This window comes from Lotus japonicus, chromosome 6 (assembly GCF_012489685.1).
Source record: "Lotus japonicus ecotype B-129 chromosome 6, LjGifu_v1.2".
Classification (NCBI taxonomy): Eukaryota; Viridiplantae; Streptophyta; class Magnoliopsida; order Fabales; family Fabaceae; genus Lotus; species Lotus japonicus.
This window is the reverse complement of record NC_080046.1, coordinates 53,676,129-53,748,217: the sequence shown is the minus strand read 5'-3', so window position 1 is coordinate 53,748,217 and position 72,089 is coordinate 53,676,129. Positions and strand designations below refer to the sequence as shown.

The window sequence follows — 72,089 nt, the reverse complement described above, 5'->3', positions numbered from 1 at the left end:
TTATTATAACAACATTTCAAATATTAATAATATAACTTGAAAACCTACATACCTGGATTATGAAATGTTTTTCTTTTATGGTGTAGAATGCCTTTTGATAAAAGAAGTCAACTTGCTTCTCAAACATCATTAGGTTTTGAGAGTGAATTCATCATTAACATTCTTAAAAAGGGTTTTCTCATTTGTTCTCCGGAAGCTAAATCAGAGACTTATATAATTGCATCAGTATATTCTTTTTCATATGTTAGCAACCTCAATTGGTTGCATGCTTCCTTAAAAGCAAGGTTATTAAAACCGGACCGGTGATCAAACCGGTGAGGGCACTGGTTCAAGGTTCACAAGTTCAACCGTAGTTGAACCGTGGTCCAACCGGTATTACCGCTATAATTTAATTATAATTATTTTAAAATAAATATATACTAATATAGAAGGTAATATTGAATAGAAAATGACAATATCCATAACTTGGTACTACAAAAAATATTATTCGTATTTTTATAAAATGTATTGAAATATAAATGTATAGTATCACTTATTTTTATTATAATAAAATTCAATACTTAAAAAATAATAGGTACAGTCCTAACTAATTTCACTTAATTTTATATATTGGGTAATGGATGTGTCTTGAAAAAATGAGAAGATGAATATCTCACCATTCATTTGCCAATGGCAACAGCATTGCCATTTTGATAAATGCAGGTATCATTTAAAGTATGAGAGATAAAATGAGGGTGAATTAATTGTAACGTTGGAAAAGGACAAAAATACAAAAAGTGAAAGAGGATTTGCAGGGGAGATTCAGTGCAAGACAGCAATAATATCACTTTAACAGTACGTGAGATCCACTGTCCAATCAGTGAGCACCGGTTTTCTTCCGTACGGCCAACGTCCAATTAAGCGCGTGGACACATTTTATTTTTTCTAGCAAAAGACTAAACCGGTTTAAACCGGAAACCCACCGGTTTTGACCGGTTTTACCGGTTTCACCGGTTTTCTTCCGGTTTTTTAGTTCCCCGGTTTCTGCTGTGTTTCAGACCGGTAATGGGACCGGTTCCCAGTCCGTTCGGTCGAACCGACCGGTCCAGTTTTCAAAACCATGCTTAAAAGTATCATATGTTATTCCCTTTACTGTTCTGATACTTCTATATGATGTACAACGCTTTTGCATAGTCAGTAGGATTCTCATGTAATATAACTCTCTAATGCCTGGAGGGATATATTGTAGTCTGCCAATTTTAAAACCCCTCTTTCTTGGTTTCTAGATTCTATATTTTTTATGATAAACAAATCTACTGGAAAACCAAGCCATAAACATTGTGGATTTTGTACCACTCTTTTCAAGAACATCTCAAACGTCTTCATCATCAATATAATATACCGAATATTCATTTGGGAGATGAATTTTTTTTTTTGCACTGACCGCCATTGTTTGTGTATGGTAAAACCAAATGTTCTCCAAGGTGCGTCACACGTAGAAAGATAACGACAATCCTAATATTGCTTTACCTCATCCACTGGCTCTTTCGCTTGAGCATCGTTGTCCTTATTTGAAATTTCAAGCATTGCTCGGTCTGCACCTTTGTAATAAATAACATGAGTTATCTTTCATTTTTTCACGAAGTTATGTTTTTTCAAATTTGTATCAATTTAATGTATTCGCAATGCATATTAAAACTGCAATAAATTAAATACCTATTATCAATTTTAATGTTTTTTCTTGATTACATTCCTTGTTTGCCTTCTTCTGTACTGGGTAGCCTTATTCATCAATAGTGATGGTGTTTTTAAATTTCTTTGGAAATGATTTAGTGCACTGTGCACCTACCATTCTCCATGCATGGTGATTTTTTGTTTGCACTACCACACAGTCCATGTATCATGAAGTTAGAAACTATAGCGTGCAACTTGAGATATAACACTGGATCAGTATGTGCGCGTGAGGAAGTCCTCTTTTTTTGAAATTCAATTGTATACATACCTAAAAAAACATATTAATGATTAAAAAAGTTTCTCTAACAGTTTCACATGATCTTTAGCTTATGACAAATTACAATCATATTTTTCTTCTCAAAAGAAGACGAAAAGTAGAATAATTCAAAAGTGATAAATTGAAGAAGACACGTGGAACATGATAACTGAGCGATAAATTAGACATCATAAGTGAGGCATAGTAATGCAGTGAAATTGTATTATGCACCTGCGTTCACTTTCCAAATAGATGACGATTTTTTAAATCTTTGATCAGCTGATTCACTTTCATCTTAAAAATGCGAACTAAAATATATGGACGCTCATCTGGCCGTCCTCTTGACTCAACAAACAACTTAATTTCTGGCCAATTAGCGTTGCATGTCATAATTATGAACAAATCTGGGTATCCAAATCTCCTGTAAATTGTCAGCGTCTTGACAATAATTGAACATATATCGCGTGCTTCTCATATATGAAGTTGACAATATGATGCGCTTTCAAGTTGGTGCAGCTTCGGTGTCCCCCCTAACGATCATGTCATGTAATCCAGAGTTAACCTCAGATCTTATCTTAGTTTGATTATATCTCACCTAATTTAACCGTTGAGATTCTATCATGAAATATGCATCAACGATAAATTATTGAAAGAGTCGTCCAGTGCTGACTACATTGTCTTATTCAATGCATATATCCTGAATACGAAAAGCAAAAAAGTCTTTAAGAGTAACCGCATGTCTTTTGTTATATTGATCCTCCACGACAGTTTCCTTGTATGGGAGTCTGCTTGATAGTCATCTTCTCCATATGGAAATAACAAAGGATACTGCAAGGGGATATAAGAAACATGATTCTCGTACAACCTTGTGAATATACTTGTAATGTCTTTTACAACAACATCTCATTCGCAGTCTAAATTATAAAAGTCTCCCACAATTAAGACAACCACTTCATCAACTGTGGTTATGTTGTACAACTGTGCATCTTTATTTCTTCCTCTGAATAATCTAAGACAAAAATTCTGAGACCCTCCTGTTGTAATGAAATCTCTAACTCTTTTGAAAGATTGAGTAAGTCCATTTTCAATATTAATCATTTTAGTAAGGTCCTCAATTAAATATTTGTCTAAACAGTTGGTTTCCTTCCTGGAAATATTATGTCATCAACATTAACATCAACAAATTGTATAATTTTGTTCTAATTTTTGTAGGGTACGAAACGTACCTAAAATGATGCAATCTGTTTGATTTATCGCTAAGGGTTTCGTAGATATACAATTGTGCAAACTTTGGATCTTGTCCTTCTTTAGGCAATAAGCTCACAATCTTGTAGTAATTTTGTCCACTCAAAATGAATTGCAGAGGTCCACCACCATCATTTCATGGAGACTCAACTTTACCACCCATTGACAAAAAAAATGCATTTTTGTATGTTCTTATATTTTCTTTGAAGTGTTGAGACCTTGGATCGAATCCAGTCATTAGATTAAACAATAAATCAGGTAGTCTTTGCAAGAAAGGTAGTTGCAGTTTTCCATTTAAGCAGCATACTTCGAATTTGAGGTATTTTTGGATTTCTCACTCCTTTCCTCATACTACATCGTTGCAAAACGGAAGGAGCACTCATATCCTGACTCACTAAAAGTTCAACAATACTAACTAATAATGATGTTATAAATTAAAAATTAATGTTTATTTAATTCACAAAAATTTATCTGCTCATCATATCCAATTTAAAACCAATCTAATATTATTTTATATTTTAAAAAAATTTATATACTAATAAAATTCAAATTTTAAAGTGTAAAATTTATAGTCTCCCCCTTCTAAGCTTGACATATTTTCAATTAAGAATCCTTGATTGGCTAGAAAAATAGTTAATGTGCTATTATTTCTTATTTTATTTTTAATTACTATTTTCAAATTTCATATACATGAGTGGAGAGAAATTCAATACTAATGTTTCATGAGAATTAAAAAAAAAACTTTATAATTTCAAAATTATAGGAACCTCGTCACAGATTTCGAATTTTTTATTTAATTTTTCCTTTAAAAAGTATCAATGATTAATTTTATACATAATTTCGAATTTGAATAATTTTACATTAATTAATATGATCTTCCAAACATGTCTAGTGGACAAATTTTGCATTAAGTACTATTAAATTGTTTTTTTTTTTTTAATAATGAGATTGTTAATCAATTAAATTCAGACTTTTTTTTGAAACTAATTAAATTCAGACTTAAAATAACGTGAATAACTTTTCATATAATTATAACATATTTAAACATGCTATATATTGCCTATTAATTAAAAAACTACTATTTATCACCTATTAATTATTCAAATTTGAATTCAACTTAATGAGTTAATAATATTTTACTATATGTTTTTCAAAATTTTGGAGTGGTTGAAAATAATACTTAGTTAAATTAATCCTTACTTTTTTATTTTTTAAAAGTATTATTATGTTTTAAACAAATAAAATAATTATGCTCGAAGTGTTAAAAAAAATAAATAAAAACTTCCTAGCTTTAAAATAAAAAATTTAATTTTAAGTTAATAATATTTTACATTTTTTTTTGAAAATTTTGGAGTAAACAAAAATATTAATGTATTGAATACGATTATAAATAGTATAAAACTCAATTAATGGGCTAGAAAATTTTCGAAGAAATTGGATTAATTAATTGAATATGGTCAAAATTAATGTTTTCCTCTTGTAAAAAAAAACCTCAAAATTAATAGGTCGGATTTGTTTTTGAAGAAACGAGTCTTTTGTTTTAGAGGGAAAATGAATGACTTAAAAGGTGACATGAGCATAAATATCTTGAAAATGAATGACTAGACAAAAAAAGTTTTGAGAATGTAAGTCAAATATGAAGAGTGAGATTTCAAAACATAAATTAAGAAATGAAGAATAGAGGCACCCGAAGTAAAAGCAAGTCTGATTGCCGCGGGACAAAGAAATCATCAAGGAGAATAAGACTGCAAAAATTCAACGAAATTCAAAAAGAAAGATGAAAATGCATGAAACAAAAAAGTAGTTCAATACAAAGGTACCTAGAAGAGAAAACACTACTAGTGTACGCCATGTCGCCAATATGGTTGAGAATAATTCATTATATAGTGTGTTAGTGAACCAAAATAGAATAAGGCATAATTATGAAATTTAGGGATTTGAATGGGGATTGAGAATTTGGACGAAAATTGAGGAAATAAATAATTTTGGAAGTTAGAAGGGAGGAAGAAAAAGTCAAGGCGAAAATTAAGAAATTAAGGTAGACTTTGCTGAAATAAAAACTCAAAAATAAATTAATGCTTTTATTGTAAAAATTGAATAAATATTTTTTTACTCTTTATAATGAATTTCAAATTTAATTTTTTACGGTAACATTTAAATTGAAAAGTTATATAGTATTGATATAATCGAATATCTTAAGATGTTGTATCAATTTGTTTTTTCAAATTTTTAGTTGATAATGATAACTTTTTTTAAGTTGATAATAATTAGACATTATATATAGTATTTGACTACATTTTAGTCATTCCATTTAGAAGCACTGGTATAGTGGTATTGGTATCAGATCAGCATCTCTTAAAAAAAGAGTAGACATTCACGTTCAAGTTCACAATTTTTTTAATATGCTTTTTTTTTTCTTTTAAAATTTTTGAACGGTTAATTGCAAAAAATATAGAGTAGACATTCACGTTTACAATAAAGGTTGGAATGATTCATCATATGTCATTACCACTATCTATATTCATAATAGGAAATGATTCAAATTTTGAATTTCAAACTTTGTTGATTGAATGATTAAAATTTGTAATTAATAAAAATAATTTAATACCGATAAATTGAAAGAATGAAATCATTAAGAATGTAAAAAAGGAAAATAGGCTAAGAACTTAATATATTTTCAAATTTATTATTGGTTCCACATGTGGAATGAACAGGTTGGCATATTCCTCATTAAAAACGATTCAAAATTTGAATCTCATAATTGGTGATTGATTTAATAAATATAATTAGGCAGTGGTACTTTATGAAAAGCATTAAAAAAAATTAAAAACTTTAAAATATGAAATATAATTTCTTTAGTCCGGGGAATTGACCAAAATGGCTAATACTCAAAGAGCAAGGTGAATAAATAATTCCAATTAATGTTCCTCATAGTCCTATATATTCATGTTTTAGAAGTGACCATCCCCATTGTTATAGTCTTTTTTTGATATGAGTGGAGTTTTGATTTACTCATATTCACTTGAAAACTTTTAATTAGCGCTATGTTAGAGATCAAAAAAATGGCTAGGGAACATATACCATAAGAGATAGTGATGAAAATCCTCGTTAGGCTCCCCGTAAAGTCTGTGCTGCGGTGTAGAACCTTAAGCAAATCCTACAATGCTCTCACCAGAGAAACCAGTTTCATCATTGAACTTCTTTCTCACTCCAGTAAAAAGGCAAAAAGCAAGCCTAACTTTTTGATCTTTCACCAAACAAACAAGTTTTTCACTTCACTGGTCTCTGAGGATGAACAATCACAACCCCATGCAATTGATTTGAAGCCACTGTTCATCTTCATACACCGTGTAAACAATATCATAACCCATGTTCATTCCAATGGCATTATCTACCTTGAACTGTTGGGTGGTGTTTCCCACAACCCTAATCCAAAGATTCTCTGGAATCCAGCCACAAGAGAGGTAAAGTTTCTTCCTTTCCCTCCTCCAATGAGACACGCACACAATACCTTCTTCCATGTGGCACACGGGTTCGGTTTTGATCCCAAAACAAACGACTACAAGGTTGTGAACATTGTAGTGGGTGCATATTTTTTCTTGAAGGAATATGAAAAGCTCAGTGTTCAAGTATACAGCCTTCGTTCTGATTCATGGAAAGAGGTTAATGTTGGTGTCCTTGCTAGATACATAGCTAAGTCCATGTTTAATGCTTATCTGAATGGAGCTTATCATTGGTTAGCTGAATCTGATAATGTTGAATTTGTGCTATGTTTTGGCATGAGTGATGATGTGTTTTGGAAAATGAACATTCCCCAAGTTATATCTCAGGAGGATAACAACAAATTTTACATTAGGCATTCAAATATTGTTGTATTGAATGATCGTGTTGGTTATGTTAGGGAGCACATACGTTCTGAATTTCATTTTGAGATTTGGATGATGAATGAATATGGCGTGGAAGGTTCTTGGGTGAGAATGTTTAACCTTGCCCGCGGACCTTGTCCTGAAATTCTTTTGGAGTTCTGGAATAAAGACGATGAAGATATTTTTGTACTAGGAGGAGATGAGTATCAACCGTTGGTTTTGCACAAGATTGGTAAACAAGAGGCGATGAAAGAGTTTCCTCTTCGCTTAGGAATTGAGAATCGTGCTTTTAAATATGTGGAGAGTCTTGTTCCTCTATCTGGTTTGGTTCATGAGGAAGCTTGAAGTTATGCTCGGATCAGTTCATGATGGCATTAATTTGATGATCTTTGTAATGATTTATATTTTCATGTATCATGAAGATACATATGATTAGCATAGTACTTTTATCATCAACTTTTATAGGACTATATATATTTCTGAATATTTTCGTTGATGTTCTTTGGTTGTTAATGTTTGAATGTTCAAGAATCATAGTTATTGTTTTGGCCCCCAAACTTTTTTTTACGTATAACTCACTATAGACATGCTATATTATTTTATTTTAGTCTCTGTAGTCTCAAATTTCTGCTTACGCCACTACTCGAAGCTAACTTGTTTTGTTGGCCATGAGGCTAATGCAAATTGTTAGCATTGGTTTAGCCGACTATAGGTCAATGCTATACATGTACAACAACGAGTAACGTTGTCTAGGTCAACGCTACACATGTACAACAACGAGTAACGTTGTCTTCCTGCATTTACTCTAAACTTTACGACGTAAGCATCTTTCATGGCCAGCGCTAATTAGGAAAAAGTGTAATCAAATTAAATAACCGTAACAAATAATGTAAAAATCATAAATTGAAAAACTTAACAAAATGATCTAGATGGATGGAAATAGGGGAAATACTATCTCAATAGTCTCAAATGCATTTGTAGGGAACACAAACATTGACAACCACCATGTGACACATTATACGCTACAATTATTTTATTGATATGATAGAAAAAAGAGAAATTTAGTGAAAAAGGAAAAATCATCCATGATGGTGTTTGAAGAGAAACCCATGGGATTGAAGGAAAAATTTCTCTCTCGTGCAAGGCTCTCCTACAATGGAATCGAATTGTGGTCATTTGTTAAAATATTAATTAAAAATTAATTGGAGTATGAGGTAAAAAATATTTATTAATAAAGTCACTGTAAACACACTATGTTATTTGATTTTAGTCCCACTAGTCTCAAATTTCTACTTCTGCCACTATTCAATACCAACTTGTTTTGTTGGCGAGGCTGATGCAAATTTTCAGCATTGGTTTAAGTGTCTTTAGGGCAACGCTACACATGCACCACAACGACTAACGTTTTTGTTATGCATTTACTCCAAACTTTACGACATAAGCATTGGTCATGGAGCATTGGTCATGGAGAGCGCTAATTAGGAAAATATGTAAACAAATTAAATAACCGTATCAAATAATATAAAAATCATAAATTGAAAAACATAACGAAATTATTTAGATGGATGGAAATAGGGGAAACACTATCTGAATAGGCTCAAATGCATTTGTAGGAAACACACCTTAACAACCACCATGTGATGATGGAGTTTGGAAAAAAAACAGAAGGGGTGAAGAAAAAAAAAATCTCCAGTACAGGGCGAGAAATTCTCATAAAGTCTATGGCCCAAAGCCATTCACACTTCTCATGGATAGTGCAAATCATCCGTAAACTCGAGTGGGAGAGCACAAAAGATGAAAGGAGAATTCACTAGCTTAATTGGTCACGACTATGAACCCTAAAGAGTGAGGGTGGCATGGGGCTATGTTCCATAGCTTCAAATTTTAAATAATGCCCTCTTAACTAAACAAGGTTGGTGATTGCTTACACAACCAAATTCTTTGATGGCCTAGTGTTTAAAATAAATACTTCCCCTGATCCAATTTTTTTCTAGCAAATTATAACTTTATAAGGCATGTGAGTTAAACCTGGTGATGAAGAAAGCTACATGATAGTTGCTGCAACATGGAATTTTTTTGTGTTCTAATGACTCATCTACCGCTGAAGCGATGACGATACTTCTCGTTCTAGGAATCTCTTTTGCTTTAGATCGAAATGACATTTTGCCACCTTGAAATTGAGACATGAATCCCTTGAGGTTGAACATGCCCTTCAGTCCAAGAAAGTATGCAAGCCTTACTTTAATTCTATTACACATAATTATCTGTGTTTAGAATCTCTTTTTATCGAGATCAATCTTGGTCATATAGGTAGAAAATAAAATAATCCCGCACATGGTTTAGCCAAGTTTTCATTTTAGTAATCCATATTATATCCGGTTAGAACTTAGAACATAGAAGAGCATCTTTAAATGATTTGGATTTGCTTCCAAGCTAACACCCTAAATCCTCCTAACTAATATACATGATTTTATAACGGGTCCATGCACAAATCATTTTTTTTTGAGCAACAACAAAACAATTAATCACATACAAGTTCTTATAAATTTAGTTTTTCCATTGATTGATTGATGTTAACCATTTAATATAACAATAACAAAAAAGTTCCCACTGAAGAGGATCTAATCAACTCTTCCATTTCTATATTTAATACTAAAATCTAAACAACATAATTAAAATGTTCTAGATAAAATTTTGTAAAAGTCAATAAAAAGTACACAACTAATAATGTACCTTTATGACAATAATAACATATATCATCACAAAGATCATCAAATAAATATCACCATAAACTAACTCGACCCGAACATCAAGCTTCCTCATCAACCAAGCTAGCCAGACAAGGGAAGAAAACTTTCCACATATCTAACTACACGATGCTCGGCTCCTAAGCGAACATTAAACTCTTTCACCACTTCTTGTTGATCAATCTTGTACAAAACCAATGGATGGTGTTCTTCCCCTCCCAGCACAACAACATCATCATTATCAACTTTCCAGATCTCCAAAATCTTTCCCAAACCGGTTCCACGCGCAATGTTAAACATTCGCACCCAGGAACCTTGCCCATAGTCATTCATCACCCAAATCTCAAACTGAATTTCAAAAGGCTTGATGTACTCCCTAACATAACCAATACGATCATTCAAAACAACAACATTATGATTTGATACACACATTTCGTTATTCTCCTCCTGAGACGGAAATTAGGGTAGGTTCATTTTCCAAAACACATCATCACTCATGTCAAAACATAGCATAAATTCGACATGATCACGTAGCGAAGATATGGCTAACCAATGATAAACTACATTCAGATAAGAATTAAACATGGATTTATATATGAAATAAGCAAGGACACCAGCATTAACCATTTTCCATGAATCAGAACGAAGGCTACATACCTGACCAATGAGCTTTCTATCACTTCCATCCCAAATCTCTGCATCCACTACAATGTTTATGACCTTGAAGTCATTTGTTCTGGGGTTGACACCGAACCCGTGTACCCCATGGAAGAAGGTAAAGAGCGTGGGTTTCATTGGAGGAAGCAAAGGTAGAAACCTTACTTCTCTGGTGGCTGGATTCCAGAGAATCTTTGGATTGGGTCTAAGAGGAATACCAAACAGTTCAAGGTAGATGATGCCATTGAAATAAGAGCAGGCTCCGATGTTTTTTACATGTATTGAGATGAATGGTGGATTCAGATCAATTGTATGGGGTTGTGATTGTTCATCTTCAGAGACTGTTGAATTGACAAGCTTGTTTGTTTGGTGAAAGATCAGAAAGTTAGGCTTGCTTTTTGCCTTTTCAATGGAGTGATAAAGATGTTTAGTGATGAAACTGGTTTCTCTAGTGAGAGCATTGTAGGATTTGTTTAAGGTTCGGAATCGCAGTACAGACTTTACTGGGAGCCTAACAAAGATTTTCATCACTAACTCTTCTGGTATATGTTCTTTAGCCATTTCTTCAATCTCTATCATTATGCTAATCAAGATAGATAATATGAGTGTGGGTAAATCAAAACTCAGCTCATATCGAAAAAAAGTCTGACAATGGTTGTAACACCCCGATTTCGGTGGCGTCACTTTAGTAACCAAAAGTAAACTTAATGCGGAAAAACGTGAATATTTTTTTTTTTATAATAATAACTAAGACAAGACTGAATTAAATCAAACCCAAAAGCGACAAGCAACAGAACTAATGTACAATATATAATACAACCTCCGCTGTAAGTAACAACCTCGTCACGAGTAACCTCCAGTGACGGAAAGAAAAGTGTAGCGCCCGAAGGCAATATGTACAGACTGAAAGTAAAGGTGAAGTGTCCGCAACACCATCCCTCAAAACTGAGAATCAGCTGGCCCATCGGCCTGAAGCAAGACCTCCTAAGTCCAACCAACTCTCTGTGATTCCTGTAAAGAAACCACACAAAAAGCTATAGGTGGGAAGCTACCCTGTCCCAAAAGAAACAAATGATGTTCAGAGCTAAGACTCTACTCCTACACTAATCCCATCTTGAGGAGCTCACACCAGCACTAAAACCTACATGCTAGCATGATCGTCGTCCGAATTCGAAATCCAGGACGACCTAGTCTATGTACACCATCCGTCATCCTCTCGCTACCGCTACGCGCTCCTGTTCCAGCATCCCAACCTAGTTTCCCCCGAAGGGTGAACCATCCTGAACTAGCCCGCCAAAGACATCTGACAATGGGCGTTTGTCCGCCAAAGCACACACAGAAGACGCGAGGGTCAACTCCAAAGAATTATATAAATAATACCACCGATAGATATAGATAAGGAAATAGCCACTTAGGCTTATAGCTAGGGATAACATCCTAGGGTTGCACATTCCACAATAACATAAACAACAATAATAACATTTAGCATGTTCCAAATAGGATTAACAAATAACAATCACATTCGCCAACTAAATTAGTATGCATGTTGCATGATATGCAAATGACGGTTAACCCAGTTAACCAAATGCATTCCGGAAACGGATGGACATCAAACGGATCAATCCTAGCACCAGCAACGGTGGGACCATTTCTGCCCGCGTGCCTCTTACACCAAACAAAGGTATGGACAACAACGAGTCAATCCTAGCACCAGCAACGGTGGGACCATTTCCGCTCGCGTGCCTCTGGGATGGACATCAACGGGTCAATCCTAGCACCAGCAACGGTGGGACCATTTCTGCCCGCGTGTCTCTTACACCAAACCAAGGTAGCCAGATCAGCAGTAAACCCGTAGGTCTGCCATTTCGGTCTGCTACAAGAGTCGTCTACAAACGCTCTTACACGGCATTCCGGGTCTTATGACCATTTTGGAAACCGACGAGGTCCAGAGTACGTCCTGTGTTAATACCTCATTAATGTTGCATGTATGCAAAATGATTAGTCAAACAACGTCTCCGTCCTCACTCGACACGTCGCCACGTGTTCTAGGGAAGTTAAAGTCTCTAAAAGCTTACCCTAAGGTAAAGTCGATTCTGCGACCAAAAAACACACTTCATAACGACACATAGCTGCTCCAACAGCACCACAACAAACGCTGCTCCAACAGCACAATAACACACGCTGCTCCAACAACACAACAATAAACGTTGCTCCAACAGCACAACAACAAACGCTGCTCCAACAGCACAACAACAAACTCAACACTTGGATCCGACGACACTCCTCGTTTTTCCAAAAATATGATTTGACTTCCAATGCCTTCCTTCGAGGTTGTTATCATTACTTAAAGATTTTGAGGTTATTTAAGGTCTTATGAATTTTCTTTATAAAATAGATTCCATTTTGTCTTATCGCAAGTCTTACACATTTTCAGGATCTCCCAATCCCAAGTCGCTTCCAGAGGATGTCTCGATCCACTAAACAAAATTAAGGCCCGAACCTCGTTCGTCCTATCAAACTTTCTCAAAACTCTTAAAATAAAATCGGCATGACCTGCCCGCTATTCTCACCATTCAGAAACTCAGATTCCAGTACAGAGCATATTTAAATCATCACAATCAACAACATGTCATATATCAATAAATCGCATCATAAACACTTAGCACTTAGCATATAAAGCATGCACCACACATCCTAGATTACCCACATAGCACATAGCATGTAAGACAATCTCAAAAACATTCAGTAGATGAATCATCTACATTGTCAGCCGAAGCCTCAGAAAACATTTTCCAATCACACACAATCCAGTGCATAAACAGTAAACAATGTCGACAACATCGACCCTAAGCATTAACTAGAGATTCAGTGAGAATCCCTCACCTGAAGGTTCTCCAGGATTAACTTCCAACTCTTCCTCACGATGTTCCTCAGGAAATTCCTCAAAAGTTCCTTTAAAACAAAATCACAGAAATACTATTAGACTCTAGCGAAAACTAAGCTATCGATACTTACTAAGGTTACTCGAAGTAATCTATACTCTAAGGTACGATAATCTAGCGCGAAAGACAAGTTTTCGGAAAAGGAAAATTTCCTCCTCCCCCGTAATAGCTCACGGCCACTTTTGGTAATTGTAAGGTTCGGTTTTTCTTCGATCAAACTTGGTTCCTATGCTTTCATAAGCCGTAACTAAGGGTATTCTGAACTCGGAAAAATTATCGGATCAAAAACTGTCGCAGGGGTATTTTGGTCATGATTTTTAACTTAGGATTTTCAAAACTGAAATCCCAAAAACCAAATTTTGCAGGGACGTCACCAACGACGTTTATGACAACTAATCCTACTAGCACTAAGCTAAGGCGATAGTTTTCAGCCTAAAGGTTGAAGCTTTACTCCAAAAACTCCAAAAATGGGTATTTTAGGCTAAAATTGATTCCGGCGGAATTCCGGCGACATAACGGATAATCTAATCCGGCAGAAGTGATCTTGGGCACATAAAGAAGAGGTTTAGAATCAGAAATGAAAGATTCGGGATAGTTTTTCAAAAAACCCATAAACTATCAGCTCAGAAAAGTCTACAGAAAAGCTATGGAAAAAGCGATCAGAGGTAAGGATTAGCGACTATACCTCGAAACCTTGAAGTAGCAACTGATTGATCGACGATCAAGCAAGAAATGAACAAAAGCTCTTCTTCCTTCTTCCTCTTAGCAAATTCGCAGGTTTTGGAGAGAAATGGTGGAAATTTGTGATATTTTCTCATTTCTTGGCTATATATAGAGGTTGGCAAAACGCGGTAAAATGAAAGTTTCGCGAATCTGATTTTTCCGGCTTCATTCTCCATGAATTCTAAGATAGGTTTTGGCGAAAGAATTCCAAAACTAAAATGAGGTCTCCTTATATTTTAGGTGACTAATGCAAAGTCGGTGTAAAACTATTTTACCCGATAAGTTACTTTTTGCATCGAATGTCGGAATGGAAAACTTCCTTCTGAAGAAAGATTGAAATCATCAAGAGAAATGGGTGTACGCGTGTAGAATCTTCATTTGAAGCTCTGAATAGAAAAAGTCTTCATTGTCGGTTGATTCTAGGGTTTTGAAATACCAGGGATTCGGTTTCGGCAAACTTCCGATGATTGGAATCGGACGTTCGTAGATCCTAGAGTTTCGCCTCGAAATGATTGTGATATATGGAAAAAGAGAAGTTCTAATATTTCTCTAAAGATTTTTGGACTAAATTCCTACAGTGTTCCAAAGCTGGAAGTTTGTTGGAAATTATATTCCTATAGTGTTCCAAAGCTGGAACATAGTTTTGTTTCCTAAGGTTCTTGTCCTAGGTTTTAAATGCGAATATTAGTCGTGCTATAACTTAAATCGACTTCGATACAATCCTTTGACTTTTCCTGAACTTTCTCCTTCATAAATATATTTCATTTAATAAACTTTCGTTCAGGTTTCCCTTCACATTACATCAACCCTAATCGTGAATAAGAAGTTTATTCCCTTAGCATAAACTTAAAAACTCGGGCCTTACAATGGTGGTGGCTTCCAGAACATGTATATATAGAACTGGAAGGAATACATATAGAAGAGATAGAGAGGACAGTGGATGTGTGTGAGGCTATAAAAATATTAATTTTTCATTTAATTCATATATTAATATTTTAGTGTTTTACAAAAGAAGATAATAAATGCACTTTATTGATATTAATGAAGGTTTGAAACTTTAAATCCATATGCACCTTTGGGCATTTATTTGTGCAATCAATTAATAGCTGCTACTTTGAAATATTTAATTGATCATAAATATTAATCTATTACTTAAATATTTGCTAAAAGGCCATATTAATTTTGATATTATCTTTACTTGTTTGGTGGACAAGATAAGCATATAAGATAAGATAGTGGAATCATATTTTATTCATATATGTTGTTTGTTTGCTAGCAGGATATGATAACACATTCATGTCCCTTATCCAATCTTGTCCATCATGTGTAAAAATTATCCTGATAGAGGAGCTATAATAGAATTATTCTGATAGGATATGATAATAGGTTCTAATTTTTTTTATTACTAACCATAAATTCAATTATTTCAATATTTATATTTTTATGCAGTTTATAATAATTTTAATTATTAAATATAAAAATAATAATTTTATTATTTATCAATTACTAGTTATTATTTTTAAGTTAACATCATTATTTTGTTACTCATAAATTTAATTAAAAAATGAGCTAATTTATTAATGGTGAAAATATTGAATTTACTCATATAAAATAATTAAATTATCATTATTACTTTCTACTACTTAATTAGCATTATTATTTATAGATTTATTAGTAGTAATATTGACTAATTTTATAAATTGCTATTTTTTAAAATTATTTCACTACTTATATAATAATTTATAATTTCAATATAAAGTACTTATTATAAATAATAATTTTAATTATATTAATTATTTTATATTTTCTATCACTTGCCACAACTAAATAAAACCAATTGGGAAAAAATTAATTATTTTATATTTTCTATTTAATTATTTTTTATTAATAAATTTTACTTAACCATATTTTTTATTAAATCACATTGGAGATAAGTGAGTTGGAATTTTCATATTGTATTTATTAATTTATTTTCAAATCATTTATCTCCTATGTGATTGGATGATGAGTTATTTAACCCAAACTTTATCATGGGTCATTTAGACAACTCCTTTGATGAGGATAAGAATATAAGGAAAATTTAAGTTTTCCGCAGAAAAACATCTTTGATGGCATTTGTATTTTTAATGTTTTTTATATTTTTAAATAAATAAATATTTCCTTTCTAAGAAGTATATTTTTTTCTTTTTTTATGATATTAAAAAATTGATATTTCTGTCATTAAGAGGTATTGTTGGACTGGGCGAGCCCCTAGAGGGGCGACGCCCAGGGTTCAGCCCGCCCAAGGGCGAAAGCCTGGCCTTAAGTTGGGCCTCAACTTCAGAGGCTCAATTGGCCCAATAGGTAGTGCCCAAGCTCTATAAATAGGAAGTAGTTACCAATTGTAAGGGACTTTTAGCTCATTTTATCAAATAACACATGAAATTCAGCACTCTCTCTCATTCTCTTTCTCCCTCTAGCACATTTTTCCACTCTCTAGGTACTATCCCTCTCTTTAATGTTCATTCCTAGAACAATTGTATTTTAGAATTATATATATATATATAATAACATAAACAAAAACCATACATACACCATAATAACTCACAAAGACTACTCATGAAAAATGGAAGCATAAATCAGAAGACAATTACCATGTACTCCGTCATGGTTAAAAGAAAAAGATTTGTTGCAACTTCTCCTAAACCATATGTAGCAGTGTAGCTTGAAATCATGGATTGAAAGAATATTCGGTATAAATATTTGTTTATAATGCACTTTCAAATTATTTTTAAATATTTTCAATAAAAGAATTTGCTAATATTTACTTAAAATTATTAACAATCTTATATAATATTTTGTTTATTTTGAATTATAAGAAATATTGTTTTGTGCACTGCGCGAGCAATGCACGAGTCACTACACTAGTTCACTCAATAATCGCCATATTTAAATAATAAAAACATTAAAAAAAAAAAGTCTCCCACTAAAAAAATATATTTTTAGTTGTAATTGATAAAAATTAACCACCAAAGTTTTAAACTATTTTTTTATAGAACATTTAGTAATAACCCGATTGATTCCGGTCACAGTGGGTTAAAAGTGGTTGTTTGAATCCTTAAGGTCAAGAGTTCAATTCTTAGGAGACACACTATTGGATAGACATTTAGCATTTACCACACCAGGGTCGAATAACATTGTTTTAATACAGTATATCTATAGTTAAACCAAAAAATAATTTAGTAATAAAGTATTAAATATAATATGATATTGGTAAAAATATTGATAAAGTATTAAGACATTAAGTGAAAAGAATTATTGAACCAAATATAAGTATACTAGTGTTTTTTTTTACCCGCGCGTTGCACGGGGAATATGTCTGTCGTATTTGATACGTCAATCAATACGTTGTTTTTTAAAATATATTAAACAGATGAAATAGAAGAATCTGAAATGCGCATCAAAGTGAACAAAATGACTTGTCTTCTAATCCTGATCTAGATCAACAGGAACTCAATTCGTTTGACATTTGTCATGAACATGAAGACAATATAACAAATCATAGATATAAGGAATTACCAACATATTAAACAACATATGGAATAAAAGAGTCTGAAATGCTAAGCCAAGTGGTCAAAAAGTCTTAAATTGAAACCCTTGTTTGAAATTCGTGCAATTGATTAACTAATAAAAAGTTTTAAATTGAGACCGATTAGCTGTGACTTCTTCTACCACCTCTTCCCTCTTAAGTACCGGATGATTTCATGCTTTGAAACCTTCGTGTGTAATCTCTACCTGAATAAAACAAACTAAAGGTCATAAATAAATAAGAGTAAAAAGAGTACCGAAACAATCACTTTAAGGTTATGCGCCAACAACCTTTCCAAACTAAGAATAACTTCTTACTGCTTCCCCATTGTGTTACCGCTAACTGCTCCGGTTAAAGCACTGTAGCATCCAAATCACTACCCTGATCAATTAGCAATCCAAACATAAATATGTCAAATTCTTTTCCAGAAACTCCCCTTTCAACATTTTCCTCATATGTTTGACCCATTATTTGAAATGCAATCTGTAACATGCCTATGCCAGAGGAAGGTGTATTCAAGTCCGGATAAAAAAGAGTTACATGAATACTGATTCAAGACTAAAAAAAAAAAAGAGCCAGATAATATATGAAAGATGAGCTGAGAAAATCATTAGCGGTTTTCATTGTCATTTATTACACAAAATGGAATGCAATGAAGTCCACCAACTAATGTTTATTACATTGATACAAAATGCATTCCTCCAATTTTATTTCCCTCTATTTATAGCCAATCCCCTCCTAGTACTAACTAAATACTGTATTAATCCCTAACTAACCTAGCATCAACTAAGTAATTTACCCTTATATTACATCCTAACATGTGACTTACAACTGCTTGAGCAGCAAGCATTAAGCCTTATCACACCAGTATGCATATAACCATGATATTGGTTCTGAACAACACTTCAGCCCTTGAAATTGGTTCTTGTTCTTCACATGAGTCACTGTTGTGAAAGTTCTTTGTGCTGCACCTTGTTGATACTTGTTTCAATGGAGAAGTTGGGACTGTTTTTGATAAGTTGCCTTGAATAGAGATTCCATCTGAGATATCTACATACAATGAATATCTTACTTTTAATAGTATGTTTGGACCAACACCTCTTACCTCATAACCAATTCCGAAATCCATAAGCTACTCCAAAAATGAGCTTCTCCCCAAAATTGATTTTGGCTCCATAATGCACTAAATAATATATATACATATCGATGATGGTCATCTGGTGAATCCTCAATATGCAAGGTTGGGGCTAATTTTTACCTCAATGTAGCCTTTTTTTGTGTCAATAGATTCCATGATCAGAGCTGCATAGTCCTCTGCTTCGTCACGTGTCACCAATAGCTTAGTTATAGAAGTTGTTAGTAAAATTGTCTGCATAAGGACAAAAATGATCATCAATTCAAGGTACATGAACTTGCAGAAAAAATAATCACATATATGATGATTTGTGCACACCCACTTGAATTAATTATAGAAGTATATTATATTTTGTCTGCGGAAGCACCAAAACTAACATGAACATGCACAACATGACAATTAACATATGAAATTTTGAGCAGCCTCAAAGCTAGTAATATTAACTATAAGAAAATAAGTAGCCAATCATTAAATAATTGTTACCTGCATTATGTTAGTCTCTGTAATTCTACCATCCCTGTTTTTTGTTGCACCTAAAGTAAACAAAGCAATAACAAAAATTACTAACAGATCTCAGAGTTGTAAAGAAAAAGTTTAGTAGAGGAAAGAGTTTATTTGAGTATACTAACGTTTTTCAATTCCTAATTACTGCAACTGTTCCTCACAATTTTAGTGTCTAACAAACTTCAATGTACAAATGTTTGAGACATTAAAAATAGACTATAAGAAGTAATACCAAACATGATGAATGAGATGATTTTATACCAAGACTTGCTTATGAGCAAATTTCTTTGAAGTACATGTCATAATCAAGACATTGAGATGCAACCAAAGCCATATCATTAAAGCTAAATACCTCTATTGTGGATACATAGTACCATAGTATCCGTGGATGATTTCAATCAAGGTCAGGTTCAAAATCCAGCATAAAAGTCGTATGAGATGCATATCAAAGCAAATGTACAACCTAAGATAACCTCTAAATAAACCATATACATTAAAGGTTTGTTCAAGTTTCAAACAACGGTATCTGGAATGCAAAACAATATCTACTCACCACTCCATGATGGTTGCCAATGCTCAGGGTGATGATTTGACATGCTCAAGCAAATCTTGGTTTGAGTCTCAAAACGACAATTAGTATGACAGATTAAAGTACACTTACACAATTATCAGCACCACATGAAGCAAGTTGCCTACTCGAGTAATCGTCATCATTTTTCTTCCATGCCAACCAGTTCACAGTAGAGGCATATAGGGGAGGAGATGACTGATGTAGTATTAGTAAGAAGTAATCTAAGTAAATCTTACATAATTAGGGAAAATCTTTTAAATTTTAAATATTTGATGAAAAAGTTTCTTAGATTTAAAATTACCCTTAAAAAATCGGTTTCAAGATTTGTTATCGAAATAAAATTTAGGTGAAGAAAAAGTTTATTTTTAGAGTATTAATTAAATTTTATGGTATTTTTATTGAATTTTCGTATTTTTATTTAATGAAGGATTTTATGAGTTTTTATTATCATTTGGTAGTTTTTATTAATTAATTTCTATGGTATTTTTATTGAATTTTTTATTTTTTATTTAATTTAGATAAATCTTAGATAATTAGGGCAAATATTTTAAAATTTTAATATTTTATGAAAAAGTTTCTCAGATTTAAAATTACCTTTAAAAAATCAGTTTCAAGATTTGTTATGGAAATAAATTTTAGGTGAGAAAAACTTTATTTTTAGAGTATTGATTAAATTAAATTTTATGGTATTTTTATTGAATTTTCGGATTTTTATTTAATTCAGGATTTTATGAGTTTCTATTGTGATTTGGTAGATTTAGTTAGTTTTTATTAATTAATTTTTATAGTACTAAAAATAAATAATAAGATAAATTAAGATAAAATCATGAAATAAACAACCTAAAAAATCCTAATCAAAATCTAAAATTTAAAAAGGTACTAAATAAATATAGATGAAAACTATCAAAATCTAGCAAATCACAATAAAAACTCATAAAATGCTGAATTAATTTAAAATCCGAAAATTAAATAAAAATACCATAAAAATTAATTAATACTCTAAAAATAAAGTTTTTATGAGAATTAACATGAGAATGACACAACATAAATTCTAATCAAATCTAAAATTTAAAAATGTACTAAATAAATATAGATAAAAACTATCAAAATCTAGCAAATCACAATAAAAACTCATAAAATCCTAAATTAATTAAAAATCCGAAAATTCAATAAAAATACCATAAAATATAATTAATACTCTAAAAATAAATAATAATATAAATTAAGATAAAATATAGAAATAAACAACATAAATTCTAATCAAATCTAAAATTTAAAAATGTACTAAATAAAAATAGATAAAAACTATCAAATTCTAGCAAATCACAATAAAAACTCATAAAATCCGGAATTAATTAAAAATCCGAAAATTCAATAAAAATTAATTAATACTCTAAAAATAAATCAAAAATAAATTAAGATAAAATCAAGAATTAAAAAACCTAAATCCTAATCAAATCTAAAATTTATAAATGTATTTTTTTATTAAGGAGAAATAAGGTAAGGAAAAATCAGGGCACATGTGGCAAGTGGGGCCAAGGAGAAAGAGCTTACATGTAAAATATTAGGTGAGAATTAATCTGGGAGCGACACGTCACTAACTTGGCCTGTGAGAGCGACACGTCATGCTAGAAGTTGTTCTTTTCTAATATATATAGATAGATAGATTTCTTTAGTAAGTAATTGTTCAAAAGTAAGCTGAATCATTCTATATATTTTTTTATGAAAATTTCTTTATTTCATGATTAAATACAAGATATCTTGAGTTCAAAAAAAAAATATAAGATATCTTAAAACATTAAGTAATAAAAAAACTTAATAAAGCATTATTTGAAATTAAATATTTTTTAGAATTAAAAGATTAGCATATTTTATTTATTCATAAATGGAGTTATTACTAATATTATCAAAGAGTACTCTTGTTAAAATTTATTTTGCATTATTTCAAGATTATTATTTATAGAAAATTATTTATTTTCGTGATTGAATATAATTTGTAATGAAAATATTTATCAATAAATTATTAAATTAATATGTTAAATAAGAAATAAATGAAAATAAATATTTTTCAAAATATACATGACCGCTAATTTTTTTTTGAAATGAAGAATTATGATTAGGCATAACTTTATAAAGTTTCTGTTGGAGTAACTTAATCCCTCCTCTAAGAAAAAATGGTAAACGGTTTTGAGCATAAATTTTGAATATAAAAATTAAAATGTATCTAAGTTACGAGTGATGCACACTACCAAATATGAGAATAGAGAATTAATATTGATGATAAAGTCACTAAGATGGTAGAAAAAGTGATAATATTCAACAGACCCAATAATCTGCATCAAAGGCAAAAGTGCATGGAGTCAACATCCCTAATGCAAGTTTAGGTAATTTAATCAAATGAATGAGCTGGATCCACTCTTTCAGACAGACCCAACCTTGAAACATATAATATTCAAAACCTCAAAAGTAATAATTACACAAAATTGGAATAACCATCCTATTATTATCATTATTATATTACCATGATACAAAATTAGAAAGTTTCTTTTAATTTTTTTAACATTACAAATTTAAAGGTTGGGTCAAAACCTCAAAAGTAATAATTACACAAAACTGGAATAAACATCATATTATTATCATTATTATATTACCATGATACAAAATTATAAAGTTTCATTTAAATATTTTTAACACTAGTGCGATAACCCGTGCAAAATTTTATGTTGAATTTTTTTAACAAATAAATTAGTTTTCATATATATGTAATTTTTAAAAAATAAATAAGTTAATCGGGTATAAGTAAACCGTGTAATAATATATGAAGAGAAAATTAGAATAAATAAATTAAATTGTATTGTGTACATTGAACATTTCCCAAAACTTCTTTAAACACTACATTTACAGTATTCTAGAGGGAACTACAACTGACCATGAGTGAAGACGAGCCTCGGAAAGAAGAGCCCAACATGAGATAGTGTTTGTCATTGACTTTTGTTTATGGTCATCGCAAAGCATATTGCAATTGGAAACTGTCTTCTTCTGAATTTAATTGAAAATTTAGAATCAGAAGGAACCAATGTCATTCTTGAAATGTGCACTTTGTCATTAACATTAGTTCCCGTGATAACAATTGCACCAATAACACGTTCACCAAGTTCATCCATAATTAACCTGGTTCAATTGCATAAGTCTGTTGCTTGGTCTATATTTCTCAAAAGCATGATTGGAGTATGTACCAACTTTCAATAATAGTTTGTGGTTTGACATTCCTGAACTTTTAGTATCGTCCAAAAATTCTGTGGTAAACCACTCACCTCGAATTTCAGAATCCCCATCAACAGAGCTCAGATATTCATGTTCTGGTGCAGCTATCATGTCAAGCACGTAAGTGTTTATCATTTCAACAATCTTTATTGTATGAGTCAATATTGCTCAATCTTGAAAGAATTGCGGGTCTTTTATTTTGTGCAGAAGGCCAGGATATGTATATTTAATCAATTTCATTAATGGTTCTATCATTTTGCCAACACATTGATCTTCTAAGACTACATCTATACTGGCTTTTAGTAATTAGCAGGAGAACAATTGATCATTTTTCTTGTATTAGCACTATTCAAGAAAAACACCCAGCCACCGTCTTGAGCGTTTGCTCCACCATGCAGCCTGTGAAGGAGACTAAAGGATCAGACCGGAGAAAGAACAGATATGAATCAAACCATAGATATATAGATATATTTGTAAAAATACATATATGAAAAAATAATGAAATTATATTTAAGTTTTAACATTATTCATGTAAAATATTCCTCCCAAAGAGATTTTTTGAATGTAATTTTTTTTAACAAATTTTTTATGTTATTTAAATATATATATATATATATAATTGTAACTATATATATATATTAACATTTTGTAATTTCTTATGTGAGAATTTTACTATCTCATTTCATATTTATATATATGTAGTTCTAAAATTATTAAAATTTATGAAATTCGTACTTAAATTTTATGAAAATATATTTTAAATTAGTTTAAACATAAAATTATCTTCATGTAAAATGTTCTTCCACATGAGAGTATTTAACCATATAATTTTAATAAAAATAACAGTAATCTATATATTAGTACTTTTCCTCATTTAAAAAATACTTTATAATCCTCGCGTGACATGCTCATATTGGCTTCTACTCTTATCCCAACAATCATTATTGTTGAGATGGATTGTAGAACTGCTTTCAACTTAATCAATGTCAAGTGTCCCATTGCTCATCCTAGTGCGGATATGATTAAGGAAATCCAATCCCTTGCTACCCAAAATTGGGAGGTAAAGTTCTAGTTGTTCTTCCGTGAGGCAAATCGTAGCGCAGACTATCTTGCTAGACTTGGCCACAATTCTCCTGGTGTAAGCTTTGATAGGAACCAATATCCCCAATTCCTTTATTTCACGGTTACGTGATGATGTTGTAGGGGCTTAAATCCCATATTGATCCCCTAATCATAGACCGGTTATGATAACCATGGAGGCGGCAAATTTTGGTCCCAAACCGTTCATGTTTTTCAATAGCTGGTTAATGGACAAGGAATTTGATTCCTTAGTAAAAGAATGGTGGGGTTCCCAAACAGTTGCAGGTTGGTCAGGGTTTGTACTTCTCCAAAAATTAAAAGGACTCAAAGCGGCAATTAAGAGTTGGAGAGGGAACTCAAATCAGGGTAGAAGCAACAAACTGCAAGTCCTAGAAACTGAATTACAGGGGGTTATGCAGAGACTAGGCAGTGAAGGCGTGACAACAGAATTGGGAAAAAAGAGACTAGAGATTCTAGAGGGTCTATGGCAGGAATACAGGGTTGAGGAGAGTAGGTGGAGGCAGAAGGCGAGAATCAAATGGGTCAAAGAAGGTGACAAAAATACTGCATATTTCCATTCCATGTGTAAAATCAGGCAGTCAAAGAAGCAAATCCATAGATTGGTGGTGGGAGGTCAAACGTTAGAGAATCTGAGGTTGATTAAGAGTGCGATCCTGGAACACTTTAAGTCCTTCTTTACCAAAGAGGATAAAGTGCGCCCCAAGCTCCGTTGCCAAAATCTATACAAACTGAACAGGGAGGAGAAAGGTGAGCTGGAGGCTAGGTTCTCTGAAGAGGAAATATGGGAGGTAGTTAAGTCCTGTGATGGCAATCAGGCCCCTGGGCCAGATGGATTCAATATCAATTTTTTCAAGCAGTTCTGGTATGTTGTGAAGGAAGATGTACTGAGGTTCTTTGAGGAGTTTCATACATCAGGTAAATTAGTAAGAGGTCTCAACTCCGCCTTTATCACCCTAATACCAAAACACAACACCCCCCAATCCATCTCAGATTTTAGGCCAATTAGCTTAATTGGCAGCGCCTACAAGCTGATTTCTAAAGTCTTAGCATCACGACTACAGAAGGTTATGCCACATGCGATTTCTGAAAACCAGTTTGCTTTTACTCATGGTCGACAAATTGCGGACTGTATACTTATAGCGAACGAAGTGGTGGATCACTTGAGGAAAAGTCAAAGAGGGGGGTTGATTCTGAAATTGGATTTCGCAAAAGCCTACGACAATGTTGAATGGGGTTTTTTGCTTGACATTCTCAAGGAGATGAACTTTGGAGATCGATGGATTAATTGGATTCGGAGCTGCATCACATCTGCGTCATTAGCTATATTAGTGAATGGTTCTCCTTCTGAATTCTTTGACACTCAGAAGGGATTACGACAAGGCGATCCAATATCTCCTCTCTTATTCAATTTAGTGGCAAATGGAATGTCTTGCATGCTTAACCAAATCTTGGAGGAGCCTTCATTCAGTGGTGTGAGGATAGGACCTAATCTAGTGCTGAATCATTTGCAATTCGCTGATGACACATTGGTGTTCCGTGAAAACAACGAGGAACAACTTGAACTAATATGCAACTCTATACTTGGGTTCCTCTATGCATCGGGATTGAAAGTAAATCTGTCAAAGTCTATGTTATTGGGATGCAATGTTGAAAATAATGTGGTGGAAAGGCTTGCTGGTATATATGGGTGGCGTGTGGGTGCCTTCCCAATAATGTATCTGGGTGCCCCCTTAGGTGGGAACCCCCGTAGGAAAACATTCTGGGACCAGATGTTAACCAAGCTTCGGAAGAAGAGACGGACATGGGATTCGAAATATATTTCTCTAAGCGGACGCTTAGTGCTGTTGAAGGCAGCACTGTGCTCAATACCTTTATTTCAAATGGCAGTTTTTAAGGCACCGATAGGGGTGGTGGGTGAGGTGGAGAAAATCCTTCGAAGCTTCCTTTGGGGAATGGATGATGGAAACCGCAAAGCTATTTGGATTCCATGGCAAATGGTTTGCCAGTCGCAAGAGTCAGGTGGGCTGGGGATTGGTTTTATGTGCTGGAAAAACAAAGCCTTACTGTTAAGTGGGCATGGCGTTTCGGGGTGGAGAGGGATAGCCTGTGGAGGAAGGTGATCACTAGTAAATATGCACTGGATGATAGGCAAATTTTGTTCCATTCAGCAATGCTAGAGGGGAAAAAATGGTCTTATATAATGCAAGATTTGGTAAATGTTATTAAAGAGGATTCTTTACTGGCATCTGGGTTGAAGGAAGGTTTGATGATTGGGGTAGGGAATGGTAGGAACACCAGGTTCTGGAATGATCCGTGGGCTGATCCAGAATGTCTATGTACAAAATTCCCCCGCATGTTTGCAATGTGTGCTAACAAAAGTGCGATGATCTCCGAGGTGGGCCTATTCTCTCAAGGAAGATGGATATGGGACCTGCCATTCCGAAGGAATTTTTTCGACTGGGAAATCCCTATATATGAAGAGTTCAAAGGGGTGATTAATGGATGCTATCCTTCAATGGCAGCTGAAGACAAATTATACTGGTGCCTGGATAGTACAGGGAAATTTTCAGTCAAGTCTCTGTGCACCTGGGTGGAAAAGAAAGCGTGTAATGAGGTCAAGTGGAGTATCCCAAGCTGTCTGAGAAAGATCACCCCCCCAAAAGTTGGCTTACTGTCATGGCAAGCTTGTCATAATAAAATAGCATCAAAACAGAATCTGATCTCAAGAGGCTTCCAGTTGGTAGATAATGGGTTCTGTGCTCTTTGTTCAGGTAACATCACAGAAACAACATTGCATCTTTTTCTCCACTGCAAAATTTCCTGGGGACTATGGTGTGGCATTATTCAGCGGGAAGGTATCATGTGGGTTGCACCAGGCACATTACAAGCTCTCTTGGAGGAATGGGGGAATCTAGTAGAAAAAACTGATCCCCTACTCTGGAAACTAATCCCGTATTCGCTGATATGGTCAATTTGGTTAGGCCGTAACAATGCTGTTTTTAGGGATAAGACTTTCGAATCACAAGAGGTGTGGGATATGCATATATTAAGAATCATTTGGTGGATAAAAGGCTCTTGGAAAGAATGTCCATATAGCATGGAACAATTCTCAAATAATTTCTGCACTGTAAAGGTATCAAAGGGAAGCTCTCGAATAAGGACAGCAATCTGGGCTCCGCCAGCCATAGGCATCTTGAAGGTTAATGTTGATGGGGCATCTCAAGGCAACCCTGGCCCGAGCCGGATTGGTGGTGTGGTTCGAGACTCTAAGAACTGTGTACTTGGCTTCTTCTCCTTGAACATAGGCTATGGGTGGGCATTTGAAGCTGAAATCAAAGCTATTCTTAAGGCTTTGATTTTCTGCCAAAGTTTCATGCTAAGGAATATCATAATTGAAAGTGATTCTAATCTTTCAGTGGGCTGGGTAAATTCCAGGAAGAATCGACCATGGAAGTTACTTAACGATTTGAATCATATTGATCTTCTTGTTCAAGAAGTCAATTGCTTGAGTGTGGTTCACATATTTAGGGAAGCCAATTCTGAAGCTGATACTCTGGCCAAAGCAGGGTGCGGGAGATCGAATGCGCTGTGGTGGTGCTCTGAAAACCGTTAAGGGATTCCATTAAGACCCGGTCTCACAGTGGTTGGTTGTTTTTTCGTTTTCGTTCTGAGGTGGGTGGCGGTTTCTGTGATGCGGGTGGTCTTGGATGACTCTGCCACACCTTGTGCTCCCTTTCTTTTATGTTATTGTTTTTCATCTTTCTTCCCTTGTTGTTTGGTTTCGTTGGAACTCTATCTTTGTCTGTATCCTTTGGCTTTGCCTTTTTTCCAATCAATATTATTCATCTTTCAAAAAAAAAAAAACCTGTTTTGTTTTTTCTTGGGCGTTTTGCCCCTTCAATTATATAAAAAAAAGTGTCTTAACTCTATATAAAACAATACTCTCAATTTTGTCGATAGCAAAGTGTCCTTCTAGATGAACGACTTCTGTAAAGTGATTCGTCTTCACATTGTATTCCATCAAGAAGCTAAAAAAATTCCATAAAATTGTTCTTTTCAACTTTTCCTTAATTTTCCCCGTTGCTGAAAAATACTCAATGTTCCTCTTTTTGAGTCATTCCTTTTATCACAAAACTACAAAAATTATTAATATACTTGTTGTAAATGAGTTAACAAAATTCCACTTAGATCCCTCAACAGTGAGTGCATGGTCCTTGCTTTTCCTAAAAATCGTGCTTCAACAATCACTTCATATACTTCCCTTTTCTTTCGGCATTTGCAGGCATCCAAGTTCAATAAACATTGCTAGGGACAATTAGAAAAGAACTTTAAAATCGGCATTATGCTTAATAAAGATAACCAATCTGAAGTCGTTTAAAGAAATTATAAACACAACTATAAATCTAGCTTGATGAGTTTAATTGTTCACTTTACTGATTCCCATTGCCGCACATATTGCTGTTTTTGAGCCATTTATCCAAAGGATTACAGAAATGTCACTGCTTCTATACTCACTCAATAAACCGTAAACTTGGATTGGTTTAACATGAAGACCCTTGCCACAAATGATTATGCACTGAATATTCTACAACAACTAAATTAAGCCATCAAAAACACAATAAAGTTCTAGATAAGTGAATAAACTTTTCAAGAACCATCTCATAATCATAAAAAAAAATAAGCATCGTTTGATAGAGAACAATAAAGTAAATAATTTCCCGATGCAGAAAATGATGAGCTTGATTTTTCAGTTGAAAGTCTTTATTTTTCATTTACACCATTGTTTTAGTTTGTATCCTATGCACTATGCAAGTCCACCAATACCATGATAATCATGTATATGTTCAACATCTTCATTGATAATCAATTTAATGCCATCAAATGCATTTGATATACCTTTTACTTCTGAAGAAATATCAACATGAGCACAAGATATATGATAACATGATCACAATATAGATGAAGAGGTTACAAAATTACCAAAATAAGACTTCCTTTTGCACAGCTGCAGTATGATGATAACCGGACGATTTGCATAATGATTCCACAAAGTACATACTATTTGATTTCCTACGGGGAAATGGTTTATATGTTAATTTAAACACTTTTATATAACTACAAACATTGTTGAATAGAGATACACTTACTCCAAATCTTCTAGGACTACATCTATACGCTTCAGGGTTCCTCATTCCTTGTCCTTCTCCTTTAATTCATCATTTTGCACGAAGAGGACAGGGAACCGGAAAATGTCAATGAAGCACTTGTCAGCCCGAGATGGAAAGAAGCCATGGATGCAGAATTTAAAGCTCTAGCAACAAATCACACTTGGACATTGGTACCATTTCAAGGGCAGAATAATATCATAGACTCAAAGTGGGTCTTTAAAACCAAGTACAAGGCAGATGGCTCAATTGAGAGAAGAAAAGCAAGATTGGTTGCCAAAGGTTTTCAACAAACTGCAGGTCTGGACTATGATGAGACCTTCAGCCCAGTGATCAAATCCAACACTGTAAGAATTGTCCTATCCATTGCAGTACATTTAAATTGGGAAGTTAGACAATTAGACATAAACAATGCATTCTTGAATGGTCACCTCAAAGAAACTGTGTTTATGCATCAACCAGAAGGATATATAGATTCAAGCAAGCATGATCACATATGCAAATTAACCAAGGCAATCTACGGCCTGAAGCAAGCCCCAAGGGCTTGGTATGACAGGTTGAAGGACACTCTACTAGAATGGGGGTTTCAAAACACCAAGAGTGATTCATCACTGTTTGTCCTTAGAGGAACTGATCATATCACTCTTCTCCTCATATATGTTGATGACATAATAGTAACAGGGAGCAACAACAAGTTTTTAGAGACCTTCATCACTCAACTAAACATTGCTTTCTCTCTTAAAGACTTAGGCCTTCTACACTACTTCCTGGGAATTGAAGTACACAGAGATACTGGGGGTATGTACTTGAAACAAACAAAGTACATTAGAGATCTGCTCAAGAAGTTTAATATGGAAAAAGCTTCATCCTGCCCCACACCAATGGTAACAGGGAAACAATTCACAGCTGAAGGAGAACCTATTGCTAACCCTACACTATACAGACAAGCTATTGGTGCATTACAGTATCTAACCAACACTCGGCCTGACATAGCATTCTCTGTCAACAAACTCAGCCAATATATGAGTTCCCCAACCACAGATCACTAGCAAGGAATAAAAAGAATACTGAGATATCTCCATGGCACAAAAGATTTATGCCTTCATATCAAACCCTCAATTGATCTTGATATTGCTGGATTCTCCGATGCAGATTGGGCCACTAGCATAGATGACAGGAAATCCATGGCAGGGCAGTGTGTGTTCCTTGGGGAGACTTTAATCTCGTGGGCCTCAAGAAAACAGAGAGTGGTGTCACGGTCAAGTACTGAGTCAGAATACAGAGTTTTGGCTGACCTAGCAGCAGAAGTAGCTTGGATCAGATCACTCCTAGGTGAGCTGAAACTCCCTATGCCCAGGAAGCCAGTTTTGTGGTGTGATAACTTGAGTGCCAAGGCACTGGCATCCAATCCAGTGATGCAGGCTCGATCCAAACATATTGAGATAGATGTCCACTATATACGTGATCAAGTGCTTCAAAATCAAGTCACAATAGCCTATGTGCCCACAGCAGATCAGATTGCAGATTGCCAAACCAAACCTCTCTCACACACAAGGTTCAACATTTTGAGAGACAAACTTGGGGTGACTATGTCACCATCAGTTTGAGAGGGGGAGTTAGAGAAAGTTATGATCCTAATAATTAGATGTTAACCAAAATATCTGATATTATTTCAATAACTGTCACTGATATTATGCCACTAATTTGGTCCCTGCTGTGTGTAGCTATCAGCACCAATTCCTTCCTTATATAGGTCTATTATAATTACTCCTAGCTTAATTATAGGGTCAGAATTGTACTACTATGTGTGTATATAAACACAATCTGTAATATGAATAATCAAGCCATTTTATACATTTGTTTATCTGTCCTATAACATCTAACTTAAAAAAACAAACAAATAAAAATTGATCAGTTATTTTGATATGAAAATTAAGATCATCAGATAAATATTAAAAAAAAAACTAAATGTGAAGCAATGAGTTTCAAATTAGCTGGCAACTAATATATGTGTTGCTTCTGGCAGGGTTCCTCCTTCCTTGTACATACTATTTTGAAAGCTTATTATGAAATTAATGAGATTGATCATCCCTTTGAAATTTTACCATTTTTTTTCTATCACTTGCATAATGTGACAGACTGAAAAGAAAATAAATATGTGCCTAATATGTGCTTGGATCATTATGACCTTTATGGCAATGCTAAAGTTTAAGCCAACTACCCCGCATACGTAGACATTAACATTCAATTCTCCATAAATAAAAATAACATGTTTCAACATTAACCATAGCAAAAAAAATATAGTTTTACTTTCATAAATGCATTCCAGCACAAATCTTATCAATGAAGCATTATGTAAAGATACTTCTTTGTTATTGTTTGTGACTGCACTACAACATTTTGGGTCTATAGCAACGCCCAGAAACCGTTGCCTAATCCTAAAAAAGTGTTGCTATTGGATTCCGAAACGTTTCTGCAAGTGTGGTCGTCTAAGGCGTTGCCCATTCTTTCTGCTACGCTTTTACTGATTATCGGCCACCCAAGCAGACAACCGTTCTCAATGATAAGCTATGAGAACGCTTTTCTAATAAATCTATGGAAACGCATTTCCACTCGTTTCCTTTGATGTCAGAGAAAACGTTCTCAAAGATCATACCCCACAATCATAGAGAACGTTTTATTGTAGGTCAAAGAGAACGTTTTTATTGAAGGTCAAATAGAACGGGCTTTTAACCGTTGCCGTTTCTATACTATATTCGAACTACACAACCGAAATTCCTCGGAATCTGAGATATTCAAAATATTTTGAGCACAACTAACCAATAATTAAATGCCTATAATGCATCGAATAAGTTCTCGTAAAGTCTTAATTATGTTATAAGTTTAGATGAAAATTTAACAGGGATCCTCATCAAATTGACATTAGATCCAATAGTCATTACTTTGAATATTTAAAGATATATACCATTTATATCCTTGTACAAACACAAAATTAGAGATAAAGCATATGGTTTTCCAAGTCGCCAAAGTACCACAAATAAACTGTCACATGGCAATAATTCTGCAGTACAAAACTTTTAATTAATAAGCCACAATCACATGAGCCCAATCATTCTAATACCAAGAAACAAAGTCAAAATACTTCTAGTTAAGACCAATCCTCAGCCAAAACATAATCCAAGAAGACAAAAGCACCTGCAAGGTAACAATCGGTAAGGCAAAAATAATCTACTTGAAGTGAAAGGCAAACAAGAGCAAAGCAACAAAGTACTTTTTATGATGTGCTCCTCGAAATAGAAAATTTTATAGTTAAAAAAGAGAGCTGAATGAGTGCAAAACACAAGAAAGAATGAAAAGCTTTAAGATAAGTAAACACATACCTGGCAATGGGCACATGACAACAATGCTAGTTAGCAACATTTGAGACAGTGAACTTAAACATTATTAGTATTAGGTAGAGAAGATGCAAGTTTTAGGGATTTGCAAATACCAGTCGAGGTTCACTTCTTGATCTCTAGTTCTGTTTCTTCCTCCTCAATGTCTCTCTAAAGGTGTAGGAAACTAAAGAAATGACTAGCTATAAACACAGTGAAACAACTACTGGCATGCACCAATAGATAGTATTTAAGCATAGTCCAGTTTGACAAGGAAAATGAAGTATAGAAAACTCATCCTTACATTGGGACTATCTGTGTGCTTGGCTACTACCTTACTATCTTGTGGGAGTTCCATGATTCTGTTTACCTGAAAGTGAAAATAGCATGCATCATTAGTAACCACCAATGTATAGTAGGAAAAAATGAAAGTAAATAATAAAATAAGCACGGCAAGGAGGGTAAGAATTTAACACATTATGCAAAATTATTAACTATTGATCGAAGGAGGAAAAACTTTAATAGAAAGAAAATGTAGCCAAATGGAAACAGATTCCCTGAGACTGCTCGCAGTTCTTGTTCATGCTAGCGTTTTTGAAAGCATCCCATTAGATTCAGGTGGTTCCCACATCCTGCAAGCTCCAAGTTTAAAACATGTTATATATTTATTTCTTTAAGTAGCCAAGTTTTGCAGTACAAGTTTCAAGTAATTTCACAAGTAAAAGGAAAAAGGAAATAAGTGAGAGCATTAAAATAAAAAGCCCTTGATTTTTGGAATTGGCACCCCAACTTATATATGTCTGCTTCTGCTCCCATTACACGCCATCTACTATTTTATCTTCTTCGGTTCCTGCCCCCTTTCTCAATAATGTCATTCTCAATTAGCAATTCATAGGCCCACACCTACAAACATATGATATAGTTTAAACAATCACTCAGGGCTATAAACAAAGAATAAAGCATGCAGCACACTCGAATAATTCTTGAACCAAGCAAAAATCATGAAAAAACAGAAAGTCATTTTGCTCATGAACAAAATTTGGACAAACTTAAAAATGAAATCGGAATTGAAGCAAAGCATGCGACTGAGAAATTGATTTTTTTTTCATTGTTTTGTAATGGCATGAATCAAGGGTACCAAGGAGACCGGATTTAGACCAAGAAAAACAACAATCACGTCCAAAATAAGCAATACATACTAGGCCAATATCTGATCCAGCAGTTCTCCACCCTCACATAACCTAAGAAGGTAAACACGAGCATATAAACTAACACATAGAGAGTGAGAAAAGCACAATGAAAACATAAACCGAAAGTCTATGTAAATCTACGGGGCTATTTAAGATTTGCACAAATCACCCATGTGGGGCTAGCTGCATAAACATTGAAGTTTCAATACAGCAAAAATATGCTAGTTCAAAACTTCAAATAACATAAAGACTATCTTCATCTCTTGCTTATCAAAAAAAAAAAAACTATGTTCATCTCTCATGTAATCCATGTTCAAGCATTGAGCATCAATTACATCTATATCTTATCTGATTGTACCAACAACCAAGTCTACAACACCAATAACAGAACAAGCCCCTAAAGCATCATCTTCTTGAGTTTGGAGAATTGTACATGCTAATTGAATACAAAAAATGAAGTAATTTATCATCTTCTTTGAATCCAAGTTGTCAAGCAATAGACACGAAGTCACTAAGGTGTGGCATCACCTTTAAAGCCACATGTTTTTACATTCCTGACTATCTAGCATATTTTCTCTAAATGTAAATTATATGGAGCTATAATATATTGTAATACATCAATGTAATATAAGGCTTCACTGTGTTGAGTTGCTCTATTCACTTCGGCATTGGGGTCACAGTCACACAATGCCTACATATTGTAAGTCACAGCACCAAAACCAATCATAGATCAAAAGATTATCACACAATAGGTGGATTCATTGACATCTGAAATTGAATTTCAGTCTAATCTAATCTAATCCAAGTCCAGTTTTGATGAGCATGTAGTTTTATGGTAGTTTTTCAACCAAGATAAATATGAAGGAAAGAAAAACTAACTAAATGCTGCATAAATGCTTGGCATTTCATCAAACAGTTGGTAGAAGCAACTTCAAAGAATAGAAAACCTAGAAAATCGAAATGGAAATATAGATGTACCTTCTGGAAATCTTGCGGCACTATGCCAGGGAGGTAGAAGCAGAGACCGCCATGGATGAAGAGCAGCGGAATGAGGATCACAAGGGCGGAGAGAGATCTCCATACAGAACAACCTGAAAATGAACAAAATCAAAATTAAGGAATCAATCACTCTTCTTCCGGAAACCAAAGTTCTTTGAAACTGAATCCTTCTGATTTCACCATCGCAGAGGCAGCGATTATGGAGCTTCGAGAAGAAGAATGGAGCTTCGCGATTTGATGCGTGAGTGCATTGACCAGCATCGATTTTGTGGCCACCGTCTCCAGTCAGAGTTTGGGTTCGTCTTCAACATCGGCGAGGGTTGGTGGTGTCACGGTGGCTCAGAAACGGCGGTGAAGATCGATGATCGATGCGCGGCGGGGATGGGAACGACGCAGTTGTGAACACGAGATGGGAACAACCCATTTCTTTGGCTTTTTATTTAGTAAAATATTAGAGAACATAATGATCTTTAGAAACGCTTATTTAGTAATGACTTTTAGAAACAATCTGGCTATGTGCAACGCTATTAGAAGGGTTTCATAAAACAAATGGGAAAAAAGTGTTTCCAACTCGCAGAACAAATTCTTTTACGCACAAACAGAACATATATATAAACTGTATGCAAATCTCATCTATGGCAACGGTTTCCCGTCCGTAGCAAGGTGAGGCGTTGCCGTAGGACCAAAATGTTGTAGTGCTGGTCTCTTGTATCTTGTATTCCTTTTGCTGTTAACTGAATTAAAATCTACTGATGCCCGTGTGTTCTGCTCTGGTTCACTGATACTGATTTTGTGATCTGTCTTGGGTTTTTGCTGGCCTGTGGCTCCATCGGCCTGCTAAGGTTTTCAATGCCAAAGTGCTATTTCTGTGGGATATTTTTGGTGGTAAACTCACGTGGAAGGCCTACTGTGTAGTCTTTGTTTAAGCTATGTATCAGGCCGTGTTTTGAAGCTTTGTATCTGTCCATGTGCTTTTTATTTGGCAGTAGGAAGGTTTTGGTTCTAGTGCAGTTAGGAGGAACTTACTATTCTGAGCTTTTGTAATTCTTCTCCTCTCCTTTGTTACTATTATTTACTCTTTTTGTATCATTTAGGTTGAGGTACCCCTAGTACCTCCTTAAATGAAGATTTTCCTTAAAAAAAAAAAAACTGTTTGTGTTGGAATGCTTGTCGAAACTTAAGCGGAATGATGTTTGTTTAGAATAAATGGATATGAATGATGTTAGTTTTGATTATATTTTTCGGAAAATTGCTTGGTACACAGATGTGAATAAAGTGGGATGTTAAAAAAACCTGAAAGTGAATATAAAGGGCACCGCTCAATGTTGATGAGACCACGATATCCGCTCTCTACAATGCAACGTCTAGATGTAATAGACAGGTATGGATTAAAATAAAAAAATTAAATGAATTTTGATGTCCACCCTCTTTGTTTGGTCTTCCTATTCCTATATCCTAGAAATTAACTCATAACTTGTCTTCAAGATATAAATATTAATGTGTGTGGGTTAAACTCTACTAAAAGAACCACCATATCCAAATTGAAAAAATGAGAACGCAATTTATGTCAGTTTGAAGGTAACCATGAGTGTTTCAAAATAAAAGGTAACCATGAGAAGAGTGATTAAATGATTCCATTGCATGATTTTCCACATGTGTCATTAACAACTTGGTATATTCCTAATTAAACATGATTTAAATTTTGAATTTCATAATTTATTGAGTGAATGATTTAAATTTTAAATTTATTTATTTATTGATTTATTAAGTCATCAATTTGGACAAATGATTTATCCATGTACATGCATTTGAAAAAAAGAATGCAATAGAATAATAAATCTAAGACAAAACACATACACAAAAAATTATATACCTTCTGATTAATACGTGTCAAAAAAATGTCTAAATATTATAGTCTAAAAGAAGGTCAGCTCACAAAGGTTCAACTTTGCTAGTTTTGTTTTTATTAGATCAGACGGCTTATGAGTTATGAAAATCGTAGATAGAGAGAGAAAATCAGAACTGAAAGATGAGATAAGGTATATGCCTGTTAAATTTTGAAATTCATATGCAAATGTCTCATTTCTAGAATTCAAATAAAAATATTAAATGGAAATTAAGGGTTAAGGGTTAGTTTTGAATTTGAATTCAAATAGAAAGAAAAAATTAATTCTAGAATTCAAATAAAAAATATTAAATGGTAACTATGAGTGAGTTATGGTTGTTTTTTTAACGTGTTATGGTTGCTAGAAGGATGAGATTGACATCATTTCAATATAATAAGGTTTTTTTTAAAAGAAATTCATATGCAAATTTCTCATTTCTAGAATTAAAATAAAAATATTAAATGGTAATTAAGGGTTAAGGGTTAGTTAATAATTTGAATTTGAATTCAAAAAGAAAGAAAAATTAATTCTAGAATTCAAATAAAAAATATTAAATGGTAACTATGAGTGAGTTATGGTTGTTTTTTTAACGTGAGTTATGGTTGCTATAAGGATGAGATTGACATCATTTCAATATAATAAGGTTTTTTTTTTAAAAAAGAAATTCATATGCAAATGTCTCATTTCTAGAATTCAAATAAAAATATTAAATGGTAATTAAGGGTTAAGGGTTAGTTAATAATTTGAATTTGAATTCAAATAGAAAGAAAAATTAATTCTAGAATTCAAATAAAAAATATTAAATGGTAACTAGTGACTATCCCCATGTTTTAGTCCTATATATTCATGTTTTAGAAGTGACTATCCCCATTGTTACAGTCTTTTTTTGATATGAGTGGAGTTTTGATTTACTCATATTCACTTGATCTCTCTTAATTAGCGCTATGTTAGAGATCAAAAAAATGGCTAGGGAACATATCCCAGAAGAGATAGTGATGAAAATCCTTGTTAGGCTCCCCGTAAAGTCTGTGATGCGGTGTAGAACCTTAAGCAAATCCTACAATGCTCTCACCAGAGAAACCAGTTTCATCATTGAACATCTTTCTCACTCCAATAAAAAGGCAAAAAGCAAGCCTAACTTTTTGATCTTTCACCAAACAAACAAGTTTTTCACTTCACTGGTCTTTGAGGATGAACAATCACAACCCCATGCAATTGATTTGAAGCCACCATTCATCTTGTAACACCCCGATTTCGGTGGCGTCACTTTAGTAACCAAAAGAAAATACTTTAAGCGGAAAAACGTGAATTATTTTTTTTTCGACAATATAACTAAAGACAGAAAGCAATAAAACTTCCCAACAAAAGATAAAAGGAACTACTATACAACTATATATACATGCCTCGCTAAACACTACCACGTCACGAGTAACCTCCAGTGACGGGTGACAGAAAAGAGTAACGCCCGAAGGCAATATGTACAGTCCAAGATAAAGATACTGTGTCCGCAACACTAAACTACAAAATCTGAGAGCAAGTTGGCCCAGCGGCCTAAGAAAAGACCCCCTAAATCCAACCAGCTCTCTGTGATCTCCATAGGAAACCACACAAAAGCTACCGGTAGGAAAACTACCCTGTCCCCAAAAACGGAAGCATGACGGTCAGAGCATCGACACTACTCCTACACTATCCCTACCCGAGGAGCCCACACTAGCACTCGATCCTACACGCTAGCGCGGTCGTCATCCGAATCTGCATCCAGGACGACTAGGTCGACCTACTCAACACTGCCCTCTCTGTCCACCCTAATGCGCTCCTGCACTGGACTCTCGGGCTCGGGGCCCGGAACGAGATCCGCGACGACAGCAGCAGCAGTAGACGGACTAGACTCCGTCGTAGCCCCACCTACTGGCACCTCCTCAGAAGGGTCCTCATCATCTGAAGGGGATGGTGGCGGTGGAGGTACTCCCAAGCCGGGTCCACAGTGTACTCCTGGAGGCAGGTTGAAGCTCACTATGTGCCTCCTCATCACTCCCTCCGTCAAGCGTCCAAATCGGTCGACACGGTCCTCCATGATCCGACCGGTGTAGGTCGCACGGTGGCCCTCGGAATCGACCACCCATGCACCTGGGTCGTCTTGGTCAAGCATCTCGTACCTGGTCCCCCCCGAGGGGCTGACCATGGTAAACCAATCCCCCATACTCATCTGACAAATGGCGTAGTCCGCCCAAACACACACAGCAGACGCGAGGGTCAACTCCAAAGAATTATATAAATAATAAAACCAGATATAATTATAGGTTAATAAATACTTGCCGCTCAGGCTTATAAGTTTTGGGATATATTCCTAGGGTTGCATGTATCACAATGAATATAAAGAACCATAAAAACAAGTAGCATGCCTCAAAAATAGGATAAACAGTTACCAATCACACTCAGCAACTAAGTCAGCATGTATGTTGCATGAAATGCAATGCTGGGTAACAAAATGCATTCCGGAAGAAGGATGGACATCAACGAGGCGGCCCTAACACCAGCCACGGTGGGTACCTTCCTGCTCGCGTGTCTCTTACACCACACAAAAGTAGTCAGATCAGCAGTGAACCCGTAGGTCTGCCATTCCGTCTGCTACTGAGGACCACCGTAGTGTCCTAAATATGGAAATCCGGGTCTTATGACCATTTTGGAATCCACCGAGGTCCGGTATCACGCCGTGTATTAACCTCAAAATGAGTGCATGAATGCAAGTGATTAGCCAAACAACGTCTCCGACCTCACCCGACACGTCGCCACGTGTTCTAGATAACTTAAAGTCTCTAAAAGAATACCCTAAGGTAAATGTCGATTCTGCGACAAAATACAATTATTCATAAACAAAAGAGTGCAACCACTCACGACAACTCTTCGAGTCATCAATGCTCTCACGAAGTCTCTCGCTTCTGTGGAGTCTCACACATTCACAAAGTCTCACGCTTCAGTGAAGTTTTATGCTTTCACAAGGTCTCACGCCTCAGTGAATTTACACACTTGCACGAAGTCTCACGCTTCAATGAAGTTTCATGCTGTTCACGAGGTCTCACGCCTCAGTGAAGATCCATGCTTTCCACAAGGTCTCACGCCTCAGTGGAGTATCACGCATTCACAAGGTCTCACACCTCCGTGAAGCTTCTCGGCTCATCCCTTGGATGGCTAAACAAACTGCTCCCAGAGCGAATGAGTATCAACATACCCAGAACTCGAAATCTTCTCAACACTTGGATCCGACGACACTTCTCGTTTTCCAAAACTAAACTTCAATTCAAAGCTTGCATCCGAGATTGTTATCTTTATTTAAAGGTTTAGAGGTTGTTTAATATCTTATGAATTTTCTTTATAAAAATAGCTCTTTTTAGTCTTATCGTATTTCCTATGAGTTTCAAAGTTCCCATAAACCCAAGTAATTCCCTGAGAAGGTCTCGATCCATTGGAGCATGACAAGGTCCGAACTCCGTTCGTCCTTTTAAAACTCTCTCAAAATCTCATAAAAATTCGGCATGACCTGCCCGTAAACCTCACTCTTCAGAATCTCAGGTACAAGTGGAATAGCATAAATAAAACAGCTCAGTCAAAAGCATAAACAGCATATTCCAACACATCCTAAGTTAACCATGTAGCACATAGCATGTGAATCATTTAGCACACAATATCATGGCCTCAAATACTCAACAAGGTCGGCCGAAGCCTTAGAGAACAATTCAGACATTTAGCAATTAAGTGCATAACACATAGATCAAGTCGAACTTGTCGACACCTAAAGCATTATCTAGTAATTCAGAGAGTAGCCCTCACCGGTGGGTCTTCCAGCTTCTTCCTCAATATGTTCTCCAAACTCTTCTCCTTGATTTCTTGGAATCTCCTCAAACGAACCTTAAGCAAAAATCACAGAAATCAACACCAAGAGTCAGAAACTCAGCAATCAAAGAGTCCTAGGGTTACACAGTACACTACTACCTCCTTGGTACGACAATCTAACGCGTTAAGACAAGTTTTCGAAAAATCGGATTCTCCTCCCCCCTTGATATAGCTCTCGGCCACTTTCCTTAATTGGGAGGGTCGATTTTTCTTCGATCAAACTTGGTTCCTAGGTTAACATAAGCCGTAACTAAGACGGTTCTAGGCTCGGAAAAATTTTCGGATCGAAAACTGATATAGGGGCAGTTTGGTCATTATTTTTAGCTCAGAATTTCAAAATTGGATTTTTGAAAAAAAAATTGGATGGGGACGTCCACAACGACGTTTATGACGACAAATCCTACTAGCACTAAGCCAAGTCGATAGATTAGAGCGTAAAGGTTGCGACTTTGCCGAAAAATGGGTATTTAGGGTAGAAATTGATCCCGGCGGCATTTCGTCGACATTTGACAAAATCTAATCCGCAGAACACGCTCAGGAGCATGCAGGGAAGAAGTTTAGACGCTGAAATCAGCTGATTTGAACAGTTTTTCAAAAACCTCAAAATTTTGAACTCAGAAAGTCGCAGGAGAAATGGACAGAAACGACGATTCGAAGGAGAGTATAGATTACCTACCTCGAGGTCTTCGATTAGTGACGATCGGTGAAGCAAACGGGCAAGAAACGACGAAGATCCGAATCTCTCTCTCTCTCTAGGAACTCGCGGTTTTGGGGGTGGGGGAAAATGGGTTTTTTCTCAAAAAATCAAATTTTCAAGCTATTTATAGGTTTTGGAAAAAACGGAAAAATGATTTTTTTGCGATTCCGATTTTTCCTGCGCGTTCCTCTGCGCATTCTAAGATAGGTTCTGGCGACAGAATTCCAGAACTCAAAATAGAATTCTTGGAATTAAACCAAAAGATCCAAAATCGGCATAAGTCGGTGTAAGTCGGTTTATCCCGAAAAACTACTTTTTGCAGTGATCGTCGGATGAGAAAACTTCCTTCTGAAGAAAGATTAGGAATGATGAGAGAAGTAGGAGAACGCGGGTGGAATCTTCATTTGAGTTTCCGGATAGAAAAAGTCTTCATCGTCTGTCGATCTTAGGTTTTTCGAACTATCAGGGATTCCGTTTCGGCAAACTTCCGAGAATTGGAATTTGACGTTCGTACTTTCCAGGATTTCGCATCGAAATGGTTGTTTAAGGACGGAAAAGAGAAGTTCTAACATTTCTCTGAGGATTTTTGGAATTAGTTTCCATCGTGTCCTAAAGCGTAAATTAACTATTCACTAATACCTTCGACCTAGGATTAAGCGTATGTTAGTCGTGCTATAACTCTTTCGGTTTTTCGATACATTCTTGGACTTTTCCTGAACCTCTTTCCTTCCCAAATTTATCTTAATCAAATAACTCTTTTATTTTATTCACTTATCCAAAGCGTTAAAACTTGGGCCTTACACATCTTCAAACACAGTGTAAACAATATCACAACCCATGCTCATTCCAATGGCATTATCTACCTTGAACTGTTGGGTGGTGTTCCCCACAACCCTAATCCAAAGATTCTCTGGAATCCAGCCACAAGAGAGGTAAAGTTTCTTCCTTTCCCTCCTCCAATGAGACATGCACACAATACCTTCTTCCATGTGGCACACGGGTTCGGTTTCGATCCCAAAACAAACGACTACAAGGTTGTGAACATTGTAGTGGGTGCATATTTTTTCTTGAAGGAATATGAAAAGCTCAGTGTTCAAGTGTACAACCTTCGTTTCGATTCATGGAAAGAGGTTAATGTTGGTGTCCTTGCTAGATACATAGCTAAGTCCATGTTTAATGCTTATCTGAATGGAGCTTATCATTGGTTAGCTGAATCTGATAATGTTGAATTTGTGCTATGTTTTGACATGAGTGATGATGTGTTTTGGAAAATGAACCTTCCCCAAGTTATATCTCAGGAGGATAACAACAAATTTTACATTAGGCATTCAAATATTGTTGTATTGAATGATCGTGTTGGTTATGTTAGGGAGCACATACGTTCTGAATTTCATTTTGAGATTTGGATGATGAATGATTATGGCGTGGAAGGTTCTTGGGTGAGAATATTTAACCTTGCCCGTGGACCTTGTCCTGAAATTCTTTTGGAGTTCTGGAATAAATACGATGAAGATATTTTTGTACTAGGAGGAGATGAGTATCAACCGTTGGTTTTGCACAAGATTGGTAAACAAGAGGTGGTGAAAGAGTTTCCTCTTCGCTTAGGAATTGAGAATCGTGCTTTTAAATATGTGGAAAGTCTTGTTCCTCTATCTGGTTTGGTTCATGAGGAAGCTTGAAGTTATGCTCGGATCAGTTCATGATGGCATTAATTTGATGATCTTTGTAATGATTTATGTTTTCATGTATCATGAAGATACATATGACTATCATAGTACTTTTATCATCAACTTTTATAGGACTATATATATTTCTGAATATTATAGTTGATGCTCTTTGGTTGTTAATGTTTGAATGTTCAAGAATCATAGTTATTGTTTTGGCCCCCAAACTTTTTTTTACGTATAACTCACTATAGACATGCTATATTATTTTATTTTAGTCTCTATAGTCTCAAATTTCTGCTTACGCCACTACTCAAAGCTAACTTGTTTTGTTGGCCATGAGGCTAATGCAAATTGTTAGCATTAGTTTAGCCGACTATAGGTCAACGCTACACATTTACAACAACGAGTAACGTTGTCTTCCTGCATATACTCTAAACTTTACGACGTAAACATTTTTCATGGACAACGCTAATTAGGAAAAAGTGTAAACAAATTAAATAACCGTATCAAATAATGTAAAAATCCTAAATTGAAAAACTTAACAAAATTATCTAGATGGATGGAAATAGGGGAAATACTATCTCAATAGTGTCAAATGCATTTGTAGGGAACACAAACCTTGACAACCACAAAAAAAAAAAAAAAAACCACCATGTGACACATTATACTTTACAATTATTTTATTGATATGATAGAAAAAAAGAGAAATTTAGTGAAAAAGGAAAATTTATCCATGATGGAGTTTGAAGAAAAACCCAAGGGATTGAAGACTCTCCTACAATGGAATATAATTGTGGTCATTTGTTTTTTTAAAATGAAAGTAATATTATTGATAATAAAGGATCAATCACGAGCAAAAAGTTCTCATGATAAAACATAGTACAAAATATCACCCCTCCAATGAAAACATAGTACAAAATATAATACTAATCCCCCCCTGAGCTGACTTCCCCACGAAACGGCTTAAAGAAAATCTTAAGGATGAGTCTCATAAAACCTTGTTAAGAAAAACCCTGTGGGAAAAATCTAGCAAGGAAAAAGAGTTATTAATTAAGAATTAATTGGAGTATGAGGTCAAAAAATATTTATTAATAAAGTCACTGTAAACACACTATGTTATATGATTTTAGTCCCACTAGTCTCAAATTTCTGCTTCCGCCACTATTCAATACCAACTTGTTTTGTTGGCGAGGCTGATGCAAATTGATAGCATTGGTTTAGCTGTCTTTAGGGCAACGCTTTACATGCACCACAGCGACTAACGTTTTTGTTATGCATTTACTCCAAACTTTACGACCTAATCATTGGTCATGGAGAGCGCTAATTAGGAAAAGATGTAAACAAATTAAATAACCGTATCAAATAATATAAAAATCATAAATTGAAAAACATAACGAAATTATTTAGATGGATGGAAATAGGGGAAATACTATCTGAATAGGCTCAAATGCATTTGTAGGAAACACACCTTAACAACCACCATGTGATGATGGAGTTTGGAAAAAAAAAAACGGTGAAGAAAAGAATTTTCTCCAGTACAAGGCGAGAAAATCTCATAAAGTCTATGGCCCAAAGCCATTCCCACTTCTCATGGGTCTTTTCTTTCATGTAAGTACATAGAGCAAATCATCAGTAAACTCGAGTGGGAGAGCACAAAAGATGAAAGGAGAATTCACTAACTTAATTGGTCACGACTATGAACCCTAAAGAGTGAGGGTGGCATGGGGCTATGTTCCATAGCTTCAAATTTTAAATGATGCCCTCTTAACTAAACAAGGTTGGTGATTGCTTACACAACCAAATTCTTTGATGGCCTAGTGTTTAAAATAAATACTACCCCTGATCCAATTTTTTTTCTAGCAAATTATAACTTTAGAAGGCTTGTGAGTTAAACTTGGTGATGAAGAAAGCAACATGATAGTTGCTGCAACATGGGATTTTTTGTGTTCTAATGACTCATCTACCACTGAAGCGATGACGATACTTCTCGTTCTAGGAATGTATTTTGCTTTAGATCGAAATGACATTTTGCAACCTTGAAATTGAGACATGAATTCCTTGAGGTTGCACATGCCCTTCAGTCCAAGAAAGTATGCAAGCCTTACTTTAATTCTACTACACATAATTATCTGTGTTTAAAATCTCTTTTTATCGAGATCAATTTTGGTCATATAGGTAGATAATAAAATAATCCCGCACATGGTTTAGCCAAGTTTCCATTTTAGTAATCCATATTATATCAGGTTAGAACTTAGAACATAGAAGAGCATCTTTAATAGATTTGGATTTGCTTCCAAGCTAACACCATAAATCATCCTAACTAATATACATGATTTTATAACGGGTCCATGCACAAATCATCTTGTTTTTCAGCAACAACAAAACAATTAATCACATACAAGTTTTTATAAATTTATTTTTCCCATTGATTGATTGATGTTAACCATTTAATATAACAATAACAAAAAAAATTCACACTGAAGAGGATCTAATAAACTCTTCCATTTCTTTATTTAATACCAAAATCCAAACAGCATAATTAAAATGTCCCCGGATAAAATTTTGTAAAAGTCAATAAAAGGTACACAACTAATAATGTACCTTCATGATAGTAATAACATAAATCAACACAAAGATCATCAAATAAATATCACGATAAAATAATCCGACCTGAACATCAAGCTTCCTCATCAACCAAGCTAGCCAGACAAGGGAAGAAAACTTTCCACATATCCAACTACACGATGCTCAGCTCATAAGCGAACATTAAACTCTTTCACCACCTGTTGTTGACCAATCTTGTACAAAACCAATGGATGATGTTCTTCCCCTCCCAGCACAACAATTTCATCAATATTATCATCTTTCCAAATCTCCAAAATCTTTCCCAGACCGGTTCCACGCGCAATGTTAAACATTCTCACCCAGGAACCTTCCACCCCATAGTCATTCATCACCCAAATATCAAACTGAATTTCAAAAGGCATGGTGTACTCCCTAACATAACCAATACGATCATTCAAAACAACAACATTATGATTGGATACGCACAATTCGTTATTCTCCTCCTGAGACGGAAATTGGGGTAGGTTCATTTTCCAAAACACATCATCACTCATGTCAAAACATAGCACAAATTCGACATGATCACGTAGAAAAGATATGGCTAACCAATGATAAACCCTATTCAGATAAGCATTAAACATGGATTTATATATGAAATAAGCAAGGACACTAGCATTAACCACTTTCCATGATTCAGAACGTAGGCTATATACCTGACCAATGAGCTTTCTATCACTTCTATCCCAAATCTTTGAATCCACTACAATGTTTACGACCTTGAAGTCATTTGTTATGGGATTGACACCGAACCCGTGGACCCCATGGAAGAAGGTAAAGAGCGTGGGTTTCATTTGAGGAGGGAAAGGTAGAAACCTTACTTCTATGGTGGCTGGATTCCAGAGAATCTTTGGATTGGGCCTAAGAGGAACACCAAACAGTTCAAGGTAGATGATGCCATTGAAATGAGAGCAAGCTCCGATGTTGTTTACATGTACTGAGATGAATGGTGTATTCAGATCAATTGCATGGGGTTATGATTGCTTATCTTCAGAGACTGTTGAATTGACAAGCTTGTTTGTTTGGTGAAAGATCAGAAAGTTTGGATTGCTTTTTGCCTTTTCAATGGAGGGATAAAGATGTTTAGTGATGAAATTGGTTTCTCTGGTGAGAGCATTGTAGGATTTGTTTAAGGTTCGGAATCGCAGAACAGACTTTACAGGGAGCCTAACAAATATTTTCATCACTAACTCTGCTGGTATATGTTCTTTAGTCATTTCTTCAATCTATAGCATGATGCTAATCAAGATAGATAATATGAGTGTGGGTAAATCAAAACTCAGCTCATATCGAAAAAAAGACTGACAATGGTGGTGGCTTCCAGAACATGTATATATAGAACTGGAAGGAATACATATAGAAGAGATAGAGAGGACAGTGGATGTGTGTGAGGCTATAAAAATATTAATTTTTCATTTAATTCATATATTAATATTTTAGTGTTTTACAAAAGAAGATAATAAATGCACTTTATTGATATTAATGAAGGTTTGAAACTTTAAATCCATATACACCTTTGGGCATTTATTTGTGCAATCAATTAATAGCTTCTACTTTAAAATATTTAATTGATCATAAATATTAATCTATTACTTAAATATTTGCTAAAATGTCATATTAATTTTGATCTTATCTTTACTCGTTTGGTGGACAAGATAAGCATATATGATAAGATAGTGTAATCATATTTTTATTCTTATATGTTGTTTGTTGCGCTAGCCGGATATAATAACACATTCATGTCCCTTATCCAATCTTGTCCATCATGTGTAAAAGTTATTCTGATAGGGGAGCTATAATAGATTATTTTGATAGGATATGATGGTAGTTTCTGATTTTTTTATTACCTAACATAAATTCAATTATTTCAATATTTATATTTTTATAAAATTTATAATAATATTAATTAATAAATATAAAAATATTAATTTTAGTAATATATTAATTTTATTATTTATCAATTAAAATTTATTATTTTTAAGATAACATCATTCTTTTGTTACTTATAAGTTTAATTAAAAAAATGAGCTAATTTATTAATGGTGAAAATATTGAATTTACTCATATAAAATAGTTAAATTATCATTATGACTTGTTACTAATTTTTTTTATAAAATCACTTGCTTCTACTTAATTAGCATTATTCTGTATTAATTTATTAGTAGTAAATATATACTAATTTTATCAATTCCTATTTTTTAAATTTTTTTCACTATTTATATAATAATTTTAATTATTTTATATTTTCTATCACTTGCCACTACTAATTAAAAGTAATTGGTTCAATATATAATTTTTACTTTTACTTAAAATAGACTTCTGTTGGGAAAAAAATTAAAAAAGGCTAATTAATAAAAATTAAATAAATGTTATTTAATTTTAAAATATAGGCTTTAGAAAATATTAAATTTAATATAATAAACAATTTAAAAAATATTAATTTATAAAAATATTATTTATTTATTATTTAAAGGAAAATTTGATATACTTTTCACTTTTTTATATCATATCCAAACATTATTATATCCACCTCAAACATATGATAAGATAAAAGTCTATCTTGCTCTTATCGTATCCCACCTTAATCCAACTCTTTATTCTATCTTGCTCTTATCCTATCTTGAGCAACAAGCGGACAATAAATGTGGTAGGAAATAAAGTAACTTTTTTATTTTTATCTTTAAAATAAATTTGTTGGATCACCAAGCACGTAGATAAACTCTTATGAATTGTTGAGAGTTTCCAGTAAGAAGGATATTTTTTATAGGCAATTATCATTAAAAGAGATTCAAGGGGTACTCCAACCCTAACAAAAGATCATATAATGGTAAAGCATTGTTTACATCACCAACACCTTTGTCTTCCCATCATAGCAGATTATAAGGAATCGAAACATAAGACTGATTAACCATACCACTCGGAAATAGCATGGTGGAAGACTCTTTCCATCGATTTGAGCCACACCTACGCCTTCAATCGGGCTAGCTCAAAGACGCTCCCAGGATCCATCGCCTCTTCTCATAAGACCTTGGAGTTTCTTCCATTCCACAGCTGCCAAATCATAGCTAACCAGATCACTAAAAGGCCCAACCTTAGCTTAGTTGAACCATCCCCCATGAACTGAAGAAAGTGGTCATTTGTTGACTCTAGCAACACCACACACCGTCCCAACCAGTTTAATATTAAGGTCCACACCCGCCACGCAAATGAACAAGTAAAATAGAGATGGTCTGTGGGATTTATGGATTTAGGGTTTAGGTTTAAGGTTGGACACCAAGTGGGATTTAGGGTTTAAGTCTTTGTCGGGTAAACTTTAGGGTTTTGGTCGTTATTAAGTCAGATTTAGGATTTTGGTCGTCATTACGTCAGATTTAGGGTTTAGGGCGGCGTCGAGGAAAATTTTGGGCTTAGGTCGATGTTGGGTTGGTTTATGGTTTTGGTCAACGCTAGGTCAAATTTAAGGCTTAAGTCACATGGTGCAATTGCCATGAACAACGTTAGATGAGAAGCCTTGGCCGATTGCAGAAGCGTGGTGCAGATTATGCCATGAACACGATGAGATGGTGTGATTCATGGAAGGGAGTGAGAGGGAAGACAACGCTATCTGAATGACCAGAAATTGGATGTCGCCGCGCGGAGGAGACATTGAATCTGTGCCTGGACGACAACTTTAGGGACGACACAAGGTGCATGGGATGGGGCGGTGTGCTTCGCGACTCGCAAGGAAATTGGATGCTTGGGTTCCATGGTTATCAAGCGGGAGGAAATGCCCTGTTAGAAGAAGCTTATGCTCTAAAGTATAGCCTGCAATTGGTGTGGGACAAAGAATACAAGAAGGTAATTTGTAATGTGGATTGCAGAGATCTTCTTCAAGTCTTGCAAGATAAGGAAAGCATAATTTTCTTCCCCATTCTGGATGATATCCTTAAGCTGTTGGGGAAAAGGTGGTCGATGACAGTAAGTAGTATTGGTCGAGAGTGCAACAAACCGGCAAATTGGTTGGCAAAGAGAGGGGATTCGTCTCTGTTTAATGCCTGGTGCCTGATGAAGGATCCACCTAAGAATTTGAGATTCTCATATTCAAGGATCGCTTAGCTTTTGTGTCACTTTTCCTTTATCATTTAGTTTTCCAATGTATATAAAAAGGACATATAAACGGCAAACAAGACACCAAAACGCAATGTTAGAGCTGGTTTGCATTTCGATTCTTTTTTGGTTCTTCACATGCCACGACTCGTTTCTGATAAGGCTAGCTTTTTCGAAAATCCACCTGTAACCGCTCCCTCACTCACACACATAGCGTGAGCTCGTATTGCTAAACACATCGTTGTTTCACCACTCAAACGCCATGAACATCGAGTGACAGGAGAATCACCGCCGTGAAACCCCAAAACAACGACGAAGAATCTCATCTCAACGACGACGGCAACAAACAATGGCGTTTTGTATCAGTCCTTCATTGAGGTTGCGGTTACGACGGAAGAAGCTCTTGGGAAGACGAGCATTGTCGTCCAGCCTCGCCGTTCGCTGGCGGTCGCATTGTTTGGAGGTGGATGCCAAGGCCGCCGCCGGCACGAGGACGAGCAGTGAGAGATGCGTCGTCACTAAGGAGGAATTCGCCGACGAGGAGGATTTTGTTAAAGTTGGTGGCTCTGAACTTGTTTTCATTCAAATGCAGCAGAGGAAATCCATGGAAATGCAATCCAAGCAAAAGTTCAATTTGTACTTTTTTTTTATATGCAAATGTTAGTTGTTCGTAAATTAGTAATTCCTAGCGGGTGCAATTTATCTTTTCGGTATACCAAAAAATTAGTACTAATTATCCCTCCTCAGAGTTCAAACCCTTCAACTGCAACTCAATTAGATTCCATCCTTTTGGAACTTTACATGGTTTATCTTTACTTTAAGCATCTTTGCACGAGTAATTTTCATGGAGTTAACACAAAGATGAAGAACTCTATGAATACTGCCACCACTATCATGTCCAATATGTCAATTGATCCTATGATCGAAAAGCTCTAATATGAGAAATTAAACAATCAGGTGAGATTGATAATAAGAGTACATACCTTTTTACCCTCATTGATGATGATAGAGTGATCAGAGAGAGCGAGAGGTAGAGGGATTTCTTTGAAGGAGCGTTGGCGAGCGAAGGAGATTGAGAAACGATGGAATAAGAATTGAAAGGGAGAAAACGATCCTAGATAGTGTCGGAATCAACAACATTAGAAGGTCTTGAGAACGAGGGAGAGACCGCAAGCATCCTTTGGAGTGGTATGAGAAAAAATAGATGCAATGCATCTTTCTAAAAGCAACTCTATTGTTTAATTGTGTAACACTAAATAATAATTATATATATTTATATATAAATGAAATTCAATTTAGAAAATTTTAATAAAATATTATTATGATAGAATCTACCCATCTGAATGTTTGACTATCATTATGCTTCTTCGTTCGATCTTTGATAACTTTAAGACACTTTGATCATCGAGTCAACTTGGTGAAGGAGAATAATTATTAGAGTAAAATGAATGTGTAACTTACATACCATAATTCATTCACAGATATAAATATATGGTAGGTTGTTATGAATTTGGAGTGAATTAATAAAAAAAGTATGATCAAATAATAGATTTATCAAGTAATTTTAACATATTTAATTATTTTCATTTTTTCTAATATGATGGACCCCTTTATGGGGCGGCCTCTTCATTGGATTTATCATATTTAATTTGTAATAAAAATATCAATTATTTAATATTTCATTTAAAAAATTTAAATATTTCAAATGATACTTTATATTACAAAGTGTATTAGTTTTTAGATTTAATTTATATATATTGAAAATATAAAAGGTTTTACACATATATCAAATTACCCAATCTACTTAAAAACTGGAAACATAATTTAGAAGACAACTACCATGTACTTGGTCGTGTGAATATTCTCCATCAAGGTGAAAAGAAAAAGTTACATAAACCATGTGTACGCAGTGGCGGAACTACCTTGGGGCAGGGGATGGCCCTAGCCCCCCAAGGTTCTATAATTTAATTTATTTTATATATAAATAATGGTCCACGTTCTAACAAATGAAAAGTGTTGGCCTAGTGGTTGGGTCTCCCCCTTATTATTCGTGTGTTGTGGGTTTGACTCCACCCTCAACCACTTTTTTAGTAAAATTTCGAAAAAAAAGTTCTATTTTTGTTAAAAAAAAATAAAAATGCATTCATTTAACTAGTGTTTGATGAATATATTTTTCTTGCATGAAAAAGATAGTGTGGGAAATATAATAGTCTTTTAAAAAAAACTAAAAATAATAGTCTTAGTACATTTTATTTTGTTACGAGGTGAGAACTAATAGTCTTAGAGCATAACATTGATATATAATTTTTTCTCAAAACTGATAATCAGGAGTAAAATAACATTTTTTTCCAACAGAAACACTTTCGAGAATGTTAAATATTAAAAAGCTAATTAACTGTAAAATATAACCCGACAATAATAAATTTTAAAAACAAAAAAGAAAATTTCCAACATCATTTTTATAATTTATTAATAAATTTTTAAGTAATATATAAATTATTTTAACCATTATTTTGTATCTATTGCTAATTAAAAAGTTTAGTTTATGTTTAAATTTATTTTGGCCCCCTTATATTATTTTTCCTGGTTCTGCCATTGATGTGTAGCATCATAGCTTGAAATCAAGATTAAAAGAATACTTGGTACAAATATTCGTTTATACTTTCAAATTATTTTAAAATATTTTCAATAAAAGAATTTTTTTTTTTGAAAATGAAATGTATATTATTAATAGAAGCGCTTGAGCCAATAGCAAACCAAGCGAGAACCAAGTACAATCTGAACTGAACTCGAACGACCTATGAACACCGAACAAAATAAACCCACCACCATCCCACAAAATGGCATAAACGAAATCCCAAGATAGAGCCTCATTAAAACCTTGCTAGACAAAACCCAGTGGGAAAAAGCCTAGCAAGGAAAAAGAGTACTACAACCTTGAGATAGCCATTCTGTACCTGAGTTCAATGATATTACATCCGTTAGCTGAATGTACTAAAACAAATACTCAAGAACTAAGGCGTCCACTAGAAATCGAAGCACCAACAGGTTCATCCCCAAGTATCCATTACGACCACAACCTTATTAATCAACGAAACCAGCAACAGCATGTGTAAAAGACCGTCCAATATCTCACCAACAGCAACAAGCAACAGCAGTTCTAATTTGACAGCACCATCATTTGTTTTATAACAGCAAACACAGCATATTTCAGCAGCAACAGCAACAGCAGTTTTAATTTGACAGCAACAGCATTTGTTTTATAACAGCAGCAACAGCATATTCCAGCAGCAACAACAACAACAGTTTTAAATTGACAGCAACAACATCTGGTCTATGACAGCAAACAGCATATTTCTTTTGACAGCAACAGCAAGCATCTGTCTCAGCAGGATAAAAACTCCACAACAGTACCAGCAGCAGCTATACGCATCAACAATCACCCCTCAGCTATGCCTCAAGCATAAAAGGACACAACAACCTGCATCTAGTACTCCACCTGACAAGCATTCTGAATCTCAACCACCACTGTCAAAGCTTGAAAACTGGTTTCCCCCCACAAGCACAGAAGACCACCCGCAGTACCTACCAACTGAACCTCAACCAAACGCATTTGCAAACTTTGCGTCCACTACACAACTGTTATTAACCGTTGAACATTAAACTTTGTTTCTTGAAGTAAAATTAATTCAGGTTTAAGGTGCTGAGTTGCTTTTTTCACTGCCTCCCTTTTCGTAGAACCTCCTAGCCCACGCACATTCCATGTGAGCCAACGACCCGGCTTGTCAATTAAGATGAGGATGGTTCTCACGGATTTGAGCTTCCAATCCTCTCAACATCAAAGCTTCTGATCCGCGTGGTTTAAGTCCAAGTTGCTTTCCAATCAACCAAGCACGTTGCGCGCGTGTTGACACCCCATCTTCACCTGTCACTGGTTCAAGAAAATCATGAGGCAGAGGTATAGGCTTATTTTTGCTCCCCTTAGGACGACCCCGCTGAGAGTTTTTCTTGGAAGAATTTGTGTTTGGTGAATTATAAGGAGTTGGTGTGGCGAAATCAGCGGGCACCAGTTGAAGCTCTTGCAAAGACGTCTCTGGCTCCTGGGGGGAGATGACGTGATTCACCTGAGGGAGAACAGAGGCCGCTGGTGTACTTTGTCGAACGATTTGGTAAGGCGAGGTCCGATAATATGATTCACGTGATGCTGTGTTGTTTACGTGAACTGCAGAAGCCAGGGAAGGTAGCAAAGATGTCGCGAACCTCAATAAGTCGTTTTTATCATAAAAACACTTAGGCAAACATGGCCTTAGCAATTGTTGTTGGAGAACATGATGTGGGTCCCAATAAGTAGAATAGAGTGGCCAACTGTATTTCTAAGCCAAATCCTGTGTGTTAAATGAGTAACCTGTAACAGAAGTTTTTTTATTATAAATTAAATCAGAATTTTGAAAAACATAATTGCTGATTTGATTTTGAATTCCTTCAGCAGTTATATTTCTCCTCCATTCCTCAATCTCATCAGCCGTGTATCCCGTTTCCTGCAAAACACGTAACTGCTCCCCAAAATTGACTCCATCATTAACGGCCTTGATTGTTACCAAGTTCAAATTTGAAAACGGCTCCCCTGGTAAAGGCTCCTCCAGCCGCTCAGCCCCTAGGTCCGGCGCCACCACTGGTTTGGTGGCCATGCTCTGGTTTGCCAGTGACTCACCGCCACCTACAGAGGTCCCTTCTTCTGGCAAAACCGGAGCCTCAGGTTGTTGATCCTCCACCTCCACCACGAATTGAAGCCCTTCAAGTTTCTCATCCCTAAAAACTTCATCTTCATCATCTGACTCCACATCAATAGCAGACTCATAGTCTTTTTCAATATCATAAACTGGACCACGTGTTTCATCAAACAACATGTCCTCATTATTTTCAGAATCATCACCAAAGTCTGTGGCATCCTCAGAATTATATTCCTTCACCGGCGTAGACGGCATGGTTTCCACCTTACCATAATCATATGCCAAATCATCTTTCTCAACCAAAATCACACAAGCAGTACCCTCAACGTCTACTGCCATTGTAAAACACTGCAATAACGGATGATGCATTTGGACAAGAACGCGTGCAAAATCAGCCCGATGACGTTGCTTGGTTGCCACGTCCAGGCTCACGAATTTCCCTAACCTATTTCCTACTGCCGTGAAGAAAGAGTCCGACCATAGTCCCATCGGAACTTGCCACAGACGAATCCACACTAAGTGTGCAACCCCGAAAGTAAAACGAGTGCAAGGTCTCAACTCTGTAAGTTTCTGCTCCAGGAAGAAACTGCATTCAACTAAAGTATCCACCATCTCCTCATTATTCTCAAACTCCAGCAGTACCTCATTAGCACCAAGTGGGATGAATCGAAAGTTGTACATGCCGATCTGAGCGAGTTCATCCTGAATAACATCTACTGGCTTCGCCTCAAGAGTGCGTGCTCGTGCACAACGATGATACCAAGCATTATCAAGTTCAGATGCCACAATATTCAAACGACATTCCGCTGAACTGCGTGCTGCCTCATAAGGTTGAGCAGAAGCCTCTTGTTTCTTAGCTTCTCCATTTTTGCCAGTAGCTTGCTGGTTCTTCTTTGGGCGCCACACTTTTTCTTGCACCTGAATTTTGCTATTCTGTTTCTGTGTCTGTAATGGTACTTCTCCTCCCCATGTGCTCTGTATGAACCTTGCTTTTTGCACAGACAGATGGTTTCCCTCAACCCGCTTGCCATTAAGAGTACGAATTGCCTGCCAAGCCTCTTCATCGCTCTGAAAACGAACAAAGCCATACCGGAATCGCCGCTGGAATTTTTTCTTAAACTGAATAAACACATCAGTCACTTTCCCTACCTTCCCAAATATCATTTTCAACTTCAGCAAGGTAACCCTATCACTCAACCCATCAACGAAAACAGAAAATGACATCCCACGCAAATTGGATTTCTGTTGATCACGAGATTGCTTTTGCATATTGTCTTTGCCACTCCCTGAAACAGATGAAAGCCCCTGCTGCTTCTGGTGTTCATGGCTACCCGAACCATACCCTGGCCGCTGCTTCCGTTGTACATGAAACCTGCCTGATGAGTGCTCAAAATCCTTCCACTGCTGTGGTGAATGATGTGGACGCTGAAACCTCCTAGAAGCACGTCGCTGCCATTGATTCCCAGGATTCCTGTAATAGCCTCCTGAAGGAGCATGTCGTTGCCATTGTTGCCTTGACCACTGAGAATTCCCTTGCCGCGACCTACTCCACTCATACGACGAGGTCCGGCGAGGCTGCAACCACCGTGACTGAAGCGGCCACCCATAGCCTCTCTCTCTACTTTCTCTCTCAAACATTAGTCCTTCAATGACCTCTCTCTCTACTTTCAACAAATATGAACCAATAATTTGTGTCTTATTTGCTAATTTTAATTAAAAAAAATTGACAAATAATTTTAATTAATTTAAAACTATTGACATTTGACAATCTTACAAAATAGTTTGCATATTTTGTGTTATGATAAATATTGTTCCAAAAACTGCACAGACAAAGCACGAGTTACCACACTAAATCACTTTACGACATTTAAAGACTAACAATATTAACTGCACATCTACTTGTAACAACGTTATGGGAATGCAAGTATCACACCTCCATCTTTTGCATTTAATATTTTCTTCAATGTAAAATTACTAGTTGTGATATGCATTGTAATTTTGTAAAATACTAGTTTAAAAATTAAAAATAAAATATGATATAATTTAAAAAAATTGGAAAAGATTATGTGATTGGTATTTAATAACATTTCTGTAAATACCTTATTACATTAATAGATTGAAGAAATATTATTGACTAAATAAAATAATGAATATAACAATTTTCTTTTGAATAACTAATTAGAAAGAAAAATTTCTTGAGAAAGACATGAAATTTCATAAAAACGAAAATATGACATGACTTCATGAAATTTCTTTTGATCACTCTTTTTGCTTCTTTGGAAAATTCCTAAATGATTACTCTAATTACCTTCTTTGGCTTCGAGGCTTATAGAGCTAGGGTGAGGTTATGACTTTCTTTGTAATATGGAGGTCACCATGTTAGTTGATTGTAACATTGACTTAATTATTAGTACCATTTGATATCAATTTTCTCTTTTTTAAAAAATAAATTCACTAAATCAAAGTATTACTATTTTTTTTGTTACATATGAAAAATGTAAAATATTTTCATCATTCCTTTAATTAGATATAAAATATTATATAAAACTACGGTCATAACTCATTCAGAAGTTTCATTAGTGCTATTATTAAATTTCATAATTTTTTTTCGAAAGCGATATTTGTATTAATATAAAAATGAGAAAATAGTCACGATATACACCCTCCTCAAAATGATCAAAAAGTCAGAAATAGCCGGAAAAAACAACCTCAACGAACAAGCCAAAACACGCCAAACCTCCCCAAAAGAACCCAAACAAACGCCCCACAAAACCTATACGTACAATACCACCTACTAAAAAACGCAAAGCCCAATAAAGCCGACAAAACATTATAATACTAAATATTTCTTAAATAATGGTAATTTTAACTTGAGATATGTGTGTGCTGCTTTTGGATCAATTCATTGCATGGCAGTTGTTTGGAGTGGAGTCTTTTTCATGATATTTTCTTATCGTTGTAGATGGTTGTGATTATTTTGGTTTTTCTTTGGTTGGTTCTTGAGTTTGAGTACTCTTTTTCCTTTTCTAGGGTTTTTCCTAGGAAAAGTTTTAATGAGGCTCATTCTTGAGGTTTAAGTCAACAAAGTAGGGATGGTTAGGCGCTTTGGCCTGGCCTTTTTCACCGCATTTCATGAGAGGGTTGTTCTCATGGTTCTTTATTTTCAATAATATTTTTCGCTTTCAAAAAAAAATTATGTATGTAAAAACATATGTTTATATATTTTTTGATATAAATTAACTCAAACAATAATTTCCAACACTAAATAAATTAAGCATATAATAGTTTATAAATTTCGTATGAGATTTTACTTGTGATATTACTACAATTTCAAACAAATATAGTAAAATATATTTAAAAGAATAAATTATTTTTATTTTTTATAAAATATTATGATTTTATTGTAAGACATAATTTTATAATTTTATAAGATATTATTTTACCATACTTTTAAATTTTAAAAAATATAAAGTTAATATCTTGTAAATAAAATTATTATTTTGTTTTCTATTTTAACATTAAAATAACTTTTTTTCTTATATGCAGAAATTCTTTAATATTAATGTCTTCCTATATAAAGATAAAGTCATTAATATTAGTTTTTAATTTGTTAATATATTTTTTTCGAAAATGAAATATATATAAATATATATCTAAATAATTTATTAATATAAATTATAATTAATTTTTAATCATTTTCAATTTTAATAATTTATGGGAAATACAACATTCCATATATAATTCTATAATATTAAAATACAATTTCCAGCTAACTATTTGGACTGGGCGAGCCCCTAGAGGGGCAACGCCTAGCATGTAGCCCGTCCCGGGGCGGGGCCCTAACCTTAAGATGGGCCTTGGCTTCGGAGGCCCAATTGGCCCAAGAGATAGTGCTCAAGCTCTATAAATAGGGGGAGTTACCAATTGTAGGGGACTTTTTGCTCATTTGAGGAAATAACACTTGAAATTCAGCACTCTCTCTCTCATTCTCATTCTCTCTCTCTCATTCTCATTCTCTCTTAGCACAATCTCTCTACCCCTAGGTACTATACCTCTCTTCAATGTTCATTCCCAGAACATTTGGCGCCGTCTGTGGGGACTGTAAACTTTCTACTCCCATTCACGTGGATTGATTGTGCAGGAAGTTATCTCTGATTGTGATTAGGCAATTCTCTGGTCTTCTGATTTTGATTATGTAACCGGTGTTCGTTTTCCGATCGAGTTTGCATCGTTCCTGGTTTGGATGGAGACTCAACGTAGGAGGCAGCATCATTCACCAGTGCGACAGCGAATTTCGCCGCCTCGGCGGCCTCATCGTGTGGTCCTGGATTCTCCGGTACGAACGGCAGGAGTACAGTCGCCTTCTCCTCCTCCATCACCACCACCTCCTCCATCGCCTTCGCAGGTCGGATCTCTGGAGCGCTCACCAGAGAATTCACCTGCTCCGGAGCAACAACCGGCGGTGACACAGGAGCAATGGCGCCATATGATGCGCAGCATTGGCAACATCCAGCAAGTGGCGATCGGGAGCCCCGGGAAACAAGCTTACTCCTAACTGGGAAGGGCCCTACCGCATTATTAAAGTTCTTGGTAATGGGGCCTATCACTTAGAAGAGCTTGATGGAAGGCGGCTACCTCGGTCGTTCAATGGTTTGAGCTTGCGCTACTATTATAGTTGATCGCAGGCGAGAAAGCGAACAAGGCGGAGTCGCCGGAGCCAGATATCTTTAAAATTTTCTGAAAAGTGTTTTCAAATTCTCCAATGTATTGCAATAACAAAGCGTGCTCTTTTTCTCCGAAAGGAGTTTTTTAATGAGGCGCTCCATCAATAAAATAAAACGAAAATTCACGAAATTCGTGTCCAAAAATTCCAGGGATTCCCTGACGATCGGAATTGCCGATCGACATAAAGAATTACGGAGATCACTAAGTGGGACAAGCTTGATCCCCAAAGGGGCCTGCTTGAACCCTGAAGGTGGCGGCGATTCCACAAATGGCCTTTGACGCATGGGAATCACCCCCCGGAAAGTCTGACGTGATCGCCGGTCCCGTAAACGATGTGCTGGGTAAGTCTCGCCAGAATACGACGAGCACCGTTAACTAGGCAAAAGTCTTGGGACCCCCAAATGGCCATTGGGATCCAAGCATTGTAAGCCCCGAGCGGGCAAAGCCCCGGGCGAAGCCCTCGAGAATGGAGGTCGTTTCTTCCTTTGGGGAAAACGTCTAAAGTCTTGGTGGTGGAATACCAAGCAACAAGTCCTAGTTAAAATTAATGCACGAAGTCGTTAGGCGTAATTCAATCATATGACGCGTGAAAAAATAGCGCAAGATATAAGGTCGGCGAATGAATAAGGTGGAAGGCGAGTTCTTGGACACTCAGGATGTTGAGTATTTTATTACTCCGGCGTGGTGGGGCGTTAAACTATGAAATTCATTCTTAAATTTTTTAAGCAATAAGAAGGCGGCGACCAAAAAATGTACGGCGAAAGCATTCCAACATGATTTACAAAATATCCAACGGCGATATAAAAAGCTATGGCGAAGGGTTGCTTAAACATATATGTATAACGGAAAGGTGCATTACAAGAGGGCAGAAAAGGCTAAGTGACATTAAAACTACATTATTCATTGTTTCTTTCTTTTTCTCCTACTTCTTCTTCTTCTTCTTCTTCAGTCGCCATCCAGAGGTGTTGGTCAATTAGGGGAGGATCGTCAGGACCAACCAGTCCTTCAGCGGTTATCTCTTTCATTACTCCCATAGCTCTGAAGTCAAAGTTCGGGTACAAATGTTGGGCCTGATCTTTGGCAAGGTAGAAGCCGCGCTCGCGATTGTCAAGAGCAATGTCAGCGGCTTGTTCCCTCGCCTCAGTGGCTTTGGTTTTCTCCGTCGCCAGCTCGTCCTCTAGCCCTTTGATCTTTGCCAGTTGGGAAGCAATCTCAGCATCTTTCGTGGCGAGGGCCTCGGCATGAGTTTCGGTCGCCTTCTTGATCTCCTCGGACGTAGCCTGCATCACCGCCTCCATGTCAGACTTCGCCAAGGCCAAGGACTCCGCAGACTTTTTCTCTTGCTCCGCTAACGCCTTCTTCACTAACTCCAGCTCAACGCGCAGTATGGCGAGCTTTGACTCCTTAGCAACCAGCGCCTCGCCTCTGGCGATCAAGTCCTTCTCAGCTTGCTCTTTTTCCTTTTTGCAAGCTTGAAGACTTGCATCAAGATCATCTGCTTCTTCCTTCATCAGCGCCAGATGATTCTCCAGTTCGCCGATTTTAATTCCCGCCGTGCCAATTAGCTTGTCGGCATGGACTTTGTCTTTTCCTGCCTGCGTCGCCAGTTTGTCGAACCGCTTTTCCCAAGCAGCGGCGGCTTCCTGATGCTGGGCACTCTCGGCCTTCAACCGCTCAGCTTCAACGGTGGCGGCGTTGAACTTCTCAAACGCATGGGCAAAAATACACCCAGCACGTAAAAGACAAGCAAGGGTTTCCTCCTTGGCTTCATCAATACCCCGGCTCAAAACTTCTTTCTCTATGACTTCACGGTTGAGGCCGGTAAGCAAGAATTCTGAGGGTTCAATGGCGTTGGAAAGCATGTTGTAGTAGCTGGAGGAACCGCCCTCTTTACCAGGAGCTTGCTCAATCTGGGTACCGGCGGCATCAGGAGAAGGTCCCTCTTCGCGGCGAGGAGGAGAAGACGCGGAGCGCCCATCATTTGTTGGGGGCGGACTAGGAGGTGCGTCCTGGCGAGGAGGAGACTGGGGGGTTTCATTTTCTTTTTCTTTCTCCCCGGCAGGAGTGTCGGAAGACGCAGCAGCTTTTGTGGCATTGATGGCGGCAAGTTTGTCAGCAGCGGAGGTTTGAGGAATGTTGGTGGTTGTGTCGGCGGCTGGCGGCTGATCAGCGGAGGTGGTTGTGGCACCGGCGGAGGTGGTTGTTGTGCCAGCAGTGGACTCGACGGCGGCAGCGGCAGTCGCACCGGCGGTGGCAGAAGTGGGGGCTGGGCCGGTGGTTGTCTCGGTAGTCGTGGCGGCAGAGGCTTCAGTGACTTTTTTGCCTTTAGACGCAGCGGCAGTGTTGGGCTGGGCGCCGGGGTTGGAGGAGCCGGCGACGGAGGTGACTTTGGCCAATCTTCTTCTTTTGGGGGCTTTGCCGCCCTCAGCTTGGTTCTCGGCACCGACCCGCTTTTTCACGTCGCCCTCAGCGTTGAACTTTGGGGAAAAGCGAGCCATTCTCCTCTCGCTGGCTTTCAGGAGCTCGGCGTTTGTGAAGTTCATATCTTCTGCAACAATAAAAAACATCAGTAACAACATAAGAGGCGAGAAAGAAAATGTCGATAATAGAAGTAAGCCATGGACGACCTAAGTATTTGGGAGTCCTTGAGGAGCCAACGCCCTCAAGGACTGTTGAGCAGTCAAGGATGGGGAGTGGGGCAAGGAGATTCAGAAAAGCTTTGTCGTTGGCGGACAAGGATTCCTCGGAAGGATCAGTAATCCCATTGGGCTTCTCCGTCCAGTAAAGAGGGAAAAGGGCGGTCCCGTCCCTAAGGGTGAAGGCCTCCGGATAGGCGGGGTGAACCGCCACGCGAAAGTACTTCCGCGCGAAGGAGGTCTTCGCGTTACTTTTGTGGGGATTCAGGCACTTCCGGCCGGCCCGGGCCTTTAAGGAAATCCATCCTTTGTTTTTGATGGATTTGGGGTCAACATCGTAGAGGTAGAAGAAACTGGTGGGGGATGGGGCGATGCCAACCGCGGCGCATAAGATTTCAAAGCACCGAATGAAGGCCCAAGCGTTGGGGTGAAGTTGGCAGGGCGCCGCATTGATGTCGCGGAGGACGGTTTGGACAAAAGGCGAAAAAGGGAGCCTGATTCCAAGCTCGCTAAACATGTATTCGTACGCAAAGAAAAAGTGAGATCTCTTTACGTCGCCGTCTAGCTTGTGAGCCCAGGGGCGATCCTCAGGAAGGCAAATCCAGATCCTGAGTTTGGCGTTAAACTCGTCATCATTGGACAAGCCACCCAAGGAACCCACGAATTCTACAATGAGATTGCTATCTTGGAAGATGGAAGGTTGGTCTATGGCCTCATGAGTGGGGGCTACTTGGACTGGAAGGGGCAGAGTGGCGAAGGTTTTTAGCCGGTAAGCAGGGATTTCCGGGACCTCTAAACGGAGGCCGCCGGCTGCGGTGGAATCAGGGTCGCTTTCGGAGGTGGAAGTGGAGTGATTAGGGGAGGTAGGGTTTGAAGCCATTTTAGAAAACAGCGAAGTGAAAGACAGGAGAAGATGAGTATGTATATGATGCAAAGATAAGGGCAGTAGGACTCACCGGAGTAAGATGTGAAGAGTGGGTAGCGGAAAGGGTGATAAGCGATGGCTCCGGAACGGAAGTTGGCAGAAGGAGTCTGGTAAGCGATTAGGGAGGTGAAGAGGGGTTTCGGAAAGGGATGATTGTAGGGAAGAAGGGTTTTTATAGGGAAAGGGGGGAGTCTGGAAGGGTGACGCGTGTTGGACGTGTGTGGAAGGTTGGAAGTCATGATGGTTTTTGGGGAAGTGGGTTGCGTGTAATGGGGAGTTATTGCGCACGATGGGACGGTTATGAAAAGTGAAGTGACGTTTCCGGAGAAAGAGGGAAATTGATGTAACTGACGCATCACGTGGGGCAGTTGAGGATTCGAAGGGTTTTTGAAATAGGGGAAAGCGCGAAAGGCCTCGCCACTGTAAAAGCCAAACACCATCGCCCGATAGGTGATACCAGCAACAAAGTTTAGTCGCTCGCCGGGAATACCGCCAATCAACGTTTGGGTGATCGGCACGTGACCAATGCCTGCCACCTTTCCCGCCGGCGGACGATCATGCACCTGTTCCAGCTGACCGCCAGTACGGAGCGATCGCTCTCGCCGCTTGTGGACTTGTGGACTTGCCGGCTCAGGTTGCTCGCCGCTTGTGGACTTGTGGACTTGCCGGCTCAGGTTGCTCGCCGCTTGTGGACTTGTGGACTTGTCGGCTCAGGTTGCTCGCCAAGTCAGTGGACTGGATGACTAAAGATGCTAGTTTCCTTTTGCTCACGCCATGTTGGCAACGTAGTTTGCTTCTCTTCTCTCAAGCCATGTTGGCAGCTCAGATCCCAGTGTATTATAGGACATATGTAAAGGCATTTAAAAGACACACTTAGCTCTCATACTTCGAGCTCGGTGTCTTGTGGACTAGTGGACTGGGCGAGCCCCTAGAGGGGCAACGCCTAGCATGTAGCCCGTCCCGGGGCGGGGCCCTAACCTTAAGATGGGCCTTGGCTTCGGAGGCCCAATTGGCCCAAGAGATAGTGCCCAAGCTCTATAAATAGGGGGAGTTACCAATTGTAGGGGACTTTTTGCTCATTTGAGGAAATAACACTTGAAATTCAGCACTCTCTCTCTCATTCTCATTCTCTCTCTCATTCTCATTCTCTCTTAGCACAATCTCTCTACCCCTAGGTACTATACCTCTCTTCAATAATGTTCATTCCCAGAACACTATTCTTTTTATTAAGTCTTGATATCTTTCCTATAAAATTTACAATGCTAAAATATTAATTATTTTATTATATTTTTAACTACAAATAGACAATGGCAAAAATAATTATTAAAATAATTAATATTCTCTAATAAAATACCTTGTTAAGATATTAAATAATTATATAATTTAAAATGTTATTATATCTTGTTAATTGTATTTATTAATATATTAAGAAAATATAAATAATTATTAGCAATTTCCAATATCCAAACGTTAATAATTTATGGGTAATACAAAAAGCAATAATTCTATATATTCCATAGAATACAATTACTATTCTTTCATTTCCTTGAATAATAAGTATTGATATTTTTTCCTTTCGAATTAAAATACTATTTTATTATATGCTTATAAGTTATAACTATAAATAGACAAAATGTTTTTAATTGAAATTAGTCAAAATGTACGGTAATATATAAAAGCCCTTAATTTTTGTACTCTGTAAAGAAAATCTTTAGAAATCTGTTTATGAGATATTATGGTGTATGTACGGTTTTTGTTTATGTTATTATAATACCTCTTAATGTCTGTCAAAAAAAAATACCTCTTAATGACAAAAATGTCAATTTTTTAATATCATAAAAATGGAAAAATATTTCTTATAAAGGAAATAATTATTTATTTAAAAATGTAAAAAAAATTAAAAAAAATGCCTCAAAGATGTTTTTTCTACTGAAAACTTTAAAATTTCCTTATCTTTATCCTAAAGGCTAAGCCTGCTAATTCTAAAATGGCAAATACACAAAGAGCAAGAGGAATAAATAAGTGCCATGAGCGTTTCTCCCAATCTTATATACTAGTATATGACCCGTGCCTTGCACGGGAGAATTTAATTTTGAATGTAAGTTTAAAATGTGCTAATCAAATATTGCTTAATTTTATTGGGTAATTAGAGTGGCGTGGTTTGGTTTTTGTTGTTTTTTTGCACATTTGTGTTTTGTTTTGTTTTGATTGAAGTATAAAGTTTTTTTAGCAAAAAAAAATAGATTATTGTTGGCGTAGTTGTTGCTGCAAAACACGGTGTTTAGGGGCAAATATATGAGATTGATATGTGAAAATATAACAAAATTAAAAATAAACTGACAAATCTTTCGAATAGGGGAAAATGTACGAATGTGATGTAAAGTGTAACGACCTAAATTTTTCCCTCAACTAGAAATAATAGGAGTATTTTAATTAGTATTATTATTAATGCAATTATTATAGTATAATAAAATAAAAATAAAAATCAAGATAAGGATAAGGATGAAATCAAGTTCTAGAGAATTCAAAGGATAAGATGAGAATAAAAAATTATTTCAGGAAGGACTAAACTGCAAACTGATTTAACTCTGAAGGACCAAAGTTAATAACCGACCTATTCTATAGGGACCTAACTGTGACATCAGAAATAGTTTTAATTCAAATTCAGGTCCCTGGTTTTGTCTATAAATACCACAGCCAAGCTCAAGCTCAATTCAGCTCAAATTCGAGCAACCCAAGCCTTGCTACTTTGCCTAAACCTTGTTCTCAACCCCCTGAAGCCTCAACCACCACCCTTAGCCACCAACAACCGCCACAAAGACGGTGGTGAACGGCCAAAATAGTAGCTCACGGCCAAACTTTGGAAATTGCTTTCTAGACCGATTCATCCCTCCATTTTTGTTCCATTAGCTTCCTTGAGTCCATTAGAGTGTGAACCAACCCAGAACCGAGCTCAATTGTCCCTGCAATAGCCCAACCGAGCTCATAAAGCTCTGAAACTTTGAGCTCTTCGTTCTCACTCATTTCTCCATCAATTTTGTCGATTCAAGTGTCTATCCTGCTTATAATTTCATAAGGAATCTATCTGTGCAAGAATTTTGAAGCTTGGAGGTCTATTTTTCATTCTGCCATTGTTGACCGGAGAAAGCTTCAAAGAGCTTGTCGTTTTGGCCAATTTAGAGACCTTCTGAGCTACCCACTTGTACCATTGAGTTCCTGGGAGTGAGAGGATCCTTTTCCAACCATTGTCCACCCTCAACTCTAACTTTTCACCGGAGCTCCGCCACCAACCACCACCTTCTCCGGCGAGCTCACCGGAAAACTGCTCAGAACTTGGATTTTCTTGCATAGTTCAAATCCTTGTCTTCCATAGGTACCATATACATATTCGGTTCGGAAAATTAACTTGGTTTGATAGGGTTTCAAGAGACGAGAAGGTATGCAACTTCCCGGCCTTATAACTCACTATTCTTAATGATTCAATGCAAAGTAAGAGTCGATTATGATTCATGGAATTAAAATGAACATTTAGAAAGAAACGGAATGAATTTTGGAGATCCAGAACAAAAGTTATGAATTTTTTCAAGTTTAAGCTAAATAATTAATAATTAATTAATTCCTTGGATATTATGGTCGGCTCTGCCGCCTTATCCACCAATGGTCGGCTCTGCCGCCTATCGAAAATGCATGGTCGGCTATGCCGCCTTATAAGTTATATAATGATGGTCGGCTAAGCCGCCTGATTTTAAAGCTATATAACGATGGACGACCTTGCCGCCTAATTATTTAAAAAAAAACCGGATATTAAAGAATAACATGGAATTTTATAACCTTAAGGTGAGAAGTGACTAAAGTGATGTACGACATTATTATTGCAGATAATCGATCGAAGGATTTTTCGAAGAAAGGTAAGGGGGGAGAATGCTCAACTCATGAGGGAGTATAGTGTGAATAAATAGGTGTTGGACCTCCCTTGGGTCCTATTTGTTTTCAAAAATGATTTTTCCAAACGGGATTTATTCCTGGGAATTGATTCGAAGAAGGAGCCTCCAAATCTTTTCTTAAACATTTTTTTTACGAGGCATCCTGATTTTTAAAGAAAATGTTATTTGATCAATTCTCAAAATATTTCCAGGAGATTTCTATTGGCTTGCAGGTACTCTATGAGCAGGAAAGTTCAGTGGCCCCAACTGGACAGTCGAGGCCAGGCTGTGCCATTGGGTAACGCTGTGAGATCTAAGGGATACCGTAAGGGTTGCGGTCCTTGGGGTGTGGTTAGGTGGGACCTATCAACAGGAGTAGTTGAGGTTTGTCCCATCCGGAACCTAATCACACTGCAGGCTCCCATAGGATCATCTTGCCGAGCGGCTTCTCGGTGACTTTCCTGGAGAATGTTGGGCCCACATCCTCATCATAGTGTGGTGGATTTTTAATGATTGGATTTGGTTGTGATCAACATCCTCGTCTAGAGTGTGTTGAAATCTTGGATGATTTTGTTGGATGCGCTATTACTTTTTACTGGATTTACTTGCTTATTTATTTTACACTGTTTCTCCTGTTTGAGTGTGTTGGATTGCTTCTCACCCCTCTTGTTCTCTGGTTTTCTTGTTTTGGTTGGTTGTTCTAATTGAACAACTTAGGGACGGAGTTCGAGGAGAAAGATCTCGAGTGAAAAGTGGTCAAGGCAGGGCGAGCTGTAAATAGTTGTAAATATACGGGAGTGTTCGAGTAGAATAAAGACCAGCTGATGGAGGAAAACGTGTACGACTGGACTCGCGCTCTATCAGACTGTAAAATAAGTGTGAAAGCTGTGGTTTTGGTTGTAAACAAGGCAGTCAAAGTAGTCGGGGAAGATTCAGAGGAGTTCATGCGAGACTTTGGGACGTCTTGTCTAAGGAAAGGAATTCCTTTTAATGACGCTTAGCGCGGCTAACTTTCCTGGAGACGTTCTCAGACTATCAATTGGACATCGATGAATTCTGACCCAAAGGTCTTGTACTTCTTCAAAGTTCATCAATAAAAGTGTTTTTCTCTGAAGATATTCTTATTTTATAGTTAGGTAGGGTGTGAGTTTGGTCGTCACATAAAGCTCTTGTAGCCGAAAAAAAACTTGAGGTGACACTTAAAACGTGAAAATACTCCTTATTGTTAAATGACATCATTTGAGCATTAGACTTTAGAGCTCTCAACCGCAAGTTCTAAATCCTACATGTTCACAATAAAGATAAATTATTATAATCTCATGAAATATTGGTGGATAAATTCAAAAGTGTAGTTACAAAGATTTAGAAATTAGAATATGAAATATAAACTTTGATTTGAACTTTGAAATTATGTCCGGTTCTATGAAAATTTTGAGGACGTTAAATGTTGATTTAAACTTCCTTCTGAAGTTGTCCTTCCCTTCAACCTTGAACAAAATTTGTTTGTGCACTAAATCACTTATTTCTTTGGGGGTTGTTCCCTGCAGCCATTCTAGATTAATTAAAAAAACTGAAAAAATAGATATCTTATCAATTGATTAGAAATTAAAAAGTAGTTCTATTACAAGTACATGTTTACCTTTTCCATTTTTTACAGTATTGTGTCGCTTGTTTTATGGAGTAGAGCACAACCATCACGATTAAAAATTGTCAAAGTTGCAGACTCAACATTATCAGCAAGATTAATTAACAGCTTGTACCTAATGTAAATGTGTAAATAAATATATTGAATATGAATCAAATTAATTATATTATGGTAATTGAGTTTACCGTGTGGTATGATTTATGTGCATGTTACATTTCGAACAGTAATAAAATGCTTCGTTAGAGGATGTTGCCCTGTGACATTTGCAGTCATGGTAAAACCAATCATCAGTGCTCACAATTTCCTCAATCGCAGCATACACAATGAATATTGTACGCGGTAATAATAAATATGAGTAATTGAATTAAAATATTTTCCAATCATTTTGTGAAATTTAAATTATTAATTGTAAAATAAAATTGACGTAATTACAGAATTGAATAATTTGGAAGAATGAATTTTTAACAATAAGTAAACGTAATTAATGCATTAAATTTGTAATCATTAATTTTAAAAAAACAAATGAATGAAAAATTAAATGCATGGTTAATGATTCGATTAATGCTGACACTAATTTTACTATTATAATTTTCACAATTAAAATTAATTTTTAAAAAAGTTTCATAATTAAAATTAATTAATACTAATTAAAGTGTGTAAGACTCAATGCTATAATTATTTGAAATTTTGACCGAATATTATTGTGTAATAAATTTCTCATAATTCATTTCAATTTATTTCCTTTTTTTTGTACATCGAAAGTTAAATTGCACCCGTCAGGAATCGATCACTTGACCTCCCCTACCCAACTCATATGTCCCCCACCTCCTACCACTTGAGCTATCTCACAGGGAAAATTTAATTTATTTTTAAATGCGTTAAATACGTGGTTATTAATTTGTGGTTCAAAAATTATATCCCCATTAGTTATTAAAAAAAACGTTTTGTAGTGAAAAAGGAAACATGCTTTGGTTCTTACATAATTAATTTCACAATTAAAACCAATTGATGAATATAAAAGTTAATGAAATAATTAATTGATATTTTGACTTAATATTAACGTGTCTTAAATTAAATTAAAAGTGAGAAAAACATATTGATCTTTGCACAAAACCAAATTTTTAATGTTTGTGCGTGGAAATAGCTTGAGGAATTCATCTTCTTCAAAACTTTTAAGTTTTCAATCAGCACGTCATTATTTGGTAGGAACTGCGTCACACACAAATAACCGCAAACAAATAAATATTAGTTGGAATTGTCATTAAATCTTGTTCAAACGATTATGAAATATTTTGTACGGACAAACTGTCTCTGTAGCACACTGCTCCAGGAATGTCACGATTGAACATTACTGTAGTGTGTTTTAACCCAGCAGTTAATTGATATTCCCTTAGATTGTTTTTAGTGGTCGGGTGTTATTTACATATTTGAACATGTTGGTGTTTTATACATAAGTTTATTTTAGAATATAGATCAAATTTATTATGTATCTTGATGCCTTGTTACTACTCCAAATAATCGGATAACAACAATATGTTTGTTATCTCCTGCACTTAGAACTTCATCCAAATCTTTGACGAATTCGCCGTATAAAAAATATTTAATTTTTTTCCTGAAAAAATAATCAATAACTGTCGGTCAAATTTTTTATCGGCATTTAAAAATCCTTTGTTTTTCCGCTTTATTATGATAAGAGAAAACTTACCCTTAAGATTCGATTTCAATGTCTCTGAAATTCTTCGTCATTTCGTTCTGCTCATATCCTTTACAGTTTCCAGCGTGCGTAATTTCTCCCATGATATATGTTTTCATGTTAATGTAAATGCTTGCAAGTGACAACATACGTAAAATTATTTAAATCAAGGGATTTACTTACCAACTAAGTATCTCTCATTGAAGTCATGGTTAAGAACATCATTCACGTTGTCAAACTTCAGCTCACGTAAAGGAACCATACTTTCATTATATTGAAATATCCTTGTTCTAGTCTGCAAGTGTATCTTATATTGATGTCTAGATGCACGTATACCTTGAAAATTATGCCATATGAAAAAATCTTCAAAGTCATATACTAATTCTTTGTTGATTAATTTTTCAAAACATTCTAAAATGCTTAGCCTACATTCTCCATGTAGTGTTTGACCTTACGAATTGAGAAGGGTCATATCGATGTATGTATCTAAAGTAAATTAAACTATATTGAGATATTTAATGATAAAGTCGGTGTTTTGGTTACTAACTTTTCGATCCATTAATAATAGATTATAGGTTGATGGAAGATTCCCTTCCCTTTCGGCTTCAAAAATCCACACCCTGGTGACTCTGACCACTGCTTTCCAGTCATGAGTTGTAAGTTTTTTTGACAGACTTCCCATTAGATTGAAGAAGATCGTCAATTTGTAGAAGACAAAGTTTCTTCAAGTCCGACTCTTGGGTCGATCAAATAATAACAAAAGTTTGAATCATACCTGATTGCTTAAGAGTTCTGTGATATTCATGTTCGATGCCCTTAGCGAACAATTTCCAAGTGTTATTCCATATTTTATATGGGCTACTCGCAGTAGTTGTTATGAGAATTTAAGCAAATAGCCTTCTTAATTTATGTCCTGACCCTTGTTCACCATTACATTCACTTGCTTATTTGATTGCATCAATGTAGTCTTGATCTTCAAATGTGGGTATAGTTAGAGAAGCAGAAAAAGGGAACTCATTAGGGATAGATATACACTTTTTCCTTGAGAGAAACACATTTTTGGCGAAGAGAATAAATTTCTGAATTTTTTAGCATAATGGTGGGTGTAGTAACATGCCGAATTTATTAGTAGACATAGATTAAAGGTTTCTACATGGAAACAAATAAAGGTAAGTAATTGTCATTAACTTTATACTAAATTAGGGTTTCATGGGTTTTCAATCGATTACTTTAATACCATTTTGAAAAAGTAAATGTAACTATTTATTAATAACTATAATTCAAATTTCAAATTTTAAGATTTTAAGTAGTTTAAAACGTAATTAATGCATAATTTTGAGCATTATTTTAATGAACACATACTAACATGCATAGTTTATTTGTACACAATTATTAATATTTTAAAAAATGTGTTTTTTAGTCAATAATTAATTTTTTAGTTTATAGACTTTTTGAATTCATTGCAGTCATAATATTTTTTTTGAAAATGAAAAGAATTTATTAAGAATCAACCAAACGTGATACAGAAGTTTTTACAACATAGTACCTAACAAACCAACCCCTCATGCCTCACTAATTCTTCTAAAGCTTAATTGGCAACGATACCCTAAGAGGGTGCCTCATCAAAACCTTGCCTGGCAAAACCCAGTAGGAAAAAACCAAGCAAGGAAAAAGAGTACATCCCTCTTAAGATAACCAACTAAGCACACCTAAAGAATTGAGGCCAAATACAAAAATCCCAATACCAATTAAACCACTATTACAAGTGCTGAATGAACATCCAAACCAAATGTATCAAAGTCATAACCATAGTCTCCCAATATAACAAGATCAACCTCTGAATTTCGTGACTGCAAAACTTTACACCTTGAAAGTTTTAAGCCACCAGCCACATGAATGCCCATCAAAGATATCACCAAAATTGGCCAGCCACCAAAATCTCC

General features: G+C 35.8%; 5 protein-coding genes and 2 long non-coding RNA genes across 12 annotated transcripts; 4 read left to right on the top strand and 3 right to left on the bottom strand.

Moving 5' to 3' along the window:
• Positions 1 to 6,309: 6,309 nt before the first annotated feature.
• On the top strand, positions 6,310 to 7,425 carry LOC130725571 (F-box/kelch-repeat protein At3g06240-like). The gene has a single exon (XM_057576789.1). The coding sequence runs from the start codon at positions 6,310 to 6,312 to the stop codon at positions 7,423 to 7,425; it is 1,116 nt and encodes a 371-aa protein (XP_057432772.1).
• Positions 7,426 to 10,372: 2,947 nt separating this feature from the next.
• Positions 10,373 to 11,063, bottom strand: LOC130725570 (putative F-box protein At1g50870). Its single transcript, XM_057576788.1, has 2 exons — positions 10,485 to 11,063; positions 10,373 to 10,387 (listed from the first exon to the last, which is right to left on the bottom strand). The coding sequence occupies exons 1-2, from the start codon at positions 11,061 to 11,063 to the stop codon at positions 10,373 to 10,375; spliced, it is 594 nt and encodes a 197-aa protein (XP_057432771.1).
• A 21,386-nt stretch (positions 11,064 to 32,449) lies between these two features.
• On the bottom strand, positions 32,450 to 35,942 carry LOC130726709 (uncharacterized). Of its 6 annotated transcripts, none has more exons than XR_009014956.1 (4): positions 35,000 to 35,942; positions 34,031 to 34,072; positions 33,136 to 33,734; positions 32,450 to 33,002 (listed from the first exon to the last, which is right to left on the bottom strand). It is a non-coding gene; the product is annotated as an uncharacterized LOC130726709 (long non-coding RNA). The 6 variants fall into 6 exon arrangements; XR_009014954.1 differs by having other exon boundaries at positions 32,450 to 33,463; positions 33,616 to 33,734; XR_009014952.1 differs by having other exon boundaries at positions 32,450 to 33,734; positions 35,000 to 35,112; positions 35,201 to 35,942.
• A 6,511-nt stretch (positions 35,943 to 42,453) lies between these two features.
• On the top strand, positions 42,454 to 43,173 carry LOC130725568 (F-box/kelch-repeat protein At3g06240-like). The gene has a single exon (XM_057576785.1). The coding sequence runs from the start codon at positions 42,454 to 42,456 to the stop codon at positions 43,171 to 43,173; it is 720 nt and encodes a 239-aa protein (XP_057432768.1).
• Positions 43,174 to 45,914: 2,741 nt separating this feature from the next.
• On the bottom strand, positions 45,915 to 46,577 carry LOC130725567 (F-box/kelch-repeat protein At3g06240-like). Its single transcript, XM_057576784.1, has one exon. The coding sequence runs from the start codon at positions 46,575 to 46,577 to the stop codon at positions 45,915 to 45,917; it is 663 nt and encodes a 220-aa protein (XP_057432767.1).
• Positions 46,578 to 49,473: 2,896 nt separating this feature from the next.
• Positions 49,474 to 49,878, top strand: LOC130725565 (uncharacterized). Its single transcript, XM_057576783.1, has one exon. The coding sequence runs from the start codon at positions 49,474 to 49,476 to the stop codon at positions 49,876 to 49,878; it is 405 nt and encodes a 134-aa protein (XP_057432766.1).
• A 15,715-nt stretch (positions 49,879 to 65,593) lies between these two features.
• On the top strand, positions 65,594 to 67,922 carry LOC130726750 (uncharacterized). The gene is made up of 3 exons (XR_009014971.1): positions 65,594 to 66,322; positions 66,764 to 66,793; positions 67,526 to 67,922. It is a non-coding gene; the product is annotated as an uncharacterized LOC130726750 (long non-coding RNA).
• The last annotated feature ends 4,167 nt before the right edge of the window (positions 67,923 to 72,089 follow it).

What these genes read in the sequence shown, in the direction of transcription:
- LOC130725571 (XM_057576789.1), top strand. Translation starts at nt 6,310, where the DNA reads ATGAAAATCCTCGTTAGGCTCCCCGTAAAGTCTGTGCTGCGGTGTAGA.
- LOC130725570 (XM_057576788.1), bottom strand. Translation starts at nt 11,063, where the DNA reads ATGATAGAGATTGAAGAAATGGCTAAAGAACATATACCAGAAGAGTTA.
- LOC130725568 (XM_057576785.1), top strand. Translation starts at nt 42,454, where the DNA reads ATGAGACATGCACACAATACCTTCTTCCATGTGGCACACGGGTTCGGT.
- LOC130725567 (XM_057576784.1), bottom strand. Translation starts at nt 46,577, where the DNA reads ATGAAACCCACGCTCTTTACCTTCTTCCATGGGGTCCACGGGTTCGGT.
- LOC130725565 (XM_057576783.1), top strand. Translation starts at nt 49,474, where the DNA reads ATGGGATGGGGCGGTGTGCTTCGCGACTCGCAAGGAAATTGGATGCTT.